This window comes from Cryptomeria japonica, chromosome 9 (assembly GCF_030272615.1).
Source record: "Cryptomeria japonica chromosome 9, Sugi_1.0, whole genome shotgun sequence".
NCBI classification, from domain to species: Eukaryota; Viridiplantae; Streptophyta; class Pinopsida; order Cupressales; family Cupressaceae; genus Cryptomeria; species Cryptomeria japonica.
The window spans coordinates 6,121,677-6,193,765 of record NC_081413.1 but is presented as its reverse complement, the minus strand read 5'-3'; the positions used below and the strand labels follow the sequence as shown (position 1 = coordinate 6,193,765).

General features: G+C 33.5%; 1 protein-coding gene across 1 annotated transcript; it reads left to right on the top strand.

Annotated features, from left to right (window-relative positions):
• The first annotated feature begins 21,931 nt into the window (after nucleotides 1-21,931).
• On the top strand, nucleotides 21,932-26,698 carry LOC131067759 (sugar transport protein 7). Its single transcript, XM_058002891.2, has 5 exons — nucleotides 21,932-22,030; nucleotides 22,192-22,358; nucleotides 23,322-23,644; nucleotides 23,769-24,395; nucleotides 26,075-26,698. The coding sequence occupies exons 2-5, from the start codon at nucleotides 22,214-22,216 to the stop codon at nucleotides 26,564-26,566; spliced, it is 1,587 nt and encodes a 528-aa protein (XP_057858874.2). The 5' UTR covers nucleotides 21,932-22,030; nucleotides 22,192-22,213; the 3' UTR covers nucleotides 26,567-26,698.
• Nucleotides 26,699-72,089: the final 45,391 nt, after the last annotated feature.

Sequence of the window (72,089 nt, the reverse complement as noted above, 5' to 3'; positions counted from 1 at the left end):
TATCGAACATCTTTGGGAATGACACCTTTCAAAGCTTTGTATGGTAGAGCATGTCGAACACCTTTGAGTTGGGATAGTCTTGAAGATAGAGTAATTGTTGGACCGGATATGTTGAAAGAGATGGAAAGGAAAACTAAGAAAATTAGGCAGAGATTGAAGGAAACCTCAAATGGGCAAAAGAGTTATGCAGACAAAAACAGGACACCATGGGAGTTTGAGGTGGGAGAGAAAGTCTTCCTAAGGGTTAGGCCAGACAAGAGTTCCATAAGATTTGGGAAAAAAACTAAGCTTGCACCTCGTTATGTTGGACCCTTTGAAATATTGGGAAGGATTAATCCAGTTGCATACCAGTTGGCCTTACCTCCCCAGTTGAGCCGAATCCATGATGTCTTTCATGTATCTCTTCTTAAAAAGTATGTACCTGATGAGAAACACATTTTGAATTGGGATGCCTTACAGGTCCAGGAAATGGGAGGAATAATGATAGAGCCATTCAAAATCTTGGAGAGGTGCCAGTGCCAGTTGCGCAACAGAGAGGTTGATCAGTGCAAAGTACAATGGGACCAGTATGATGAAAAGAATGCCACGTGGGAAGATACTAAGGAAATGCAGCAGCTGTTTCCTTTTTTGTTTTAATCATGAACTATAGACTCTTTTGGATGCGTTCAATAAGTGCATCGAGACGATGCACAAATTAAGGGGGGGAGGATGTCACAACCCTCCTTTATCACTTTTGGATTTAAAATACAACTCTATTATATTTTTGGATAAGCTATTTAAATGATTGAATAAATGTTATAAAAAGAATGAAAAATAATAACACACACACACATGGAAAATATACATTATTTTTATTTATTTATTTTCCACATCCAATTATGGCACATGTTGTAGAAAGAATAAGAAGCTTCTAGAGGATTCTCCACCACCTTGCATGTAACTCCTCCACTAAGTCTAATCAATTTGCATGAAGTTCAAAATTGGGAAAGAATCTCCTTTTTAATTAAATTTTCTAGATAATGGAAGAGAGGGAATTTTCTTATAAAATTATATGCAAGTTTCAAGGAAGGGGGTTGATTTTGTTTTGAAGGAAAATTTCCCAAGTTTTAGAAATAGATCTTTTCTTTGGTAGTCTCATTTTTCGTTGCAGGAATTCTAAGTTGTTGTTGAAGGATTTCTCTCAAGTGGCAAGGAAGGATCAAAAGGATAACCTATGGATCTAACATCAAGCTCGATAAACTAGGTTCTCTCCTTGTTATTTCACATTCGCTTATGAAGAATTTGTATTATCAATAGTTATAGATCATCCTTCATATAAAGAAATTATTTTAGTTCATTGTTAATCTTTTATTTGGGGATAAATAATAATGATGATGCTTTCCTATAGTGCACGTAAAGGATAGTTATTTATTTATTTTATTTCCCTCAAGAAAATATGCACAAGGTCTTACTCTTTGTTTTTCTTCCCTTTTCCAAGAGATTTTAGCAAAAAGAAAATCATATTCTTTTATTTGTTTAAAATCTCTCTCTTTCTGAGATTAAAATTCTTCCTGTGTGATTTGAATCTTTATTTCTTCCCTTTAATCCATCTCTCTTGTTCTTCGAATGGAATTCTGAATCTCATTCTTAAATCTCTCTGTGATTATTTTAAATCTTTGTGATTATTTCCTCTGTGATTATTTAAATCCCTCTGTGATTATTTTTAAAATCTCTCTGTGATTAATTTTAAATCTCTATGATTTTTAGTTAAATAAATTTCTCTGTGAATTTTAGTTGAATAAGATCCCTCTGTGATTATTAGATTAAATAAATCTCCTTGTGAGTTGAATAAGATCTCTCTGTGAATTTTAGTTAAATAAATCTCTCTGCGATTATCAAATTAAATAAATCTTCCTATGAGTTGAATAAGATCTCTCTGTGAATATCAGTTGAATAAACAATCTCCCTTCGCATACTAGAAATAAACTCCCTATTCCCTTGTGAATACTGGAAAATATTAACCTCTTGTCTATTGTAAAATCGATCTAAAACGATTGATTGATTATCTATTTTATTCATGTTCTTATTTTCATAAATAAATTCTCTTTTTTTGTTTATATATATATATATATATATATATATATATATATATATATATATATATATATATATATATATATCGTAAATTCTTTCTAAATGATAACATATATTAAACGTTGTAAAGAGATTTTATTTTAGCAAAAAAAAAAATGGTTTCAAAAAATGTTGGGCGGCGTGCATGGGGGAGGCGGTTATGGTAACCGTTGGGGAAGTGGTACCCTCCACTTCCCCTGCAGTCACTGTCACGGCAGTGGCCACAGGGTAGTGGAGGGGACCACGGGGTCCCCTCATCACTGTGGGCTTGCTTCCGTAGACCCGCAGTGGTGATGGGACCCGTGGGTCCCACTCCCCACTGTCCCTTAAACAAAATAAACGCCTATCTTTTCCTTTTTAAATTTATTTATTTATTTATTTTATTTTATTTAAGTTTTTGGTAAATATAAACATAAATGTTTAAATTCCAATTTAGGAATTGTCAAATTCCTTTCTTAGAATAAATTTTAAGTTGTTTTTGATTAATGAAAAAGCAGGTTTATAAATTTTAAGTTGTTAAATTTTAACTTAGGGAAAATTTATAAATATGGAGGATTAATGTGTAGTAAATTCATAATTATTTTATCTTAAGTAAATTTTATATTGTAAATTATTTAAATTGAGTTGTTCAATCCATTTAAGATCCATTGGGGCACTTAGTTAGCATTTTGGCAATTGATTTCATATCAATATGATTTGAAGCTAAATTCTATTTTTGACTAGTGACTTATAGGCGATATTCTTGCATGTAACTTGCACTACCTTCGCCTCATGCAAACTCCTTGCATTGATTACATTTATTGACGTTTTCATGCAAGTTGCACTATTCTTATAACATGCAAATACTTATAGATTAATTACATTTATTGACGTTTTTCATGCAAATACACATGTATATGCAAGTTTCATGATGGTCATTGTTATGCAAAGTTATATTTCAAGTTTTGAATAATAAATAATGTTAGTTATGGTTTTTATTCCATGTAATTCATCAAGTAGTTATTTCAAGTAATTGAGTTTTGCAATGTCTAAATTCGTAATTATTTTTCAAGCACGATGTTTATCATAAGTTAGAAAATTAAATAAAGGAAGTTGGAAAACCAAAACCTAGTAGTATTCGATATATACAGTGCCTCTGGGTCACGCTTACGGGTAATGTCGTCGTGTTGAACTACTGCACTTAATGCCTAATAAAGCTACATCAACGACGTCTGTGGCATCATCCCTATAAATCATCGGGGAGTAATAAGGGACACTTGGAAGTTAAAATCCAAGGGGCAGGTAATCCCTCTTGGATCGATAATCTAATAAGATAATTTTTAAATGATTTTTCATCCGTTGAGATAAACCATAGTAAACCCCCTTTACGGTTGGTTAAGTAAAATGCTTTTATGAAATTGATTTTTAATCTTGAAGAGATATTGGTGATTGACAATTTGGTCAAGGGTGATGCTCATGATAGGTGCTAGGATGTAGTTGTTAGGCCACAAACAATAGGCCATCTTGAGCCTTTGTTTAAGTGCTACCATCGTGGGTAGCAACCGCAGAGAAACTGTCTGGGACATTGACCCTAGAAAGGGTTGCGTACCCACTAATCAGTTTACATCAAACCATAGAATAGAAAATAGAACTACATACTTTACGCCTTGATCCCGTGCCGAAGCGGGTATGTAGGTAGTCTTGGGATGGAGTTGTCCCTCATACTCAGGCATTCGTGGGTGGGGTCTAGGCTTGGTAAAAGAAAGAATGAGTAAGAATCCTATTTTGAAATATAAGATAATTAAATTGTAAAAAGTAATTCAATGCATACTCGGAAGGAATCTTGTATGGATTCGCTTGACTTCCCGAGGCTTTATGCCAAATTCCGAGGCGGAATTCAACCTTGTATCATGTTATTAATTACTCCTAAGGATGGCGACCTCGGTGCACTTCTGTTAGAAGAGTGTAGTACTTAGTGAGTGGCTCAGGACCCGTATGGTCCCGATGAGTCTAAGTCTCTAGCCAGAGCACCTCCTATCCCGATTGGATAGATGCCTACCCCGTATGGGTAGATGCCTATCCCTTATTGGATAGATGAAATCTTATGTCCCGTATGGACCGATGCCTACCCTGTATGGGTAGATGCCTATCCCGTATTGGATAGATGAAATCTTATGTCCCATATGGACAGATGCCTAACCCGTATGGTTAGATGCTCATCCCGGATGGATGAATGCCTAATCCAAATGGATGGATGTCCAGAGTATGCAATTGAATCAAACACAATGATTAAATTAAACAAAAAAAAAGAATGGTCAATTTTGTTGGGTTAATTAAGGTGGGTTATTACACGAAACATCAACTTAAACAAATACTCCCAAATCAATATAAAACACAATCTAAATTTAGATATGAAATCTTTAACAATCTAAATAATTAGCTACATATTGGCTTAGTCTTAAAGACACAATGTGAATAGTCTCAATAGCATTTAAATCCATGATAAATGTTACATTTTATTACTTTAAAAATATATACTAACAACCTTAGAGAGCTCATGAAATAAATACCACATACTATTATTAGTTTTGACAACTTTTTTTATTGCATTGGAAATTGAATACAAAAAAAATGTTGTCATAAGATTTTTGTCTATATATGAAAGTGAATGGCTTTGAATAAGTCCATTAGGAATCAAGCTCGAGTACAAGACCTCCATCACATCATAAGACATGACATTGAGATTGTATTCTAGTGGCTTTCATAAATTAAAAATTCTTTGATACTTAACTCTCAACAAACGAAATATCAACGTAAACAAATACTGCGAAATCAATATAAAATACAATCTACATTTAGATATGAAATCCTTAACAATCTAAATAATTAGCTACATATTGGCTTAGTCTTAAAGACACAATGTGAATAGTCTCAATAGCATTTAAGTCCATGATAAATGTTACATTTTATTACTTTAAAAATATATACTAACAACCTTAGAGAGCTCATGAAATAAATACCACATACTATTATTAGTTTTGACAACTTTTTTTATTGCATTGGAAATTGAATACAAAAAAAATGTTGTCATAAGATTTTTGTCTATATATAAAAGTGAATGGCTTTAAATAAGTCCATTAGGAATCAAGCTCGAGTACAAGACCTCTAGCACATCATAAGAGATGACATTGAGATTGTATCCTAGTGGCTTTCATAAAATGAATATTCTTCGATACACAACTCTTAGAAAATGAAATATCAACTTAAACAAATACTCCCAAATCAATATAAAAAAATAATCTAAATTTAACTTATGAAATCCTTAACAATCTAAATAATTAGCTGCATATTGACTTAGTCTTAAAGTCACAATGTGAATAATCTCAATAGCATTTAAGTCCATGATAAATGTTACATTTTATTACTTAAAAAATATATACTAACAACCTTAGAGAGCTCATGAAATAAATACCACATACTATTATTAGTTTTGACAACTTTTTTTATTGCATTGGAAATTGAATACAAAAAAAATGTTGTCATAAGATTTTGAATAAGTCCATTAGGAATCAAGCTTGAGTACAAGACCTCCAACGCATCATAAGAGATGACATTGAGATTGTATTCTAGTGGCTTTCATATAATGAATATTCTTTGATAATTAACTCTTAGCAAATGAAATATCAACTTAAACAAATACTCCCAAAACAATAAAAAATAATCTAAATTTAGTATGAAATCCTTAACAATCTAAATAATTTGCTACATATTGACTTAGTCTTAAAGTCACAATGTGAATAGTCTCAATAGCATTTAAGTCCATGATAAATGTTACATTTTATAACTTTAAAAATATATACTAACAATCTTAGAGAGCTCATGAAATAAATACCACATACTATTATTAGTTTTGACAACTTTTTTTATTGCATTGGAAATTGAATACAAAAAAAATGTTGTCATAAGATTTTTGTCTATATATGAAAGTGAATGGCTTTGAATAAGTCCATTAGGAATCAAGCTCGAGTACATGACCTCCAACACATCATAAGAGATGACATTGAGATTGTCTTCTAGTGGCTTTCATAAAATGAATATTCTTCGATACTTAACTCTTAGCAAACGAAATATCAACTTAAACAAATACTCCCAAATCAATATAAGAAAATAATCTAAATTTAACTTATGAAATCCTTAACAATCTAAATAATTAGCTACATATTGACTTAGTCTTAAAGTCACAATGTGAATAGTCTCAATAGCATTTAAGTCCATGATAAATGTTACATTTTATTACTTTAAAAATATATACTAATAATCTTAGAGAGCTCATGAAATAAATACCACATACTATTATTAGTTTTGACAACTTTTCTTTATTGCATTGGAAATTGAATACAAAAAAAATGTTGTCATAAGATTTTTGTCTATATATGAAAGTGAATGGCTTTGAATAAGTTCATTAGAAATCAAGTTCGAGTACAAGACATCCAACACATCATAAGAGATGACATTGAGATTGTATCCTAGTGGCTTCCATAAAATGAATATCCTTTGATACTTAAGTCTTAGCAAACGAAATATCAACTTAAACAAATACTCCACAGGGCACGAGCCTATAGGCTAAAACCTCTTTGGCTAAGAGTCAAAGATGAGGGGTGTCCATTTTGCCAAATTCACTCGAGGCACGATCTCGGCCTCGTTCGTTATGGTGTTGGAGCTTTGCATGAACAAGACTTGATCCCGAGTGGACTCATTTGGAACCATTCAATTTCACCAATGGACCAAAAGCCCATCGACAATTTTCTAAATTTAATATGAAATCCTTTATCCAAATAAAATCCACCACATAACAAATCCACCACATAACAAACCATTTGACCGAATTGGAAATAGATTGACATGTCTTCCTTGTTGTTCTAATGGGTCAGCCCCCTCATCTTTTGACTGCTTTTAATATCAAAAACATCAACAATTTCATGATTATTTTAGTTTTAATGTATATTTTGTTTTGGTATAATCTTCTCGGTGTATTCCAATTTTTCTTAATACACCGTCTATTTTAATTTTTTCCTTTTGGAACTCTCCAATCTTATTAAATTCATTATACAAATATAATTAATTTCTTAAAACAAACTAGTTTATTTATATCGGACAAAGTCAATGACGCACATGTGATGTATTAATTTGTCATAAAAAAATAAAATTAAATAGCAATAAAGAATATTGCAGTCTATAATCAGACAATTATGAATAGTAATATAGACCAAAAGAACAGCCAAAATTACAGTCAATACCACTTAGAATACTTTTCTGGTTATCTAAAAAGTATTTTAGACCATATAAAACTTTTTCTTTTAATAAAGAACATAAAAAGACTTTAGAACAGCCAAAATTAAAGAGCATTCAAAGAGCTGTAGGAAAATTTGTCATAGCCTTGAGAAGTCTTACACGTGTGGACATAGTTGTATGAATGGAATACTTTAAAATGAATAAAACTAGCAATTGCACCTTGGTATGCAATGGGTACGCCGAGGAGATGTAGAAGGCAATAGAAAAACTGTAGTATATTTTTTCATGTATTTATGTAGTACATGAGGTCAATAGGTAAGTATTTAACAAATAATTTTGTTTGTGTAATAAAAGTCTCAATTGAGAATTCATGGGTTCAAATCAGTTATGCCTTTACTTAAATGGATCCAAACATGATTGAAGCAAAACCTTTGAATCGGGAAGATAATTAGACTCCCTTACGAGTATGATCCTATAAACATGGAGAGGAAGATAGAGATGGATTTAGAGGAGAAAAAAGTGGAGATGATAGGGAAAAATAAAGATATAAAGAGGAGAGAGGGATAGATAGAGTTGGAAGATACAAAATTATAGTGATGTGGAGGAGATCATGGACTCTTTCCTTGAGAAATGGGATGGTTTGAACGAAGTAATTTTCAAAGACACAAATGTGGGATGATCCTTTATCCATGCATGGTTACAGGGATGTCTTGCCACATTCAAAGAGCCATAAGATGCATTGTAGTGGATCTTTCTTGACTGACATTGGTGATTCGAAAGTGACAAGTTAGAATGGCAAGGATTGTACTCTTCTTGAATGAGAGATTATTTTTTGAGTTGGACATGTGATAGAAGTGACAACTTGGGGGTTTGCAAGGATCATATCATTTGAAATGGCTTACAATTTGGCACCCATTATCCATTCATAGAGGAGACCAGAGAAGAACAAGGCCGAGCCATATTTCAGTTGAGAAACAATGAGACATGGGATGTGGTAATATGCATTGTAGGTGTAGCAATGTGGCAACAATGACACAAACACAATAAGGTGATTTTCTGAGTTGTGTTTAAGCCCATGGTTCAAGTCCTTAGCAACTTTTGGGTGATACAAATTGCAAAACACATTATCTCGCATGAGCGCTAGTGTGCTATTGATGGAGCGATCAATCTATTTCTAGAAGCCCCTGAGTCATGCATGATGTTGAATACTATAAACTTGAGGGAAGAAAATAGTATGAAATGAATGTAGAGGCATGACATTTATTCAGGATTGGAGTAGAGAAGAAGAACACCTTCGAGGAATTGAAGACTTTCATGGGCAACGACAAAGAGCGTCTTAATCTAGGCAAAGTAGATAAGATGATACAGATTGGTACAAGAATAGGCTTTCTCCTCCACAAGTATTTATAACTGAACATCTTTTGTAATCTATTTTTTATCAATACAGGGAGCTACCTCTTATGGCAGTGCTTATATGAAAAAAAGAAAGGTAATTTATATTATTTCAAATATTGTATATAGCAATAAATATAATTACATATTAAAATTAAATTCAAAATTGATTATATACTATGATAAAAATATTTGAAAAAATATCATATAAAAGTAATTTAAGAAAATTATCAAAATTCTATAAAATTAATCTTATAATAATTAATTTGTATACATATAAATTTTAAAATAATTTAATATGCCTTAATATTTAGAAAAAATATAGGCCACAATGTGGGTGGGCTTAAAGAGATAATTATCTTAATGTGAACAGTTAAAAGACACTAGATATAATTATATTTTACTTCAAGAGCCCTTCCAAATTTCAATGTTAATATTAGAAAAATGATTGTTTGTGTTTCGTTAGGCTTTAGTTTACCTTATTCAATACTAAGTAATATTCATTGTAAGTGTAGCAAAATGGCAAAAATGACACAAACACAATGTGATGATTTTTGAGTTGTGTTTGAGCCCATGGTTCAAGTCCTTAGCAACTTTTGGGTGATACAAATTGCAAAACACGTTATCTCGTAGGAGTGCTAGGGTGCTATTGGTGGAGTGATCAATCTATTTCTAGAAGTCCCCGAGTCATGCATGATGTTGAATACTATATACTTGAGGGAAGAGAAGAGTATGAAACAAATGTAGAGGCATGACATTTGTTCAGGACTCGAGTAAAGAAGAAGAACAACTTGGAGGAATTTAAGAATTTCATGGGCAACAACAAAGATCTTCTTAATCTAGCCAAAGTAGATAGGATGATAGAGAGTGGTGCAAGAATAGGCTTTCTGCTACACAATTATTTGTAACTGAACATCTTTTGTAATCTATTTCTGATCAATACAGGGAGCTACCTCTTATGGTAGTGCTTATATAAAAAAAAGAAAGATAATTTATATTATTTCAAATATTGTATATAGCAATAAATATAATTATATTATATAATTAAATTAAAAATTGATTATATACTATGATACAAATATTTGAAAAAATATCATATAAAAAGAATTTAAGAAAATTATCAAATTTTATAAAATTAATTTGTATACATATAAATTTAAAAATAATTTAATATGCCTTAATATTTAGAAAAAATATAGGCCCTAGTGTGGGTAGATTTAAAGAGATAATTATCTTAATGTGAATAGTTAAAAGGCACCATATATAATTATATTTTACTTCAAGAGCCCTTCCAAATTTCAAGGTTAATATTAGAAAATTTATTGAATGTGTTTCATTAGGCTTTAGTTTACCTTATTCAATACTATTTGTATTTATGTGGAATACTCATGCCCTCCAATGGATTAGACAAAAAAAAATAGGTATATGCACAAAATTGAACAATATTCGATGCACCTTTTGACCATATTTATTAATTAATTGAAAATAAAAATAAAAATAATAATATTGAGAATAATTATAGTTTACTTCTTAAATAAATTAGATAATATTAAATTATTAAAAAATTGAACATAAATATAATCAAATTTTTAAAAATAATTTTTAAAAATAAAATTGTCCTTCTAATAAAAATATTAAAAATAAAATAAACCATATTAAAATTTAACGACTATGGTAGTTCATCGGGGATGGCACTGAAACAAAGTAAATAGGCTACATCTAGATCAATTGGTTAAGAGATTGGACATTTTAGTTTTATGTTGAACATTACAAGCGTATGAGATATAATTAATATTTTCTTAATTACTTTTAAAACTTAAAAACTTATTATCATTTATTTATATATAATAATATAAAAATTTATATATACATATATAATATAGTAATTATATCTTGTAGGAAAGATAGAGGTAGAAGAGAGAGAGTGAGGTGCAAGGAGGGATACAATGATAGAGATAAGAGAGATTGAGAAGAAGATGGAGATGGAGATAGAGATGAACTTAAATAAATATAAAAATTGAATCATTATTCAAAAAATTATATAATATATTAAATCCCTAAACACAATACGTACCATAGTGATAATTTAACCCATATTTTCAAATTTCAATTATCTCAAACTTCTAAATAACAATTAAATACTAATTTATACTTATACTATTTATATAATTAAATTTACTATTCATATATAATAATTATTAAATCTTTATATAATTAAATTTAATGTTTATTATAATTATAATTTTTCATTTTATCTTTAATTTAAATTATATTTCATAATATTTTTTTAATTTAATTTTTATATAACTTTATTTACCAATTTCATTATATAATTGATATGAAATGGTGCTTAGTCTAGTCATCATATTCCTAAACTAATAACCTATAGCAGATCCAAGTTTCCTTTGTATTCCAGTTTGCAAGGGACATCACGTCTGGTGTATTTGTTTTCAAGTCCAGGTAATGCCCGTGTATTTGCCAAACCCAATTTGTAAATAAGATATTTTGGGCCTGTGTTGTATCCTCCATAGGGAATGGTGTTTGTCATGCGCAAGGATGTGATTGGTGAGCACTAATTTGATTGTGCCCATCTATGAATAAAATCTCACGACCACAAAATGAAAAACGGAAAAATAAAAAAAACTCCCATTTCTAGACATAAATGCATGCGATGCCATCTGTACCAATAAGTAATGTTAAGCTCTCGAAAAAGCTACTACTATCATATAAGCGAATGTTAAGCTCTCCAAAAAGATGCTACCGTTTCTATATTACACATGGAACGACAAAAATGACGGTGAACGGAGAAATTAAAAGCAAAAATCCGCAAAGTAAAAAGTAACAACAAAAATCTAACAGCTACGATGTTTTTGGTCCTCTTGTTGTGTACAAATTGCAGGATATTTGTGGATGTGCTCTGACAGGTTAATCTCTTTCCTTTGACAGGTGGAAACGACGATGTGAAATGCCAGGTAAAAATAAAGTCCGCTGTGAATGGTACTGCCAGGGTGAGGGAAAGCTGCACGCCTACCCGTTATGGAGGAAAAAATGGTTCATTCGTCTCAAAAACCGTAAAGCCAATGAGGAAAAATCGACGGACTGAATAGCTGCAATCGTCTTGCATCGGCTGTCGTGAATTTTGAACCACTGATGGACAAAAAGGAGCTCGTCCATTTCATAATAGGAGACGCCTTCGGCGTAATTAAGGTGAAAATTGATTGATGTAGAGAAAAGTAAATATATTTAAAAGTAAATATGGTTTTTATATGAAAAATGTAGGAGTCAAATAGTTTTTCATAAAGTTATTTGTATGTTAACTTTTTGATTAATGGTAAAGGTGACTTTTTGAAAGGGTCGAAACTCTTTTACAAAAGAGACAGGTATAATGATGAAGTTTCGTGAAACAATAAGAAATAATCAACACAAAACTTGTAGCTCTAAAGTTGTCTAATATCAACAAACAAAGAGTATAGATGAAGTGGGCAAAGCACCGACATATCAATATAGAACAACCGAATTAGGATAGTTTAAAACCAAATGCTCTAAAGAGCTTTGGACATCCTCAACCATCTTAATTTAGTGTAGAAATATTTCCTAGTTGAACACCTTTTTGGCATGGTCGAAAGTTAACAACATATTTTAAGTTTTATTTATAAAATGAAATATATATGAAGTTTCATTTGTTTTGGAGAGCTCCTACATATTTTGGGTTTAGTATTATATACCATTCTCCAACCTTATTTAATTTAAATAGGAATATAGCTCATTTGAATTTCAATAAAAGTATTTTTTTTTTTTTTTCTTATAAGTTGCAACCAAAGCGGTATTTTTTAGCTTTTCCTTGGAACCCAAGACCTCCCATGTAGGAGGCTTGCAGCTAACCGCTGTGTTGTGGGTCATCCCCTCAATAAAAAATGTATTATTAAATAGTAAAAAGATTTCTAAATCTTTTTGGAAGATTCAAATGTTATTTAAAGAGAGTAGTCTTCCATTGTAACTATTTTTTCTTCTTTTCAATTTGATTCAGTTGTGCTTAAGGAGAGGCGAAATTTGAATTCCCAAATAAGATTTGAATCTTGACATGAAGTCGAACCATCCCTCTTTGCCCCGAACACTAGAGTTGTCTTTGCATCCATAACAAGATCAACATTAAAGGAGCTTCTTGTGACATTTAAGGAAGTTGATCAAATTATTTTAATTTAATATCAACATTTATCAATTCTTTAATTAGTGGTGTATACATCTTATATCAAAATGCTTTTCTTTTGCAGAGTTTGGTATGTTGTTATAGGATGAAATTTGTTGATCTTCATATGTTCCATTACCATTCCAAGTTAGATTCAAATGTTGCATCAAGAATCCTTCAAATAGTTAGTTTGTGATGTTTTATGCCTAGAATGCCTCCACAACTCTAATGCAAAGGAGGTAATCATTTTCAAGTTTGATATTCATTAATATGAAGGATGTATTTCTTGTTTTGATGATCATATAGGTTGCATAAGTCAAATTTAATAACTATGGGAAAGGTTACATGAGCTTATGGATTTGTTTCTTGGGTGACAATACATAGTTATGGATAGGAGGTGAAAAGAAAATATTAATTGTAAAAGATGAAAGGCATGCTACAAGACCTTAGATAATATGGAGTATGAGTTTGCACAGTGATCTTCTTCATAAGTTTACAAAGCATAGGTATTACCTTCCTTGAAATTTTCAAGATGCTTGGAAGGGAAATGCAACTTGTCACAAGAATAACATTACAATCTATGAAATATTAGATATTTTGGGCTTCAAGATTTTAGAGCATCTTTGTTAAAATTGATTGAGGACAAGCAATTTTGGGAGGGAAGACTTGCCATGTCCCTTTTTGTTCAAATTTGGAATTGGTATAGAATAACCCATTTAATGTTTATATGGGTTAATTACGCAAGCAAAAAGGATAATTTATTTAATATTTATCATTGTCCATTCAGTTCCATTAATAAAGGGACAAATAAATATTAAATAACATGTTTATTATGCCAAATGGGACATTGGAAAGTGTGCCCCTTCAATTCTAAAAGTGAAAATAAATTACAAGCAAAAATAAGGTATTGGAAATGTGTCTTTTGAGAGAGAAATTCCAATAAGTAAATGAAAGGTTTTCTTGGGCAGATCAACAGTTGGCAACTCAATAGCTATTCATCCCAATGGCATTGGATTTTGGATAGTTATAAATATGGTTGTTGGGGTCATTTAGAGAAATCTTGATTGTTATCTCTCCTTTCATGTATGCATATATGCATATCTGAAAGTATCTTCTTCAGTGGACGGAAACTCGTTGGAGGACGCAGCTTGTGGACAAAAATCCATAAGATTTCAATGATTAGAGGAAGAAACCCCTTTGATTGCAAAGGGCATTCTCATTTAGAGGTTGCATTTGGGTTGAAGGAAATTAATAAGATTATCTGTTGCTTCTTCTTCAAGATTTCGTAGCTTTTCAAGTGTTGTTTCAATGTTTTTAATGCATAGTTGTGTGGATTTCTCATTGTGTTAAGTCTTGTAGATGTGTTACAATAGTATGTTGATGTTATGATGGTTGTAATCGTATTTATACGCCAACATTTTCATTTATAATTCAAACATTATCAGTTTTTAGGGTTTTGAGTAATTTGAGTGCACCGGATTTATCATATTTTGTGAGATTGGTGTAGAATTTAGGTGTTGAAAGCCAAATCATTTGTTATTTTTTATTATATCTCAGACCTGATTATTTGCTATTGTTTATATCAAATCTCAGGCCTTATTATTTATTTTTTAGTATTAGAAAATTCAGTTATTGGGTGTTCCGTGAAGCTTCATTTGGTTTGGTATTCTTTTATTGAAGTTTGGAGCAAATCGAGTAGTCTAATTTTGACATAATTTTGTGGATTTGTGGGAGATTTTGGGAGTACGAAGTTATATATTGTTTGTTGTTGTAAAATTAGTTTTCAAACATGTACATCTATAGTTTATATCCAAAAAATCAATTTAATGACATTCTTTGAAAAGTTCATTAATTGATCGTCCTCTTTGTGCAAGACTAGTGAACTAGTTTTGGTGATTTTGGTGAAATTCGACATAATATTTTGTGAATCTATTTTCAAAACTAAAATTGTTCTAAGTATTTGGTTGAGGACATTACAAGGCTCAAGAAATGTTGAGACGCCTGTAAATCTAAGGCTAAGAACGACATTGTATCTCTAATTCAGTATGTTAATCAATGGATAGTGTAATGTCACAAGCAAACTCTTCAAAAATAAATATTATTTAAAAAAATTTCATGTGTATACACTTTAATTGTGAACATTTTAATTAAGAACATCCTAAAAGTAAATTTAATCAATCTATATGTAAAGAAGAAAGAAGTTATCGCATTCTATAATTTTACATTAAATACTTAAACTCCTTAAACATATACCACACCAATCATACAACCATTGTTATTTGCTTTATTAAACAGTAATGTCAATAACAAATATATGATTCAAAAGCAATTTTGATTTAATACCAAATTCATCATGTTACCTTAATGTTTATAATATAAATCATAATAGACAAACTAATCTAAATACATAATGATATTATTCTTAAAATATCAACCAATTAAACATCTCATGCTTCTATAAATCATTTGTATTGGATCTCCTTAAACAATAAAAACTATTGAATGCATTCATACAATTTATTTTTTATTATTATAGACCATAGAAAACTTTCTACTGCCGTGGGTTGACCACCTTCATGCCCAACATAAAAAGTCTAACAACACGAATGGAATATGGTGGAGAGAAGCTCCACCACAATACTAACCTACCACTTATTATTATTATTATAACATTATAATATATGGTCACACTATGCTCATTTGGCTATTTGTTTGTGACGTTGGGTTGGTGTAATCAAACAAAAAATGGACAAGGCAAAAGGTATGCTCCAAACACATTCTATCAAATGACAAAGTGTGGAAATATGGTGGATTTAAAGTTATCCACGCAAACTTGTATGAATGGTATGCTTTTAAATATGAAAATTGATTGTTTTTTTGTAGGGGGAAAGCAAACATATTTGAAAAAGATCAGTCTTTCTAGAACATGTTAGAAAGTTTATTAATGTTATATGATAAAGATATTTGTGTGTAGGATTTTATATATATATGAGTCTTTATAGTTTGACATAAAATATCATTCTTATATATATATATTTATGAGTCTTTATAGTTTGACGTAAAATATCATTCTTCAAGTTTATTCAATTTAAATGAAAATATAGTTCATTATAATTTCAATAAAATTATATTATTATATTAAAAATAAAATTAATTAAATAGTGTAAAAATAACTCGAGTTCAATATTCTAAAAATGAGCATCAAGGTTCTTGAGAGAAGCATAACTATTCAATACATGCTCTCCTTTAAATAATACAAAAATAATTTGTAATCCATCATCAAGAAGATGTTGTTTAATTTTAGCACGAAGAGGTTTAAATTGAATGACATAATTATTGATACGTTCATGGAACCTTGATCACACTCAAATAAATTAGAAATAATATTTTTTGAACCGATATTCACTCAAAAATTATCAAGGAAATTTGTTGCTAGTTGATTAAAAGAATAAACAAATCTCAGAACAATTGAACAACAAAATCTTAAAGAATGCAAGGAAATAAATTAGCTAATATTTTATTATCATAAGAATAGCTTAATCATGTTGTGTTAAAGGCTTGCAAATGAGTATTTAGGTAGGTTGTGACAAAGACTTGCAAATGAGTATTTAGGTAGGTTGTGACATAATTTAGAGTGAGAAAAGCCATGTAATAGATAGGTAATTCGAAATGCAAGAGGGGTGCAATGTGTTGGTGAATAAGTAATAACATCTTTACCACTAGGTATGGAATAAACTTTCTTACCAACTCTATCTAGATTTTTTAATTCAATGCATTGAGGGTAGAAATAGGGATAGTGGTGGTGGTAATAACATTGGTAACAATAAATGGAACTTATAAAATAGATAAAAAGATGAAAGGTAATATTAGATGGTGAAGGGGAATATGAAATACTAGTAATGTGGAATAAAGGGATGGCACACATAGTATAATATATAGATATGGCACTAGTAGGCAAAAAAGAAGGAATAGAACTAGAAGAAAAAGCGACAAGTGGAAGACTAGAAAAAGGAGCGGTAAGAAGGATTTACTCTAGAGGAAGTAACAAGAGAAGTGAGAGTCGCATTATAATTGATAACATGGGAGATAGGCATAATGAGGGAATATATGTAAGGCCTATTTTCTTCTTGATCACATTCATAGTTTCGTAGCTTCTTTTGGATATTGATTTTATGAACTTGCAAATTGATGCCTTGATTGCATGATAGTGCAATGTAAAACCATCTAGAGGTGTATGAGTGGTATTGCATCATCTATTTATTTTATTTTATATATTATTTTGGTTTGTAAAATACCCATGAAGCTTATTTCCTCTAAAAAGTCATATAGAATGGTCTAGAACATCCAAAGTTTTCAAAAGGGCTAAAAATAATAGAACATCTATATTTAGAAAGTTTGCATTTATTCACATATGAACATGAAATTTTAACCAAATCTCTCGAATTGTAAATGAGCAATGTGGGTGAGTTTCAAGCCAAAACAAATCTATATGTGAAGTTATTAAAGATTTAAGTTTCTAAAAAAACTTGAACATAACTTTTAAACTAAGTTTTGAGGTTTGAAATGATGGAATGAGACCCTAAATTTTGGGAATTTAATTTTAGGGGTGTAGAGCACTCTAAGTACTACAATTTTTAAAAAGATAGGGTCAATCAAGTTCTTAAATCAAAAGTTAAGACTACCATAAGTTGTGTTATTTTCAAAAGTTAGAATTTATACTTTTCTAAGCATGCAAGGAGGCACCCAAGTGCATTTATGGTTTATTTTTGGCATTTTATAGATAAGGGGAAGATACTAGAGAGATAGGTTATCAACAAGGAAGAAGGTGAAAAGATAGTATCAAACTTAAACCCCAAAAGAGGTTGAATACTCTAGAAGGAGAGCACTATAATGTATAATGAGTTTCATATTGTTGAAGATTTAATCTTCTAGATTTTTAATTTGCAATAAGTGATAATTTCGGATCAATAATTCATATGTTTGAATATATGTGTTAAATATCTATATTTAAGTGTCTTTTGTGAGGTAGCCCTCATCATTATTCTTGTAGATTGGTATATTTTTATATGTGACACATAAATGACTATAGTAATTTGATCCCTACTTGCAATTATATCACGTTAGACTTGATGGCACATTTTATTTAGTATGAAAATTTAAATGTTAGTGCTATGTGATTATGATTTAGTTCAATATTAGATGAATTTTTGACATGGGCTTAGACATTATAATCATAAGTATTATTTGAATCAAGAATAGTATTATAATGATCTTATATGAATAGTTATTTTTTAAAAAACTAGGATATAGACTAGTATTATGTTACAGATAGATGATTATATTAGATTGAACCACGTTGAGATACAATTTCGATATTGGTTATTATGAAGAATCATATGTTTCTTATATTTATGAATGATCTTGGTTACTAAAAGTGAATAGTTTGATTTTTATCACATTTTTATAGATGACCAGTTTAATTTAGATGATAGGGTGTGATATAAAAATATTGATTCAAAAACTATATACAACCAATAATCATATTCTCTAACTAATGAACTATGCAAATAGTATGATTCTAATGATTTAATTTGTATCACAATGCATCAACTATATATTTTAGATGTATTTGATATGTGCCTCAAGTATGTTGTGTTTATACAAATTAGATGATGAGAGATAATAGATCTCATCTCTAGAACCTCATTCGCCCTAAAAGTAATCAATAGTGCACAAAAACTCTTTCTACAATAACATTTAAGGAAAAGTACATATCTAAAAATAAAATATCATATAATAATAAAAGAAAAATACATAAATTATATTAAAGAAAAACCAATTAAATATATTCAAATAGATTAAAAGTATCTCCTTCGGTGTTACCCACACTCATGGCATAATAGATTAAAAGTATCTCCTTCGGTGTTACCCACACTCATGGCATTCACCCCCTTAGGATGCTTCCACCTTGTAAGGTGTACCACATGGAATTGTGTGTCATCTGAACTCACTTCATTTTTCTCCTCCAATCCTCTCACATCAAAGCATCCAAACAAGTATATACCATGTAGTGTCACATGTGGCAATATGGCATGTGTGGACATATCACATTGAATTGGGTAATGTTTATATGTTTATTTTTATAAAATGAAGTTGCACTAAATAAGCATGATAATAAGCATGATAATGGGTTTGCCTAAAAGATGATTATGAATTTGACATTTAAATCTAATATACTAAATAAATATGATAACTAAATTAAGTAAAAAACTAATCTCTTGATCTTATGTACTAAATAAGCATGATATAAAATTTGATGCTTATTGAATATACTAAATAAATATAATAGTAAAACTAAGTCAAAAGGAAATTAAAACGATCAACTAACAATTACATTAACATATTTATTATTTATTAATACAATTGAATGCATCATTAAAACTTACTATTCCTTTGACTTATAAAATATTTATAATTATAAATTAATAAACATATAAAATCATTTTTGTCATTTATTATAAAAGTTATTTTACTTCTAGAAAAATCTGCCAATTTCTTGGCTCAAGTCTTAATCAATCTAAAGGGACTTTTCCTCACTTTCATACATATTCAATTTGAAATATACTTCATACCATAATAATTTCTTTAATATTTATTTATCTAGAAAGATGGGGAAAACAAATAATATCTTATGAAAAGGTTTCATTTGTATTGGGAAAAGACAAAGCATGCTTTGTACATTGTTGACATTGAGATAGGATATTATTTGGCCTTTCACATGTAATATAACAAATAGGCAAATAAATAATTAAGATTATGAAGGGAATAACTTAAGATTATGCTTTAATCTTATTTAATAAAAAAACTTAAGACTATAAGTTGTCAAGTGTTCTTGAGAGTTAGTTACTTTTATTTTTAAAATTTTATAATAAATATTAGTTGGGGCCAAAAAAAATTTTAATTAGTGTATCTATTTTAATATATAATAAAAATATTTTTATTACAAATTAAAATGATTCATGCATATCAAATTTCTAATATTTTTAAAATATTATAAAAGGTATGATTCATTCATACACAAATCTTATGAATATATAATTCAAGTATGAAAATTTAAGATACCTAATTTTAAAATATCATTATAACTTGTATACATAAAATAAATAGAACTTTTATGATTTATATTTTAGTAAATCATAAATAATAAGAAATACAAAATATAGAATTAACATTATGGTTTATGATATTTAATTCTATAAATTTTTAAAAATAATAAAAAATTAATTATTTTATTAACAATGTGGTTCATGATGTTTAATGTAGTATAAAATAAAGTACTTTTTAAAAGAAGTGTAAAAGAGTTGACTCCTACATAGTTTAGCAATTTTATTTCCTAACGATATAGATTTAGAATACATGACCATTAGTGTTGACATCAACATAAATTGTAGCATTTTAATATTCACTTTCAGATATATATTTTTTAAATCATAAGAATATCTCATTTACTTGTTTGACCTTCCATATGAACGAAACAATCCTCCCCTTCTATATGTTGTTGTCTATTTTAGATAAGCTTATCATGCATAATATAACCAAAACTCTCACAACCACCTTGGACAAACTAGCTTTGTTGATCTTTAGTTCATTCCCTAGGGTTAATAGTAAGTTTAGTTCATTCCCTAGGGTTAATAGTAAGTTTAATGGCATGTGTTTATTTAGAATGAAATTATATATTATTTTATTTAATATCATACATTAATAATTATTATCATATTGATTAGAAAAAAATATTATCTAATAGTATAATGAAATAATTTATAATTGTATATTTCTAACATAAAAAATGTGTTGTACAAAAGATTGCTAAGTGAGGGGTATTTAGTAACAAATATGTAAGATATCATAATCGATGTGGTATGGCTAAGATGTGTAGAAGAGTTGTTTGCCCCTGTTAGTTAATCCAAATTGTGAGTTGTTTGCCCCTGCTAGTTCTTAGTGTGTGTCTTTAAGAGTTGCATATGTAATTTAGAGCACCAACATGTTTTTTTTTTTACACCAAATGAGATGGAGGAAATGCTCTTAACATCCTTTATGTGAGTGCAATTGGTAGTTTGACTATAGTTTGCACTAGACTAGACATTGCCGATAGTGGGGGTCCTAACAAGATATATGTTTTCATGTTGGAAAAGGGACATGGGATTTCAATGTAACCAGTCTTTAATTATTTTTAAACAATACGATTGATTAATTTAGAGCTATTTTATTCACATAAGAATTATTTCATTTTAAATATTAAGATATAACTAAAATTTTATTTATGTTTATGTTTAATATATAATAAAATATAAAAAATATAAATATATTTTTTTATCTATCAAATCAGGAGAAGAAAAACAACATTAGGGGAAGCATATTAGAGTCGTTATAGCTACTTAACTGCTTAACTGCTTATATCTATTGTTCTAGTTTCTGGATAGTAACCATGCACTAACCCCGAAATGAGCTACATAACCGGCTATTAATACATAACTAGTTGTCTTCCCCTATAAAAAAATTTATTAAAAAAAATTAAAAATCCACATAATCTTTACCATAAGTATCCGATTAAATAAAAAAATCACAAAAAGCAATAGAACTTGTTATACCAGAAGATAAGAAATCTTCACCATAATTATCAGATTTTAAAAAGAAGACACAAAAAGCAAGAGAACTTTGTTACAGAGAAGATAAGTACTCGTATGCATTGTTAAATGCATTTAATCTTTGATTTTATCTTTTGTTTTTGAAGTAACAGCAACAGTTATCAGAGTTGGCATGTTTGAAACTTCAACTAAGCGGTAAAAATGGATGTGTGACCGATAACTTATCCATAGTTAAATTCAAAGCTCACGTGGCATGTATGAGTCACCCGGAGGAGGAGGATATTTAGGCACATTTCTCGTTTACACAAACACAACAAACCTTCAAAAAATTCCAAATACAGTCCACCCCACTTCAGAAGCATTACAGTACTTTTTTTGACAGGGGGTAAAAATCTGTGAAATTGTCTTCCATACATTCAAAAAGGTCGGTTTTTTTACCCACTTCTAGGCCCTTGTTGGAGATTCAGTCAATGGTTACTCCATTATATTAAAATGTTAGGCCATTGTTATTTAATTCCTTCAGATGAGGTGATGTCTATATAAAGACTTTGGTAGGGAAAGACTCAATGGTTATAGCACTAACAGCTGCAGCAATTCTAGTGTAACAATGGCTGGAGGGTCTTTGCATGTTGTGGGTGTTTCCCAAGAAAGAGCAGGGAGATACCAAGGTCGAGCAACTATCTATGTGGTGGTGGCATCCATTATCGCTGCTGTTGGGGGCTCCATATTTGGCTATGACATTGGTATATCCGGTGAGTATAAGATCTGTTTACAAGATAAGATTTTTTTGTACAAGGACATTAATTTTTGAGCCATTATATGTTTGTTTTCAGACTTCAATTGTCTTGAATCTTCAAGTCTTGGTGAAACATTCAAACTATCTGAGAATTGGGTCTAATCTTATCTGCGAGGCTAGCTTTTTCACCAATTGAATTCAGTATTTGATGACATCTTTCTCATAAAGCCATGAAATTGAAACTGGGCAAAAGAATTGGTATCAATGGTCACTGTTTGGGGTTGAAATTAAGGGCGAAAACGAGCTTATAGCATTAAATTTCAGTTTTAAAGATTGTTTGCCAGAAATTTTTGGTATTTTGATGATATCTATGTCTTATATGATAGGGAAATTTAGGAATTGCAGGGGCGTTTCTTATTAAAATTCAGCAACAGAAGATCCACCCTGCAGAAATAAGTGACAGTGGATCAAATTTACGTTCCTGTACAAGTCTTTTGTGTACCCTCTCATTGTTAGAAACGTGAAGAAAAATACTGTGTTTTTGGTGCCATTAACTATTTTTAGTCTTACCGAACTTCTTGAACGACATGTGTTATGAGTAGTGATTTATTATCTGTTCTTAAACTGGAGTCATCTACTTGGCTTTTAAGTCCAACAGAAAGTTCTCCTTTAATGATCCAGTCTCATGAGTAGTCATTTATTCTTCTTCATTGACCCGTGTCTCATGAGTAGTCAGTCATGAAAAACCTGTCATGAGCTTGAGCGATTAGGCTGGATGAGATCTCATAAACATTGGGTGATTCTTGGTTTTCATATTAATGAAGCCCTTGAGATTGAAATTAGAGAAAGTAATTATGCCTATAGCAGCTATCTTCGCAGCATCAAATCTTGAATGCAAAAAATTACATAAAATTGGTTTTTCTAAGCTCGTTAAATATAAACTGAGATTTCTTCTCCTGAATCTTTTGGGTGCTGTCAGGTGGAGTGACATCCATGGATCCTTTTCTGAAGAAGTTCTTCCCTACTGTGTACCACAGAAAGCACTCTGAGGCAAAAGATAGCGATTACTGCAAATATAACAATCAAGCTGTCGCTATGTTCACATCATCACTCTATATAGCAGGGCTGTTTGCTTCACTGGCTGCCTCTTATGTGACCAGGTTGCATGGACGAAAGATTAGTATTATCTGTGGGGGGATCAGTTTTATGTCAGGTGCAGTTCTCAATGCAAGTGCCGTAAATTTGGTCATGCTCTTTATCGGACGCATATTGCTTGGTGTGGGAATCGGGTTTGGAAATCAGGTATACGAGGATTTGATTGTTTTGATCTAATTTATAATTGATTCTGTTGGCTTGAAGGGTTGTTTAATTTGAAGTTTGTTGAATTGGTGTTTACATAGGCATTTATATTTGAATTTTTGTGAAGGCCGTCCCACTTTATCTCTCAGAGCTGGCTCCTGCAAAGCTCAGAGGTGGGCTGAACATGCTGTTCCAATTAGCAACAACATCAGGGATTTTTACAGCAAACATGGTGAACTATGGGACACAGAAAATAGAACCCTGGGGATGGCGTCTTTCTCTGGGCATAGCTGCTGCTCCTGCATTTTTGATGACTGTTGGAGGACTGTATATTCCAGAGACCCCCAACAGTTTGATAGAACAGGGGCGTCTGGATAAAGGTCGGGCTGTTTTGGAAAGAATTAGGGGTACCAAGGATGTGGACGCTGAATTTGACGATATGATGGAAGCAAGTGAATTGGCTAAATCCATCAAGCATCCTTTTAGGAACATTTTAATACGGAGAAATCGTCCACAGCTTGTGATGGCAATCTGCATGCCAACTTTTCAGATAATGACTGGAATAAACTCGATATTGTTTTATGCTCCTGTTCTTTTCCAGAGTTTGGGCTTTGGTGCAAATGCCTCCTTGTATTCTTCTGTTATGACTGGAGCTGTGCTCGTGGGTTCGACCATTGTATCCATTGTCCTTGTAGATAGATTGGGGCGTAGAGTCCTGCTAATTAGTGGTGGAATTCAGATGGTAATATGTCAGGTATGGGCATGGTCTTCTTATAAATTTTGCTTTCTTTGTTGCTTCCTTACAAAATTCAGTAAAATGTGATACCACACAAGTTTTTTTTGGATTTGAAGACTGTTATGCACAAGGCTCAAATTCTATCCATGCTTATTAAGGAACCTCAATTTGAGCTCTGCCATTGAAAAATCCTCCAACTGTGAGATATGCCCAGTTTTTCAGGCAGGCAATCTCAATAAACCACGGATTAGAGCTGACTGTAAGGGGGTCTCCTCAATCCTGCCAATTAGTATCTATGTATCTGGCAAAAGGGTTTTCTCTTCCATATTGCTCAAAAGAAGGTCCAAGGTTCAACCGTTTACCTTAGAATGCAGAAAAAATAGAGAGAAAAACAGACTCTTGTCCAACTCCTTCAGCATTATTGGGATGAAAAAAGGACCTTTCGGATTCCATCATGCTCAAATTTCTTCCAATAGAAGGTAAACTAGTCAGAATTAACACCTAAAAGGAACTACTGAAAGCACAAGTTAAAAGCTTACTTCAAAACATGAATACAGGGTCAGAAGAGATGCAACAACATTCTAAAAGCAGTTTCCAAAGAAGCTTTTAACAACCCAGAGCTTATAGGTCAAGCTTCACACAATACGCATGTAATCCATTTTTATGTTTCTCAAAGCTAAACTTGTCCTGTTTTTTTGTATGGAAGTTTCTGGCAAGATGATTGAAAATTTTGCACACAATCAAATCCAGAAACTTGCATACAAGATTGACATGGATTATAGAATTCTAATAGCATTAATTGTCCCCTTTTGTATTTAACTGTAGAGTGAAACCTATGATGAAATGGCAAGTAGCTCAATAGGTAAAGGTAAAAGACAGCCTTTATAAATCACAGTCATGCAAAACTCAACTTGGTGTATGAGACCTACCCCTTGTAAGTGCACAAAATTGCAGTGTTCCACAGGAACGCATCCCCCCCAAAAAAACCCACGTCCCCTGTAGGGGGACATTTCCAAGACTTGTGCACTTGGGGGGAAACATTCCCCCACAGCACCACCTCTGCCGTGATTGCCGTTGGGTTGCTTGCTATATTGCGCATGACATTACATACTGATTGCAATCTTTAACTTTGTGAAAACTAGTTGGCCTTTAATGGGGCACTCACAGAGATATTATATTGTAGATTTTACCTTGAAGATTTCAATTCACCTCTTATTTTTATATGAGCACCACCCCCACCACCACTCCGCTACCATTCCCCCACTGTCCCCTCAACGTCCCCAAATGTTTACCCTTGGTCCCCCAGTCCACGAAACAGATCCCCACGTCCCCTGGCAGAAAACTCCGTGGAACATTGCAAAATTGTATTCTGTTCATACTATATATTGTTCAAAAGCAACCCAACAGCAAGAGGTTCTCATTTTTGGAACATGGAATCCTACACTGTCCAGATCTTTTAACATTAAACAGTTTTGTGTAGAAGATTTCTGGCTTAAACTGCGTTCAATTAAACAGTTTATATTTTTACAGGTAATAAACATCCTTTGAAAACAAGGTATTCATTATCATTAGTATTGACTAATTCGAAAACATATTTACATATTATCAGATTATAGAGAGGGATCAGTTGCATTCATTATTATGGGGCTGTGAACAATTAGATTTTTAAGTGACATTATCATCTCCTCTGTGCACAGGTTACTGTCAGCATAATCTTGGGCTTGAAGTTTGGAGGAGATAAGGAGCTTTCCAAGGGCTTCTCAGTGTTTTTGGTAATAATGATCTGTTTATTTGTGGCTGCATTTGGGTGGTCATGGGGTCCTCTTGGATGGACTGTGCCAAGTGAAATTTTTCCTTTAGAGACTCGGTCTGCTGGACAGGCGATAACTGTTACTGTAAACCTATTTTTTACATTTGTAATTGCACAGTCCTTCCTCTCCCTTCTTTGTACATTCAAATTTGGGATTTTCCTATTCTTCGCAGGTTGGATCTTTATTATGACTGTCTTTGTATACTTCCTCTTGCCAGAAACCAAGGGTGTTCCCATTGAAGAGATGATTCTTCTATGGAGAAAACACTGGTTCTGGAAGAAAATAGTGCCACCCCTTAACAGTGTTGAAGGAAATGGGAAACTTCAAGATACAGAGTCTGCATTTGCAGAAGCTACAAAAAATGGGCTCCAACACTAACTTATTTATGGGAGATTTCTTAACTTCTTTACCATAAGTGTAACCATGTAAGTGCACATCTGCATTGCCCTTAAGATCTTGTAACTCAGTTTGGAGATTTTAATATGATTGCCCTTAAGATCTTGTAATTCAGTTTGGAGATTTTAATATGATTGCAGTATCTTAGCTTTCATTTTGTAATTTGGTTTTGAGTTAATCGATCAAAAGTTATCATCTCTAGTCAAATTCTTGAAGCCATGGATGAGGTTCATTCTATTAATTGTCCAGATCCCCCAATAATTTTGTGAACTTGTTTCAATTATAAACTCAAGTCAAAAACTTGAAGCTGGACTTGTGTGCCCTTTGATTGAGACTGGTACTTCCTCGAAGAAAGGTAGAACTGTTCATTCTGGTCCTGCTTTTCTTCAGAGCCATTTGGTTAGATTTGGTTTCAAACTGCCTTGGCTGTTGGTTTGGTTTCTTTTGGTTCGATGGCTCTGTTGCAATGGGGGCCTTCTTTGGTCCGTCCTTTGTCTTTCTTCATTCCATTTTCTTGTTGATCTTATTGCCTTTGTCTTTCTTCATTCCATTTTCTTGTTGATCTTATTGTAAAAGGTTTTGGTGTCCTTTTAAAACCCATTCTCCATTCGTAATTCCAGTCAAAAGCATTTACCTTAAAATAGCATCCAATTTGAAATACTACAAAAATGACAGAAATTATCAAAGGAAGATACCAGTATAATTACATGTTAACTAATGATTCAAAATAAACAAAGATAAACACAGCCTAAAAGCATTTCAAATTGTATTGAAGGTCATTTCAATACCTTAATAGTTTCTGCCCAATCAGATATCCATCTTGACCATGGCAGAAATTATACAGGGAACAGAACAGTTCACTTGCGTAATAACTAATGATTTTAAAATGTGCACAAATGAACACAGTCTAAAAGCATTTCAAATTGTATTGAAGGTCATCTCAATACCTTACAACATGATAGTGGGAAATAATGCCCTGTGGCATTTGCAAGCAAGATTAAAGAAATAGAGCAACAACAGACAGGAACAATGATATGCAGTTCATCAACTCAGTGTAGGAAATGTGTAAGGATCATCAACTCAGTGTAATAAATGTGTAAGGTCCAAAACGGTGTTTATGAGAAAAAAATTGCAAATTGAATGAGAAACTAACTTCTATCTAATTGTCATCTTTAAAAATCAATAACTACAAAACAAGTGTTTATTATTCTTTCATGCTTCCTCATAATGAATATTGGGAAGAACTTGAAGCAAATCTCAAAGTTTTTGAAACCGGTTACAAGTAAGGCACATATCAACTATTTGATTGTATGTAGGGTAATATTTAAGCTTCTTGTTAAGCCAACTTTTTGATATATTGATGTTGAATTTCATATGCTTGATAGGCTTTAAGTGTGAGGTTATTAAGTCCAGAAATTGTCAGCCTGTCAGCCTCAAGGAAAATTAAATCAGCAGTCACACAAAAATGACAATTTTATTTTTTGTGTGTATTCATTCTGCCTCATCCCTTATGATGTCGGAGCCTTGCACTCAGCAAGACTTGATCCCTGGTGGGCTCATTTTGAACCATTCAACTTCACCAATAGACCAAGGGCCCATTGACTTTTTAGCATATTTTGAGGATTACCTTGAATATTTTTTAATATCAATTTAGAAATTTAAAATTTTTCTTTTTATGATATAAATATCTTGAATATTTTTTTTTTTACATTATAAATGATTTGTTTTTTAGAATATTTTGAAGATTATCTTAAATATGTTTTAATATCCATATTGAAGGATTATCTTGAATGGTTTTGTGTGCAACTTTTTTTAATTTATTATGTATTTCATTTTAGAGAAATCAATACTGATTTATAATATTCAAATATAAGATAATAATGAATTTTTCTATTTAAAATTGAATTGTATGTTTCCAATTCTCAGTTTCATCTCTTCCTACAAATTGTCCTTGATTTTAAGGAGATGAACATAATAAATTTCTGCATTAGATTTCTATCCCACTTTTTTAGTATAAATTTGTTTTGTTGTTTGAATTTAAAATGTTGGATCTCATTATGGAAATAACTCTGCCTTGCAATTCTATTACATGGTTAGTTAAGAGTTTTATAATGCTGCGAGGGTGTTGTGATTCATAAATCTGTTGAAAATGCATGAGTTAAAACTTTAGTAGAAAGGGAAGATACATTTTCATTTGTGATTTTGGTATTGAATGCTTCAATTATAGAAATGTACCATTGAATAAAAAACAAAGTAGACATTTGGCTTCCATGCCAACACATTAAATTTACAATTTAATTTTTGATTTCACATTTGAAAATGTGAACATATCGACATTTATTGCATGGAAAAAGCATGCAATTGCTAGTTAGTACTTCGATTAGATAATACAACATTGTGGGACCATTATCTATTTGTTGTATATCTGCTAACAATCTCCTTGACCATATTGACTAGCAAGTTATGAAAGTGGAAAACATGTACTCAACCTCTACTGTAAAAATTGAACTAAGGGGAATCAACATTATGTCCAACAACCTCCTTGACCATATTGACTGGCAAGTTCTATGGATATTAACTAGAAAAATATTTAGTTTGATGGCTATGTTGTTTGTTGTCTTTTTTAAGGGGGACTTCCAAGAAAATATTGCTGAACTAAAGTTGAATGGGTAAGGTTTTTTATGATCCATAGAAATTGCCCAATTTGAATCCGTATATCCAACTTAACTACTATCCTCAAAATGTCGAAAATGAAGACCTTAATTTAATGTCCCTATTTAATGCTTAAGAATCCTCTCAACAACACTCTAATTTATCTCATTAGGTTTTGACATGATCCTAAATACCAAGCTCACTCCATTGTGGAAGAAATCTAAGATGTGAAAAATATTTCCCACAAATAATCTATAAGAAGAGATAATGTAGAAATATGTAGATCTAGTAAGTCTAGATAAGATAATAATACATGCATTCACATTTAAGTGACATGCAATGCATAAAAATATAGTTGTCACATTATTACCCTAAGAAAACCCTTTCAAGAAAAAAGAAGCTTACAAAGTAAAACTATTTATATTATTAACAACTATAATGTTCATAATACAACTCCAAGCTCTAGTCTTCAATAGGATAACATAAATGGTAGCATAGTGGTACGCATAATGCGTATCAATACCTTCAAATCAAGCACTCCACATGTAGGCATGAGAAAAACCACAAATCATCAATGGTTTCTAAAACCATGTGGTCGAAACCATAGCTAATTCAGGTGTCCTTATCCATGCACAAATCCTAATGCCCAAATCAAGCTCAGTTAATTCATATCAAATAGAAACTACCAATACCAAACCTTGGTGCTCAAGTAGACTTATCCAACCTTTTCCAAAGCTACTCCATGATTTTCTCCAAGTCCACCATTAAGTCCCTATTATCACAATCTTCTATCTTTGCAACTTTTACATTTCTTACAAGTTGTCTTAGTTGCAATCAGCAACCTCTATGACATTGAGAGAGACTTATAGTTGCCAAAATATAAAGTACAAGTGACACCAAGTATTAGTTCAAGTGGGATGCCCCAAATATGTCATTGTAAATAAATTGAAAATTAGAATATTACAAGGTGTATGATACCTATCCAAACATTCTTCCACTTGCCATATGCCTTGCAAAAGAAAAAGGGAAAGTACATCAAATTATGAATTCTCTACTAAGGGTTAAGATGCTCATAGACTTATTGCACCACTTGAACTTTTTTGTGCTCATGAGGTTTGTCAGTGCATTTACAACATTCTTCAAGATGTCAACTTTTTAAAGCATTACCCTCCTATCCTCCATCATGTTAGAAATAAATTGATATTATTCATAAATGTACTTCATTTGTGTTGGTGTAATTTATGTCTCACATAATTACATTTTACTTAAGTTGACTTAGGATAATGCATTTCATAGTAGTTTGCATATGAGACACTTAGGGAATTGCATATCTAGGGAATATGGCTGTAGGAGAAATCCCACCTTTGGTGGTATTATCTTGTTATCATATTTTCATATCCACTTATAGTGGAATGATTGTTCGACACAATATGCCACTGAGAGGGGGGTGGATCAGTGGTATCCAAACTTTGCCCTTCTAATCCCAAGTGAGAATACCGGTTAGCAAAACAAACACTAAGCAATCTTATCGGTACACTAAAACAAAGCAACACAATACAATCACACAAAAGGGGCACACCACATAACACCAGTATGTATGAGGAAAACCCAAGATGGGAAGAACCTCAGTGAGCAATGTTACTGGAGTCTACTGCTCCAATCTAGCCTCACAATGAATCTGATTTACAATGTTTAGGGCACCAACCCAAGGAGCACCAACCCCCAACTGATTTATGGGCTATAACCCCTGCTAGTTTATGGGCACCAGCCTAAAGGAGCTACAATCTCTGCACCAAGCTACAACTCAATGATCTTAATGATGACATCAATTACAAAAGTAGTTATCCTATTACAAGTGAATCTTGAAACCATTTCATACACTTCACTCTGCCAATGAGATACCCTCTCTGTTACACCGGTTCACTTTTATCTATTGCTCACATTTGTTGTTGCCTTATCGGTGAACTCTATCGGTTACCTTGCTCTGCTTCTACCTTGTCGGATCTCTCCTTCACTTCTCTACACTTCATCACTCTTTGTTGTCTTCTTGCCGATACTAGCACCTACTAGTTATCTTCTCTGATGCACTCTTGCTGCTAATCAGTTGCTTTAACCTTACCGGTTAAACCCTCTATTAAACCCTTTCACCGGTTTAACCTTCACTCAGTCAGTCGCTATATTCTTCTGCTATTTTTACTTAGACTGATCTAACTTTTCTCATGCAACACTCAATCACTTCACAACAACTATATCCTCTTCCTGTTGGCATTTGCATGAAGATTGCATTAATGAAATGTTATGTTGTCATTGATGTCAATTAACCGGTAATGATATTGTTGTAATGGTGTTTTGTAACCGGTAGGAAGAGCTAGTGAAAGGAAACTATAACCAGTAGGTAAATTTGTGGAGTGAACCGGTATCGCTAAGTATTGGAGAGTTGAACTGGTAAACCCTACCTGTTGATTTGATAAACCCTAACCGATTATGTTTGGTGAATTGGTCATATTGGTTTAGGATGTGATGATGAGCGTTAATGATTATGACACGTATGCATATTGTATGAAGAAAGTTTCAAAGTGTTTTTGGCGTGTTGAGGTAACGGTTTTTATCTAAGGAATGAGCAAGTATATTGCATGTAATGCAAAGTGCATGATGAGTTACTAAGTTCGATGAAGCGGTGATCAAGGAGTGGTCGAGGCTTTCTTGAATGATGTGTAGAGATTGTTATGTAATCCAACGATCATACTTGAACCGACTTGTTTGTAATCTCTATGAGAGAATTAGGTTTTTGTTGTGTTACCAACCTAGTGATTTGTTTATAAGGTCGATGAGTTGTTTTGTTTCAGAGTTGGCAAAGTTTCAGTTGAGTGTGTGGTTGCCGAACCAGATGATGTATCTGTAGTTTAAGTAAAGGCAAATAGGAGCATGAAAAGGATCTAAACAAGCAAGTGTAGTGCTATTCAAATAGATCAACAAACTCCTGTTGTTTTCTAACAATTACAACAGATTGAAATGCAATCTAATCCTGGTAGAGTTTATTGGGATGCAATCAAAAGAGTCTTCGGATATTTCAAGTGTACCTCTGAGTATTCTTTGTGTTATCATGGTAATTTGGTTGGAGATGTGCTTTCCCTTGATATTCATGGTTATGTGGATTCAGACTAGCTAGGTGATATTGATAGCAGAAGATCTACCAGTTCTTAAGTGTTTACTTTATTTGACGGTGCAATTAGTTGGATGAGTAAGAGACAGGTTGTGGTTGCTTAGTCCACTACCAAAGAAGAGTATGTGGTAGCTACTCATTCTTGTAAGGAAGCCATTTGGCTTAAAAGACTATGTTCAGATATTGGGATATAACAAGGTACAGTGATAGTTTATTGTGACAGCCAAAGTGCGATTTGCCTTGCTAAGAACCTGACATTTCATGCCCGAACCAAGCACATTGATGTTTAGTATCATTTTGTCAGAGATATGGTTGAAGATGGCACGGTGAAGCTGGTTAAGGTAGAGACTTTGATGAATGTTACAAATTCTTTAACTAAGGCTATGAGCACAAAGAAATTCAAATGGTATTCAAAGTTTATGGGCCTCATGACCCCTAGCAATTAAATTATTGTATTGATACTCCATTTTCTCTTGCAAGGTGTTCCACAAGTGAGATAATGTTGGGAAAATGGTGTCTCAACCTTGCGTTTACATGAAGTTACTATTTATAGTAAGTTTTTGTTTATGCACGAAATGGTGTGAAATTCTCCCCGAAGCTTTTGGTTGGCTAGATGAGAATGCTGGAAAATTTTCCTCGCAAGATCATAGCTAGTTTTGAAGATATTAAAGTTTATGTTTTTGGAGGGTGTGATGAAAGGTTAAAATTAATTTTGAGGACTTTAGAGGCTCCTAAACACCCTAAAAAGCAGGCATAAATGGCATAGCAATTTACAAGGCGATAGAAAACTTCACGAGCTTTCTGACACTTCAAACAGTTCGTCAATTGGACACACGGTTCACAAGTTATGGCCTCTGGAAGTTTGGACTCCTAAAATAGGAAATATAAATTACACCAGACACATAAGTGAGCTGTAAAAGGGAGGAACACATGTTGATGTGTCTTTTGACACATCATAGGACATCTAGAATGGATATAAGGTTGGCTCTACTTTATTGGGTGGTTTTAGCCCATGTTTTTGTAATACCGTTAGACGATTTCTTGTATTGTATCTCCTATATATGAGGTGTGTGAGATAGAGGTTGTGTGTAAGAGTCTTATGGCTATTGAGTTACCTCTGAGTCTTTGATTAGTGGTACTCCTACAAAGAGCTTTCTCTACAAGTATATTGTAATATATTATTGATTGTTGAATAATATATTGAGTTGCTTTTGAAGTGTGGGGTTTTTCTCCCGAAATGGTTTTCCCCATGTAAATCACTATGTTGCTATGTTGTGGTATGCATGATATTTTTTTTATTTATGTTAAGTTTTTGTAACTGTTGTAACAATCTGTAAAAGTTTTTTCATTACCCTCCTCTCAAGATAAGTGTAGGAAGTTGTTCTGCTACTTAACTTCCTTACATCTAGCATGAATCAAGGTCTAAAAGTTAGAGCAGAGAATGATGATCAAAGATTTGGCACTAGTGTGAACAAAATCCTGCATAACCAAGGCATAGAAGGCAGAAATGTTGAAGTGGGGCCCAAGTGAGTATGAAATTTTATGGACATATAATTTATGAATACACTACATTTAGACCCCACTTTAGTTGGAATATGAACTTACAGTCATACTCTTAGTAAAGTACAAATTAGCATCAAAAGACTTTCATCAAGCTATTAAAGAGACAAGAAACACCAAGATCCCAAAGAATTAGGAACTTATTGGTCTAATCTCAAGATAAAAGGAGCAACACATGAATAGAACAAAGAAAAGACAAGAATTCTTGGTCTAGTAAGGATATTCTTACTATGAGTCATGTTGGCACAAAGAAAGATAATCTCGACTACAAAATGGGTGCTACAACGTGCACCAATCATGGAGATTACAAAAGAAAGCCTTTTAATTTCAAATTAATCTAAGAAAATATTGATTGCAAAATGGGTGTTGTAGCATGCACCAACCATGTCATTGTGTTTGATCAAAGTATACAAAACAAACCTTGGTGGTGTGTGCAGGAAGTGTAACATAGAGTAGAGTGTATGACCCCATGTTAAAAAAATTGTGTGTGCCTTATCATGAGCAATTTATTTAAGGTAGCATAGATGCATCCAAAAGATAAGCACTCCACAATAGTAAAATGCCCCCAATCATAGTCAAGTTAAAGGGGATGGTTCACAAGAAGCAAAGAGAGAGCACATATGGGATCCAATATCTAGGGTCAATATGCACATCAAATAAATTATGTCTATCAAGTATGATTGTAATTAATTGACCTCATAACCTAAAGTTAGTGGAACTATGAGTACAATGGAATAAGAGCATATGAGATTAACAACAATTCTTTTTGGGTCAACATGGAAGAGACCAAAAAGAGAGATCTCAATACTTTGCATCGTCTCGAATTAGACAACACAAAAGCACATTTACAAGAATACCACATTTATAACATAAAATTAATACAACATATAGAAGAATTGAGATACAAATAGAGGAATGTCACAAGAAGTTCGGTCCCTTCATGAACGTGCACTAATGGAGTAACAAGAGTCATCCAAAGAGAACTCAACATAACCAAAAAATACATCAAGCATCACATCGTGAGAGAACATATTACATGCAAGAAAACACACAAAAGAGTCCATTGAACAAGTGAATCTAGTCTAACAAATCATCCCCATCCCAATATTTTTTAACATCATTTAGGGATGGTGGACAAGATGCCAAAGGGGCCACAAAAATCACAATAGATGGATCTATCACAAGTTCCAAACAAGGACCATGATCTAATGATGAATCACTTTGTTTGTCACTAGGAGCTAGGATTAATTAAATATTTTGAAAATCTTGAAGATAGCTCACAATTAATCTCAATAAACTCATACATATCATCAGGATCATTATTATCATCAAAATCATCATCCAAATTAATCACAATAGGATCTCTAATATGCAAAGGACATGAAGAAGAACAATCATTTTACATGAATAATTTTAATTTTTGGTGTGGTTGATTAAGACAAAGCTCCTCCCTAAGGTTAGGTGAATGTTGGGCCAATGGGGTCAATTCAACACTCGATGGCTAAGGGGAGAAAACTATTTGGGAAGTAAGTTCACGAGCCCTGGCACAACATCTTCATCGATATTCTCTTGCACTATGATTTCACTTGTTGAATATTGAAGCTTGGGAATGTTGGGAATTTATCAACATAGGCTTCTTTTCTTTTTTTGTAGAAGGAGGAATTGAAGAAACCTCACTAGGTTGAGAGATACAAGATGATGGGCACTTTTCTCTTTAACCTTTATAAGATGTAGGAGGTGGGACTACAACATATACAAGAGGAATAGGAAGGGTAGGAAGAAGTCTTGGTCTAGAATGCAAATGATGAATATCCATATCCATAGGTGAAGAATAATTAGGCTTACTCAAGGATGATATCATTTCATGTTTGAATTTTTGATAAGATAAGAAAAAAATATCTTGATGGGATTTCAAAGGTTCAATTTTTTTAGGATAAAAGAAATCAAGGGTGAAGTTTCCACATCTTGATAAGGCTTGATAAAAGCAATGATTGATCATTATAACACATCCATTCAAAGAAAACTTCAAACACTTACGGATGGTAAAAGGTATAGCCTTAATGGAATTAAGTCAAGGGTGTCCCAACTTCACATTAAATTGGTCTGAGATAGGGATGATGGAAAAGGTAACATTTAAGTACTTGGTACCAACTTCAATTGGAACTTGGGTGATGAAACCTATAGTGGGACATGTGAAACCATCATGCACCTTAATCATCAAATGTATCATATATATCTTGATGTAATTATTGTATATAGATATGTTCTTCCATTATAATATTTACCATACATATTGGATCAATGAGCAGTCCTCGTGAGAAATTTCATTAATCTAAATGCAATAATGTATAAATGTCCATCAAGTGCATTAATAATATCTCTTGAATCAAAAGTTATGTGAAGATAACAATTAGGATTAGGCTTCTCAATAAGGTTCACAACATGGTTGTTGGCTTCATCACAATTATCTTTGGGAGTCATATAGCCTAGTTTCTTAGGCTCAACAATATTGGTAGAATGGGAAAGTAAAGGATTGGTAAAGATTTGTAAGTTTTGATTAGAAGGTGCCACAGATTTATTTCATTTAGCATTCACACCCTCCACATCTATAGTATTAGAATCAACAAGTCCTTGAATCAAACATGTCAATTTATAACACTTCTTAGTATCATGGTTGGCTTGATGATGGTATCCAAGAAAAGGCTTTAGGATCAAAGGAAGGTGGTAAGGCTTAGAGGTATCTATAGGTTTGAGAAGAGGAATATTCAACACATTAAAATTAATGAATTTTTAAAGCATGATACTATGTAATGATTCAAAAAGAGGAGTGAAATTATGACATGTAAATTTTGATGATAAAGGAGCTACAACTAGTTGCAACTGCCACTTTATATGATTGGAAGAATTATTATTGATCTTGATAAAGTTATTTCTTTTCTTTTGAATTCTTTTGAAAATATTTATGAGAATCTTAATTCTTATCAACTAGAGCCAATGAAGAAGAGAATCCAAATTGACTCACTTTAAGCTAGTAATTATGCTTAATTGTGTATAGTTATGTGAAAGATGAAAAATCAAAAGAAAAAAAAAACTTCTCTAACATAATTTTGCAAATTATTAAATGAAAATTCTTTGAACATCATTGTAGCATCATAAATTGTCACCGAGCCAATTTACACCTCATGCTTGTGCCCCTACTTTAGCGTGTCTCCCCCTCAACTCCTATCTAGGTCTGTTCAGTGCCTTAACTCTAGCTTTTATACCATATACACCTATCAATTGATCCTCTGGAGCAATATCCATCTACTCAAGACTAATTTGAGGTCCTTGATTGAGGACTACAAAACTAGCGCCTTGGTCCCCCTCAATGGAGCCCATTTTTCAAGTGGAGGGTGTGACCTATTAGTCTGGCGGGAAATGAAATTTGTGGCTCTATATGACCATTGGAGGTCTGCCTAATCAATAAATCAACTAAGGATTTCATATATAAAGACATTAATCAATTCATTTCAATCCTAACAAGCATTTGAAGTCTCCGTATTCAAGCAATCAAGCACTCAAGCATTGAAGTGTTCATCATCAAGTATTTCTAGAGATATTCAAGGCTCCATTTCCTTCATTCAATCATTGTGGAGAAAGTTACATCATTCATATGCAAGCATGTGTGTATGATTAGGGTTTTGTCATGTTCATGCCATTTCATACAACATATGTGATTATGTTCAAGAAGAAAAGCATCATTATCAGTCATTGCAGATCTAAGGTATATATTTCCATTGTCTATCAGTATTTGCAATATTTCATTCAATATTAATTTTTAAACCGGGGTTTGACTTCGGCAAACCCCTATTCCCAACCCATTTCCCATCTCTAGTGTGCACAGGAGGATTTACGGAGCTACGATATTCAAAATTGGCTTTATTTACAGTGAAAAATTGATCCCCCATTGAAGTGTGAAAAGTGTGGAGGACCAGGGTGACCATCGCCATGATCTTGACAAATTAGGAGCTCCTTCTGGGAACAAGTCTGAATACTCTAATCCTCAGATCTAGGTTTATGGCTTGATCCGATGATTGTAGCTCACTGTTCATGCATAATTACTTTAATTTCAACGTGTTTTCCCTAATTTCAACATCTTCAATAATTCAATTCAACTCAAGGGAAAGAAAAGGCTCATTCAAGACCCCCTTGGAATTAGATCAAAATCTAGATCTATTTGGTTTATATCTATCTAATTCCTATCTTTCTCTAATGTAATGGTCGCTAAGTAAACATTAGCGGTTCTCATCCTCCTTATGGTGAAAACCCTAATATTTTCACCATTACAATCACCATCAAGCACAAGATAAGAAATTTGTGAATGCAAATGTTTATATTTAGCAATGAAATCAATCACTTTCTCTTCTATTCCTTGTTTATGATGCATCAAATCAAGCAATGTAATTTGAGGACCAATATTTTTTTTAAATGTTGCACAAATACATTAGTCAATTTTTGAAAAGTGTCAATTGAACAAGGAGGCAAGGAGAAAAAACCATTGCAAAAAAAATTCTCTTAAGGTATGGGTGAATAGTTTTCTCATGAGTTTATGATCATGTGAGAAGTCACTACACAAAGTTTGAAATATTTTCACATCAGTTTGGAGGTCACCTTTTATATTTTATGTCCCCAAATTGGGAACCTTCTTGTATTGAAATGGTGCAAGAGTATGAATGATGTCATCATAAAGTGGGATAGCTATATCACATGTAGGAATATTGAGTATGGATTGAGTTATGGAAGCTAATTTTTGCTGCAAAGATGAAAAATTTTAGACTAAATTGTTTATAGTGGCTTCAATGGATGAATTGAACATGTTGGATAGAGGTTTAATATTTACGATAGGTGGGTGGGGAATTAGAATAAGTAGGTAGAAAATTATGATAGCTAGATAAAGGAGATGGTTGAGAAACAAATGGAAGGATAATAGAAGTAGGTATATAAGAATATTCATTGATAAGATTACCACCATGACTAACATATGTAGCATTAACATTTTGTGTAGAGGTAGCCATGATGGAAGATTTATATGTAGTCACATTAGGAAAATATGTAGGAATGGAATGCTCTTGAACTTGATTTGTATGATTTGAATGATTAAACATTTAAACACAATTTTTCATTGTCATAATATTATCATCCACAATATGAGAAATACTACACAACACATCACACCATGTCCATCAATTTGAATCAACCTCCTCAAACCCTCAATGAAGGGGACTGTCTCTCCACCCAACTATTCTTGAATTATAAATTGTTGAATATATTCCAATTGATTGTCAAGCTTCCCCAATTGTTCAACAATCACTTGAGTTGAAGAGTTATCCTCATCATGAAAAGAATGACGGAAATGGTTCTCCATAATTTTAGGCAGGTCTTATGTAGGAATAGAGGATCCACTCAAGTTCCCATGGAATAGGTTTGTCAACTCAGGCTCAATACCCTTAGTATTTAGACTTTGGGAGGCCATAAGTCTATAACTTCTTCTCATCCAGATATTGGATTCGAGGAAAAAGGTCATTAAACTCATACAAAAAGAGGGTAAATATAATGAAATAGATTTGTACCCACAATGTCTCTCATACAATTGATAATGCAAGCAAAAGAAATGATTAAACAATTCAAGTTACCAATAGAAGAATTAATTAACCACTTAATTAAGAAAAATACACTATAGGAATGATAGATTTGAACAATTAATGATTCTAAATCTCAAATGATATGCCATAAAAATTGGCATATAAATCTGAAATTATGCAATGCACAAGTCAGGTTCGCCAAAATGTTTATGGGGAAATTGGGGTTCACTAGTGTAAACATGCAAGCTAAGAATCAAACCCATTCACAACACCTTGAAATTAAGGTACATGAAACTCAATAGGCTTTACCTCAAACGTATTGGAAAGGGATGGCCAAACTATTGGACCTTCACCTTGTTTGAGTTGAATTTGTTACAATTGGATAAGATATAATGATTAATGCAAGAAATAAGGATAATGATGCAAAAATGACAATAAACATCAAAAACGAAAAGTTTTAGAATAGATATGTAGACACTAGGTATAGATCTAGAAATGGGAAGCAGAGAGGAACTTGTGTTTTAAATTTGAGCTTGGAAATGTTGGACTATATGGTTAGGGTCCTCCTACAAGTGTCTAATGCATATATTGAAAACATATTTAGGATTATGATGTTTCTCTAAGTATCCCCTTAAAATTTCATTGAAAAAGTGTCGGACTATGTGGCTAAGCCACTGTGTCTAGGGTTTTATGCTCCTTCAAAATATGGTTCAATTTGTCTCAATATGGATGGGTATGTATTTCTTCTCTTCTAAACTTGTCACCTACACACACGAGAGAGGAAAGAAGTTGTTTTAATAGGGTTTTACCTAGGTCAAACATCAGGTTTGTAATTAACCTTATGATGAATGAAAATAGAAAAGAGAGAGTGTCCTTGTTGGACAAAGGTTGGATCTGGAATTTAAATTCTTAATTTAAATGTTGTATCTTCCTTATGAATCTCCTTTTCCTTCAAGTCTTCATGAAAAGGTTGATGTTGTCATGTAGGAGTTCATTGATGTCTTCATAATAAAATGATCATGGATGTCATCTTGAATGCTTGAAATCTTAATACTTGACCTATTCTTTACTCCTTAATGATGCTTGATTACTTCCTCACTTGAATTTGAATTGTGGAGTGAATTTATTTGATGAGGTATGATTCAAAGGAAGGGATAAGACTTGATTTTATTCCTATCCTCATGAAACATATTGAAAATTATGAACAAGGTTGACATCGGAAATCATTTCTTGCTCAACAATTTCCAACCATTATAGGGTTTAAATTTGGCCCTTTTGGTTTGGACTATGGCACCTAGTGTCATGGTTCTGCCATGGTCCAATCCATCTTGGTTGAATCAAGGTCTAGAAGTTAGTTTGGAGAATGAGGATCACAAATTTGGCACTGGTGTGAGCGAAATTAGGCATAATTAGGGCATAGAAAGTGAAAACATTGAAGTAAGGCCCAACTGAGTATGAAATTGTATGAGGATAAAATTTACAACACTACAATTTCATCAAATAATTATAACATTTACCAAAATTTTCAATAAGAGAGGGTTTTTGTTGATCCATTCAAAGGACTTTGTGAAATGCTTAGTGTTGGTGTAGGCTTAAGTTTTACGTAGGTAGCTAGCGTAGTATATTATTAGTTATTAGTTGCCAGTATTTAATAATGTTTATAGTACATTTAATTTGTTTTGGTTGAGGTAATTAGATGGTGGTTTCTCATACCTCATTACACCTCTGCTAGATATTTAGGGTGTTTATACACGGTGTACCATCTCATTCCATTATGCACTTCCGATGAAATAACATCTCTCTATTGCTTCTCTTTGTTGTTGTGAAGGCTTCTTTTGGTTTGTAGGTTGTCCTCCTGGGTGATCCAACATTAAGGAGTTGGTTTTTTGAAATGGAGATTCACTTGGCGAAATTTGTTATTAATTCGTCATGCAAATTACCTATTTCATTTTAATTAGATTAATAGTTTTTTTGTGTTTTAATTTTGACTTTTTATAATTGTTTGATTGTAATATTTCTTAGAAATATTCTTCTAATTATTAATTTTATTTTTTTTCTATCCCTTCTCTCTCATCTTTCGTCTTTCACATTATTTACATCTAATGCTTAGATAGTTTTAAGTATTAATGTTAATGCCAAATTTCTTATTTATACTTGGTAAGCTCATTGGGGTTTTGAAATATTGATGTAGAGAGAACCCCGAATACTTATATGCTTTTGTCTCTTTGAATATGCTTCTCAATAACTCATTGGTACAAACCCTAAAATAAAATCCTCTCTGAAAAATAAAACAATTTGCAATACAACATAAACCTAGGTGTATAGATCTGACAATGATAGCCCAATTCATAGTGCTAGCCCTAGCAACGACAACAACCAACCTATGGTGGATGTGGATGACAAGGATAATGAGGAAAAAGATTCAAATTCTGAGAGGGAGAAGAACAAGGAACCTAAGAAGGATATGGAAAAGGATAGTTTGAGTGAGGAAAAGGAAAGTGCTGGAGAAGGGTTATTCTTGGATAACCTTAAAAAACTTACTGAGGTCAGATTGGGCTATGACAGATGGACTTATGAACTATTGAAGAACCTGGAGAAAAATGGGAAACAGATGGATGACAAAAGGAAGGAAGATGACAGGGATCAGAAGCAGTGGAAGAAGGGAATTGAGGAGAAAGTTAATAAAATGGCTGCTCAGATTAACTTGCTGGAAGAAGGGAAAGTGGCGATGAAAAACCTGTTGGGTATTATCCTAAATATCTTGTCTGCTGTCACAAAAAACCTTGAGGATATCTCAAAGGTCCTTGATAATTCCAACTCTCCCAAACCGGTGGTGGACCTCGACATGGATGAAGATGCTATCGAGATTGGAAGTGGTGAAGCTACTCTAGGTGGAGCTGGAAAGAGAACCAGAGCGAGTGTTAAGAAAGTTGTTGCTGCGTCTGCTAAGGAGATCCCTAATCTTAGGGAAAATATCAAAGACTTGTATGGGATCAACAATAACTTGGCTAATGCCCTGAAAAATATTAATTAGTTTCTTTTGTCAGGTATGGCCAGATTTTGCTGGTTTTTAGGGGCTTTAGCTGGTTTTCTCTAGTTTTTTCACTGGCTTTTCTTGGGTTTGTTCCTCCTGTTTGCTTTATGCTTTTATCTTGTAAGGTCCTTTTGTAAAGCGTTTCGAGGTCCCTTCAAAACCTATTTTTACCTTACTAAAAAACCTAGGTGTATAGAAACAAAATTTCATATTAAAAAATATCAATAAATTTGGGTCAGGTCTTTTCCTCTTACTCCACAAGCCAAAAATTAGATGATGATCACTCTATCACTCCTAAATTAGAGATTTTTCCCACCAAAAAATATAGAAACTTTTCTACCAAATCAAAACTTGCCTCCTAGCTTAAAAGGAGGGAACAAATCTATCCATAATGGATAGTTACAAACCAAAAAAAGGCACAAGACAGAGAGGGAAGAAAATGCAATCAATTAGTAGGCCCACTACATATTGGTAGTCACATTATCTACCTAGCCTTTGAAAGGCTCTTAATATCTTGGTTTAGAAGAGTCTATTCTTGTAAATTTCATGAGGTCTTCAATGATCCATGTGTGTTGTTGGAATTAAGTAAACCCACTCATTTGACCAAATACATCTTATAATATTTTTCTCTTGTGGGATCAATCTTTGTATCCACTATTTTCTCAATGTATTGTCTTTTTTTTTCGTGGAAATGTTTAAGTCAATTTTCTCAACACATTTTCATCGAGAACTTGTTCATGACCAACATGATAGGGATAAAGATCTACAAAATTGAAGAGAGCACTAATATCCAAATATTTAGGAAAATCTCATAAATAGGCATTCTCTATTAGAAAATAAGGGACAAAGATGAACATAAGCTAAAATAAAAAAAAACAAAAAAAACAAACAATACGTGCTTTAACTTCACATTTTTAGTCAATACACTTTACATATTTATAGGATTCTCAAATTCTACTGTTTAGGAAACACTATTCCTAAATAAACCGAGTTGTTCGTAACAACTCAACATATACCACTATTATAATAACTTACCAAACAAAATTTGTGACTAATAATAACATTAAGTTGTTTCTTAACAACTCAATATTATGACACTTATTCATAACACAAATTTAAATACCCACATAAACTCTAATTTATAACACCTATGTGAACACTAATTCCCAAACCCCCCCTTAATGTGAACGTGGGAAGATCACAATACTTGATGACAACACTTAGTAGCTCACCTAAAAATAAGGTAAGAGTAGGGACATAAACATATACCCATGGAACCAAGGATAGGGACTAACACATCTATCCAAGGTCTTACAACAAATTTGGATAGGGACAAACACATCTACTCACAAAAATTATGATTAGGGACACACACATCCAATCATAATCACCATCTCTTATGATTGGGGACAAACACATCAAATCATTTACATCATCTTGTGAATGGGGACACACACATCCATTCACAAACAACCAACAATAGTGATTGGGGATAAACACATCCAATCACAAATACAAACTTTTGATTTAAAATTTAGAGAACATATTCCTCCTCAATATCTTTGTGTGGAGGGTTTTCAGTAGCCATCCCATAAAGGCACTCTTCATCATCATCTGCGGCTAATGCCTTACTTGTATTTAGGTTACCATCAAGGAGATCCTTGGCACGTTGAGTGCAATTGATAACAATTTGTCCCTTCTTCTTGCAATAGTAGCACAAAATTCTATCCTTTGAAAAACGGTTTCCCTTTGATGTAGAAGAATTGTATTTGAAGGAATGATTGAGCTTGTTTTTCCCAAACATTGCAGTTTCTTCTATGGTTGGGTCCATTTTCTTATCTCCTAAACATCTATTAAAGTATAAATTGTATCTTATAGGCTAGCATCTACTTTGTTCAGTGTGAACACAATATTACCATAACTAGGAGGCATGCTATTTAACAAAACAACTTTAGCATCATCATAGTTTGATTTAGCATCTATCCCTACTAGTTGATTTAATAGCTCAAACAAAAATTACTGATATGTTGATTAATGTTGTCACCTTCCATCATTTTCAACCCAAACAATTAGTCCTTTAAGCCCATCTTAGCACTTGATGCTTTTGATCCAATTAAAGCATTCAAAGTATCCCAAAATTCATTTGAGGTCTTTGATAAGTCAATGTGGTGGAGGTATGCATCAGACAATGCAAGACCAATAAAAGCTATTGCTCTTCGATCCTTCGCAATCCACTTTGTGTTTTCATCAGGATCAACTAGCCTTGGTGTTTCTCCACTTGCTATATCCCACAGATCCTTTTCAATAAGGATCAACTATAACTTGATTTGTCACATGTGGAATTATGAACCTTCAAATTATTCAATCAATACACTATTTCTCTCCATAGAATAAAATATTATTTGACTCTCCCCATAATCTAATAATCTAAAAGATGTCAGATTCCACCAATAATACACCTTCACACTTCTGAAAATTTGACACAACAATTAAAGATTCATTAAAATGGACCTTATTCTAAAATAGTAATTCATGGCTTTGACTTGTTTTAACATTAACTCATTTTAAGACACTATAAGACATTATCCACCCATCACTCTAAAAAATTCACTAAAAAATTATCATTAGATGTTCAATCTACAAAAGTAGATTCTAAAAAAATAAGCTAAATGACTGACTTGACTCAATGATAACTTATGTTGAAGATGGACTATATATTCAAAGGGGCTGCCAAACTAAATATCCATTGTACATGGAAAAAGTAATCTTGTTGTATGCCATAGTTTGTCGATGATATTTGGCCCTTTACAGTAATTGGCTATGTATTGTTCTTAACTTCAAGTCTCGAACACTCTCTAGAAATCACAATGATGAAAAAATCATAGACCATGAAACTACCACACAAGAAAGCCCGATAAGAAGTCAATACTCTTGTGAAAATGAGAAGTGTAGGTTGTTGAACAAGAAAGATAGTGATAGGTTGAACTATATTGCAGTTTTCTATCTAACTTCCTCCACAAATTACTCCAAAAATGACTCAAAATTTTTGTATCCCAATCACTAGTAATGTCTTTGGGCAATCTATGTAAGAGGAAAATTTCTTTAAAGAACAAATCAACCACTTTACTTGCATCTTTAGTCCTTTTGCATGGAATAAAGTGGGCCATCTTTGATAAGTAATCCTTAAAATAAAAGTAGAATTATTTCCACACTAAGTATGAGCTAATCCCAACACAAAATCCATGGAGATTTCAATCCATGGTCCCTCAATAACAAATAAAGGTTTGCATAAACCTGTGTTTTGTTTCCCTCCTTTAGATACTTGAAAAACTCTACATGTAGAAACAAACTTATTCACATCCTTTCTTAATTGAGCCTAAAAATACTTCACTTACCAAGTTGTCAGTCGTGTGTCTTCCAAAGTGTTGTCCCAAGTCATTCAAATGCATTTACCAAATCAATTATTCCCTCTTAGGTCTGATCACAATACAAAGTTGGAGTCCTTTAAATAAAAACCAACTTACCATCAAGCACTCTTCAAATAATTTATTCCTTGTAGTAGTAGGACTATTGAGGGTAACTTCACCAAAATAAGGATTAGTTGCATATTCTCCTTTCATTTCCTCAAACCCAACAATATCATTGGTCATTCAAATGAGTAGGTAACATCTTGTACTTAAAAAATCAACTACTATATTCATTTTACCACTCAAATGTTGAACAAAACATCTACAATTTTGCAAGGAGACCCATTTGGCATGCTTGTGTGACAATTTTCCTTGAAAATTAATATATTTTCATGCTTGATTGTTTTCCAACAAGATTATTGAATTACTTATGCAACAAGTAGTGCCCCCATTGTTTCAAATCTTGAACAATAGCATATAATTATTTTCCATAAGTACCATACCTCTTCTTGGCATCATTTAGTCTCTCACTAAAGTAGGCAATTGGATTTCCCTCTTCACTCAATACACCCCCAAAGGCTACAATAGAAGCATCACACTCAATGGTAAAAAAATTCTCAAATTTTGGAATGGCAAGTATAACAGCCTCAGTCATCTTCCTTTTAAGCTACTCAAAACACTTATAAGTTGCTTGAGTCCAAGAAAAAGACTTTCCTTTAGTACAACCAATCAAGAGAGCACTCATTCCACTAAAATTTCTAATAAACCTCTTAAATAAGTGTACTAACTGAAGAAAAATCTTTATTTTGGTAATTCTTTGAGGGGTAGGCCACTCAAGTATAGCCTTAACTTTTATAGGATTCGTTCTTATCTCTTATGTTGAAATCACATTTCCAAGGAAAACCAACTTGTTTGATAAAGCTAATCCTTTTCAAGATTTATAAATAAACCTCTTCCTTCTAAGAGTATCAAAAACAATTTAAAGGTGTTTCAAATTTTCTTTCATTCTTTTACTAAAAATTAGAATAGCATCAAAATAGATTATAACAAGCTTTCTAATGTGGGATCTAAATACCTAGTTCACAGTGCACATAAAAGTGGCACGATAATTAGACATTCCAAAAGGCATCACCAACCATTCATATAACCTATCCTTCACCTTGAATGTTGTCTTCCATTCATCTCCTTCTCCAATTTAAATTTGATAGTAGCCACTCCTCAAATCAATCTTGGAAAAAATCTTGGCACTTGCCAAACAATCTAATAAGTCATTTATTATAAGAAGGGGGTATTGATATTTCATTGTGATCTTGTTGATAGTTCTATATTTCATACACAACCTCCATTTCCCCCCTTTTTAGGAGAAAGTAAAGCAAGTGTGGCGCAAGGGGTCTTTCTCTCCCTTATGAATCCTTTTTTTAACAATTCACAAATATGCCTTCTCATTTCTTTATTTTCTCTCAAAGATAATTGATATGCAAGTCAATTAGGAAGCTTGGACCCTAGTATACCAATTGTCACCTTTGCTAGAGTTATATCAAAATACTCTTCCAACAAGTTTTATATCTCTAGAGGTTGTATCATGCATGGCTCCCTTTTCTTCTATTGGGCATAATAAGTAACAAGTTGATGTTGAACACACAAATACACTGAGAAGGACGGGTTGAATCATTGTATTCTTAAATACTTCATAAACCACTTTTCAACATTCACAAGAAATAAACCTTATAATGCAAAAGAATGTGCAAATCAATAACACAACACACAACACCGGGATATATGTGGAAATCCCAAGATGGGAAAAACTATGATGGAAGAATGTTGCTTGGAGCTATTGTCCAAATCTAGCCTCACAAATGTATCAACTGTTTACAATTAATTTGAAGGCACCAACCTTTAGGAGACACCATTCCTCCAGGCTTTATGGACACCAATCTAAAGGAGCATCAACCCCTACAACTTATGGACACCAATCCAAAGGAGCACCAACCCCTACAACTTATGGACACCAATCCAAAGGAGCACCAACCCCCTTACAATCACTTGATTTGAAGGCACCAACCTTCAGGAGACGCCAATCTCCTATACTAACATACAAGACTACGATCTTGATGTAATAAAAGAAGAATGAATAAATATGAACCTCTGTAGCTTTGCATTGCCTCTTCAAAAGTTTGTTTCACACCCTTTCAGCTCTACAACTCTCCTTCTCTGTTGCTTAAATTATCAGCTCTCATTGTGTTCTGCTTCTCTACAACTACTCAACCTTTCTTCTCATTACAACCACATATGTATCAATTTTCATTCTATTTGTATAATCTTTATTAACCTCCAAAAATTTGATCCATACCACTTCACAGATCATACAAACAATAATTTACATCATAATCATGCAGTATGATCTATACATTTTCCTATTCTATATTATGATTGTGCATTTAGTCGATTTGCACTCTATTCTTATCATCACAACATAGAGAATCTATCCCATTTTGTAACTCATAAAAATCTATCCAATTGCATTCAATAGATAGTTGTCTAAGTTGACTTGTGCAAGTTCCCAGAATGCTCTATTATCACACCAAAACAAGCTCCTCTAGATCCTTTAAATCTAGACCATTGATCCACTTGATTTGACCAAAAGTATTTGGTCATTGTTGCCACCGTGGAGGTTCCATACACCCCCTCATTTTATAGCTTGCTCAAACTCCCTGAGTCTTCTTTTGTATGCCACATCAAAGAGTCATGATCCACTTTACCTTAACTATCAAAACACATGGAATTGGGTTGCAACATGGCAACCTAACTTTTTCTTACACTCTACGAAGCTACACTTTCTTCATTCCTTCTATCTTTGTAGGCCCTAACACAACATGGGGTGGTCTCTCACCACATCACGAGCTAACATTCCATTGTTACTCCAAGCCATGAGGAGGCAACTCAAATTTTTTTTGTGATTGTTTACGGTTAATCGCAACATTGCAGCCACCTCTGGCACCATTGTGATCATGCACGCGACATTGCAGTCTTTGTCAACAGTCTACCCTAGCTCCTGCAAACATGTGCCTAACACTTCATGTTAACTCCCATGGTTCCATCACAACATCGCAGCCTTCCCTGGCGGTTTGACTTGACTGTTGTGATCTTGTGCCAAACCCATTATGTCACCACAACACATGCTCCAAGCCAGATGGAAAAAGCATGTGAGCCTTTGCTCACTTAACCTATTCTCGATGGTCTATATAAAAACTCAATACTGTTGCCATACTACCAATGTGGGATAAATTTTAAAACCATTACATGCCTTTGCACACAAGCTGTTTGTTTTGTCCAAAGATGCACATCAACTCTATGACTACCAACCATAATATCCTTTTGACATCAATGACAATATTATCAAATCAAGATCAATGATTGATCCCTTGATCTCATAAAATTTATCATAGCCATTTGAGATAAGAGACAAGGCTAACATTTCAAATGCAGCCTCTTCTTTTCATGGTTTTAAGAGGGTTTTCTTTCCTTTATGTTGAGCATCATAAGTATTCTCCCAACCTCGATGGATAATATTTCGCTCATACTGCCAAGGCTTGCCCAACAACAAATGATATGCATTGATTGATATTACATTACAAATCACTTCATCCACATAAGAGATAATTTTGAATGCTACCAAACAAGATTTATCTATTAGCACACTATGATCCTTCTTCAACCAGGAAACCTTGTGGTGGTTAGATTTTGGAACACATACAAGTTGTAGCTTGTCAAAAAAATTGTACTCACCAAATTATCAGTAGATTCAACATCTATGATAGTCTTATATACCTTGTCCTTAAATTTGCATTTTGTTCAAAAGACAAGTTTCCACCTTCAATCAACTTCAAGAGTTTCCTTGTCTTTAGATATTAAGGTTCTTAACATTAAGTTTTTTCTAGACCTAGCTTCAACTTCTTATGACCAAGGTTTTTCTTCTTCTTGGCTACCATTACCCTTTTAATATTTTGAGGGCAATCTATAGCCTTGTGGGCTTAATCACAAATAAAACACTTTAAGGGCTTCTACTCCCCTAAAGGCATTTTTTTGCATGATCCTCTACCTCTAAAGCTTCTCCTTCCTCAAATCTCTGACTTCACATTTTCATATAGGTTTCTTCTTTAATAGGCTTGGAGGAACTCCCTCTTCCTTTGTTTTAATAGTTATTAGCCTTCTTATTATACATTTTCCCTTTTTATTTATCTTATCCTTTGCTCATATTCATAAGCTTCATCCATCATAGATGCTTTCAATATATGTGAGCTCGTCTTGAAGTTGAAACATTAGTCCATTCATATACCAAGAAACAACTTGTCCTTCACTTTCTTATATCTAACTAAACTTGAAGTCTCGTGAGCTATTTAGTATAAATTTTTTATTGATTGATCCTTTTGTTTCAAATTTTTAACTTCTTTGAACATTTTTAATTGATAATCAAAGGACAAAATAAAGCTCTCAAATGTTTTAGCATCTTATGCCAAATCCTAATCTTATTTTCCAATGCCTTCTTCTCAAAATTTGCACATTCTCCCACCACATGACTACATGCAACTTGGTTGTGGCAATTTTCACCCTTTTTGGATCATCCTCATCAATATCCTCCATTTCAAAGTACTTCTTCAATTCTTGCACCTAGTCTAGAAATGCATATGGGTTGAGCTCACCTTTAAATTCAGAAATATCAATCTTTACTTTAGAACTTTGGCTCTTTAAGGCTTCAATAAGCCTCTCGATTAGGTCTAAGGTTTTTGGATCATCCTCATCAATATCCTCCATTTCAAAGTACTTCTTCAATTCTTGCACCTAGTCTAGAAATGCATATGGGTTGAGCTCACCTTTAAATTCAGAAATATCAATCTTTACTTTAGAACTTTGGCTCTTTAAGGCTTCAATAAGCCTTTCGATTAGGTCTAAGGCACTAGCAACATTCTTATGAAGGCCAATATTCCTCCTACCTCTTCCTCCCTAATGCATAGACTCTCCTCTGGACCATTGATGATTGCTCTAAATATTATGAAATGATATATTATATTATATTTATTTATAATATATTTTTATGATTTACTATCATATATACGATTTTATAAAAATATAACATGTCACTGTATATAACACTATAATATTGGGTCTAAATTTGAACAAAAAATCTTTTAGACCATCAAATTCACGACTTTATAAAAATATAATATATCAGAAGTCGAGTAAATTTTGAGGTTGTAATATTCGGTCTAAATTTTAAAAAACCAGCTTTTAGACCATCAAATTCCAAGCTTGCATATCGCTTATGCTCGACTATTGACCCTGCTCCACTATGGACTCCTCTGCGTCTCCGTTTGGTTTCTATCTCTATCATCGTTAAACAGTTGAAGGACTGAATCGCTTATTTTCAATTAGAGGGCTTATAATTTCCTTCATTGTTTTTCCACCAGGGCATAAATTTTCTGGTAATGGCGTCCACTTCTTCATTAGGTCGAAGAGAGCAGGAACGCGATCCATTTTTGGTACTTGAACCTCCCTGCAACAATAAGGTAAAATCCTCCTTGTCTGCAAAACAGTTTGATGTATTTATCAACCATCGAGGTCCAGATGTGAAAGCAACTCTGGCTGGACAGCTCTACGATTCTCTACAGCAAGCTGGAATTCGGGCTTATCTAGATTCTGAAGAGACTGATTTGGGAGATTTTTTCCCTTCTGCAATAAAGAATGCCATTTTCTCTGCTGCAGTTCACATAGCCATCTTATCACCGCGATATGCAGAGTCTGTTTGGTGCTCGGCTGAGCTAGCTTTAATCTTTCAAACCTAAGCTAGAATTATTCCCCTATTTTACCATGTTCCGCCTTCTGACTTCCGCTACATCATAAACGGAGTTGCAAATGCGTTTTCTAAACACGAAGAGAAGGATAGATAACCTAAGCATGAGATTCAACAGTGGAAAGAATGCCTCCAGAACATTTCAGGGATCAGGGGATACGAACTCAACGGACAAAATGAGTAAGACATGTTCATGAGTAAGACTAAACAAAACCCCAATTACTTAAAACCCCATTTCAATTAATTTTTTGGTTTTGGATTTTCTTATTTTCAGTGATCTGAATAAGCTGTGTAATGGCGTCGTGTCCGCCGTGATGAAGGAGAAACATAAGAGGAAAGTTCCTTTACAAGTTGCAAAATATGAGGTGGGACTTGATGAGCTTGTGAAAGATTTCCATAGCCATTGCCAGAGAAATGGGCAGATGAGAGATAAAATAATTGGCATCTTTGGAATGGGAGGTTCTGGCAAGACAACCCTCGTCAAAGATTTGTTCAATCGCAAACATTCAGAATTCAGTGGATCAACTGTTCTGTTTCAAGTGAGGGAAAAAAATGAAAAAGGTGAGCTGACTTCTTTGCAAAGTAAGCTTCTGAGTGATCTGTTTTGTAAAAATCATCATAAATTTTCTAGTATAGAAGAAGGAACCACCTATATCAAGCACTACCTTCAAAGGAGCCGCGAATCAAAGTTCCTTGTGGTTATAGATGATCTTGATCATAAGACACAGTTAGATGCCCTGTTACTCGTAGATGCCCTAAATTCCAACAGTTTGGTGATTGTCACAACCCGTGATGAGCGGCTTCTTATGCAGGCCGCAGAAGAGTCCCTTATAAGATGAAAGGAATGATTCCAGAGCATAGCAGGCAACTCTTCAGCTGGCATGCGTTTCATATACAATCTTGCAAACGTGGATTTAAGAATTTGGTAGATAGCTTTGTCGAAGCGTGTAGAGGTTTACCTTTCTCTTCAAGTAATGGGGGGACATGTTTATGGCAGCGACAAGGGTTACTGGAAGTTGCAGTTAGATGATGTTAAGACAAGGCTGCACAGAGACATAAAACATACGCTTAAAATAAGTTATGATGCTCTGGAAGAGGATCAAAAATGGATCTTTATAGATATAGCATGCTTTTTCGTAGGGAAAAAAGTGAGCACGGCCATAAACATATGGAAGAGCCAAACATGCACTGCAGGCCCTCAAAGACAAATGCCTTGTTGAAGTTGAATCTTCTTTGGTTGATTTATTTGAGCACCAGTATATTTTGAGAATGCATGACCACCTTTGCGAGTCGGGAAGAGAAATGGCAGATGATGATGCAATGAGCCATCCTTGTCGGATGTGGCGTCCTAATGATCTTGTATGTGTTTTTTTCACAGCCTTAAATTCATGCTCCTAGTTGGAAATGGTTTATTTTCTATAAGAAGTTGAAAAAATTGTGCTTAAATCTTAGAATAGCATCATCTAATTTCAACGAAATTTGAATTCAGACTGGAATGCATGAAATCAAGGGATTCCAAAATATCCTCAGGGAGTCCGAAGGAAAAAATTTCAGATGTTTCAATCATATTTGGGACAATGAAAATGTTCGAATGACATATTTTCTGGAGAAGTCAAAGAAGTCAACCGATCTACAATGGCTTGAATTGGAACATATTTTTTATTCTATGTGTATTCCTGAATGGATTCCTCTAAAAAATTTGCACACTTTAATTCTTGGAGGATTATCACCTCAGAAATTGTGGCAAAGGGAAGACCAGGTATATGCTTCTCCTTGATCAAAAATTAAATTTTGGTAGCAGCAGCAAATATTTTGTTCTTTTTAAGATTTTTATCATTGAAAACAAAAGTTTGAAACAGAGCAATTGTATATTCCAGGCTCCACTGAAGTTGAAAGAGCTATTTTGCTGCTTTGGGGAGCAGCTTTTTATTGCAGAAGATGTTTTTTTGAGAGATTTTGGTGGTCAATCTTTGTATTGTGTGATGTAATTTTGTAATTGTGAGTTGAGGGTTTAATCGACCTTGTTGTCAAGGTTGATGATTCTAATGTGTTTGCTGGTGTTTCCTAATTGTGTCCTATTTGTTTTGGTGATCCACATTGATCGTTGTGCGAGTTCTTGATGATTTTGTTGATCCAGTGATGTTCTTCATGTTATGCGGTATTCCTTGTGGTGTAACGTGTTGCGGTTGATCTTGGTGTGATTTTCGATGGTGTTGCATATTTGGATATTTGAATTAGGATCATGTTATGTCATGTATATCATTATACTGGTTTGGTGGTCAATCTTTGTATTGTGTGATGTAATTTTGTAATTGTGAGTTGAGGGTTTAACCGACCTTGTTGTCAAGGTTGATGATTTGTATAAATAAGTGATATAGTCATTTAATTTGGGTATTGAGGTTGTGTCTACATTATCAGAGAGTGATGTATGTGTGAACAAGGGATTCATCTTGCAATGTGGTGTATTGAGCAGAGTTTGGTGTTGCAGAGTATACATATGCGCTTAATCGAAACTGTCATTAGGCATTTGGAGATGCTATTCTTTTAGTTCACTCCTTCTGGATTGTAGTCTGAATCTTGTCATTAGTCAGCAAGACTTCCCTGAGGGTTGCAGTCTTCTAGGTTATTGTATTATGAGTTGTAAGCTCTAGGCAGTGTGCCTAAATGTTGGTGCATTCCCCATTGTAATATTTACACATACTACTGCAGAGTATCATCTTATTGTGGGTAGGTTCCCACCGTGGTTTTTCCCTTAACCGGGTTTTCCACGTCAAAATCTTGGTCTTGTGTGTTGTGCTATCAATTTTCTTATATTTGTTGTTGTTGCAGTTTATCAAAATTGTATTTGTGGTTGAGTTAGTAGATCTGGTAGAAAACTGATTCACCCCCCCCCCACCTCAGTTTTCTCTCATTGGTGTTTCCAACAATTGGTATCAGAGCTAGATCCTTTGGAAGAAGCTTGATCGCTTGAGGAGATCCAGAATGGAAATTGGAAGTGGAAGCGTTATCTTTAAGGAGAGTCTCAGATTTGATGGAATTAACTATGCTATATGGAAAAACTGAATGGAAGTGCACTTAAGATGTCTTGGAGAGGATTACTGGAAGATTACAAAGAATGCATATTCAATTCCTTTGAATGGACCAGTTATTGCTAATGAGATCAAGGAAGCTGAAAATAATATTATAAGAGGTACCATGGTGTTATGAGGTGCCATGGTCTAGAACAAGGTGCTCCATGCCCTGGTCCCTCCATAATCAGGGCCCAAACAAAGGTAAAATGAGGTGGAAATCCTATGGTAGAACCCATAAAAGTTTGTTCATAGCCTCAAAGCTGGAGAATAGGCACAAACGAACCCAGAAAGGTGGTGAGGATAGGACATGATAAAGTAGGAGAACAAACATGAGGTGTAAATTGGATCAGTGATCATTTAAACTACATTTACCCCCACTCTAACGAGAGTATGAGCCTATGCAAATACTCATAGTAAAATAGATGAAAAGATGAGAGAGAGGATAAATTATGAGTGAGATCACAAGGATACAAGACATTACTAATTTAAAGGAGCCAAGCCCTCAATCTTAGGATCGTAACTCACACAATCTCATTCAAGGACACACAAGATAAGCGGTTGGCACTAAAAATAAGACCTCAAGTTAACTAGCCAAAGAGACCTCGATAATCAAAATATCTCAACTATTAATGTCATTCTTGAAATACCATCACAAGAACAAAGTGATCACATAAAAAGAGAAAGATTGTGCATCAAACCATGAACCACAAGCAGCAAAGCTATGAGCTCACGATGAGAAGACAGGGGGAGACATGGATAACACATTCTAGTTGTGTTTTTCTTGGAGAGAGAGAGAGTGGATACCACAATCAAGCTATGTTTTTATAGGTGATCCATGTTTCTATGGAGGAGATTAGGAATAGTATGGTTGTGTTTTGCTAGTTTCACTCATCCTGTTGTGTATGCAACTATCTTGTTTTACATTTTAAGTATCACATATAAGAGTTTGTTTTCTCTAGTTTTGAGCATGCAACAACCTATGTAAGACATGAATGAAAATGTAAATGTGTGTTTGGTTTTGTAATATCGTGTGTAAGACTTTGTTTTCTCTAAATTCAAGAAGGTGTAACCCTGTAAGACAAATATATTCCTGGTTTCGAGGACATCTCGTGTAAGAGTTTTTTTGCTCTAATTCAAGAATGTGCACCCCATATAAGACATATAAGAATGTTGTCTCTCGTTTTGAGCATGAAGCATCTTGTGTAAGAGTTTGTTTTCTTTGGTTTCGAAGAATGAACACCCCATTTAAGACATGCAAAAATATAGTACAACATACTATGAAGAGGGTGATATGTATGCGCACCCCCCCCCTTAAGATGTCAACATCTAGCCCTATGTTGATGTCTTAAGGATGCTAGAAACAAGGATACCCAACCTTCAAATCACCGAGGAGATATCCTTTTAGGAAACAATGTTCATAAATCCAAGTTAAAGAGTAAATACACATACAACCAAGGATAAGATAGTTGAAAAAAAGATATCTTGCAACAAGTGTAAAGAGGATCCTCGGAAGAGAATAGATCTTTGGTCAAAAGACATCTACCTCCTAGAGGAGTTTCTTGAACAATAATAACATATTATACCAAAAGAAGGGAAGTAGAATAAGAATGTCTACCTTCCACCTATCGCTAGATAGGGATTCTTGATGAAGGATGACACACGTTTTCACATAATGTGAGCGGTATGTTTATAATAGATATACATTGCCAAGTGTAAAAGAGGTTGTATTCAAGGATACACCCCTCTTGCATGAGAAAACAACGTCACACAAGGAATGACATCCAATCATAAGCAAATGCCATTCAAAAAAGGAAAAGTGGATCCTTAGAAAGGATAGGAAAAATCAATGTCCCCCAAGTGTAGAGATAATGAGAAGATTTACACAACTTCTAAGGAGATATCTATTCATAAGAGATGTATCGTTTCAAGCAAGAAAGGACATCACATTATAAAAAATGTAACACAAAAGAAGAAGTAATCAAAAAGAAAAGATTAGAATTAAGATAAAGGATTGCATACCTCCCTTAAGGAGAGATCATTCATAAGAGACATGCATCATTTCATGCAAGAAAGGACATCAAGTTATGAAGAATGTCATCCCTAAAGGAAATAGTGAAACCTTAGATAGAGATCTCGAAGAGATAGGATAATATTCTTGCCCCCCAAGTATAGAGGCAAGAATGAAATGTATTGCTGCCCCATGATTGTAATTGAAAAAGCATCACCTCTTATGACAAAGAGCCCCCAATTAAGCTAACTACTAGTGTCATATGGTGAGGAGCAACATAATAGGAACTTAAATATTATTTGAAATTATTATGAAAAATATGTCATTCATTGTCACATGTTACTTTTAGATACAATAATCAATATAATTTTGTATATTATTTTTCGAAGCTTGAAAATCATTAGTAGAATGACTATAAATTTGATGATAGTTGCAAAAAAGAAGAATTTTTCAAGATATTGTCTATGTTTCCTTCTTCTTTTAGGCCAAAGAAGACAAATTAAATTGGCACGAAGGAGGTCAAACAAATCATTATCTTGTTGTAATGCTAGATTGGAATGAGAAGATGTAGATTCACTAGGCAATGGAAGAGGGGATGTTGACAAAGTCCAGGTTTTAAATCTAGCTTTTCATTATAAAAGTGTGATTTCCCATGACTTTCAAGACTTTGTTGCACACATCCTAAAACTTGTCCATTGTATCCATGTGTAGGATCAAAAGAGGGTTTTCCCTTATAGGTGGAATTGGATTAAAGTTTAAAGAGGCCCAATCACCATCCAAACATGTGTTAAGATTGAATTTTTGAGTATCAAATTCAAACATCTTAGATTTTCTATAAAAAACAGGTGTGAAATATAATGACCCCCAAACATCCTCCAAGATTTCTTCTTTATGAACATCTTTAGTAGGAGATTTGTATTTGTCCGAATTGGAGAAAGGATTGTAGCAACTAACAAAGTATATTGTGCTTTAATTTGTATGTTATTATTAGCTTCCAAAGTAAACACTTCATTATTGTATGTGTAAGGTACTACATGATAATTAGATTGATGATTCACTGCACCGTTAGGCTTCTTAACAACATGAATGGTATTGATTAGGTTCCTCATCTTTAGGAGAGAGAGCATTGAAAACATTATGGGAAATGGTATTATCCTCATTTTCTAAAGTATCTTCATGACAAACCTTGGGAAAGGGATAATCATGTATCTTTGATGCTTCATCTATAGGGGAAACATTATTGAAATGAATATAAGGTGAAGTGTTATTAAAGGAATTGTTACGTATATCACCTTCTTTTACCATAATATCATCCTCTTTCACCAAGGTACTCTCATGGGGGAGGAACATATTAAGAGAATAATCCACATGATTCTCCAACAGTTCATCCCAAAGAGGGAGATCATTGAGAGAAGTGTTAAAAATATCTTCTTCCATTAATATGTCCTTATTAGGGAGAGAAATTTGGGAGAGGAGTCATTGAAAATCTCATAAAGGGGATTTTCATATACCCTAAATCCTTGTTGCTTAAGAGTGTCCTTTTGCACCAAACAATTCTCCTGTATTAGCATGTCATAATGAGGAGGATAAAAATCAAAATCATAGGTACTAAATGGTTCATTAAAGGTAGTAAAGTCTTCCTCAAGGATGTCCTTGTGGAAGAGGCACATTTTAGGAAAAATATCAACATCATTCATCAAAACTTAATCCTTAGGAGGGAGAGTTTTGACGAAGTGTTAATAGTCCCTTTTTGCACCAAAATGTCCTCATGGTTAAGAATATCCTTAGGAGAGGAATAGAGTGAAATAAGGGAGACTAATCCATTATCATATCTATGAAATAACCGCATCATGAACTAACTAAATGAAAATAAAATGACAACAATTTTCTTTTTCAAATGATAAAGTATGCAAAATGCATGATAAAAAGAAATAATAATGTACAATTTTTAGAAAAAAAAATTCACTAATGCAACTACATAAACAATGATTGAATGCATCTAAATATGAACATAAAATGTCATAACAATTAGATCTAAAAATGTAATTGAAAAATTATGCAACCCACAAGTCAAATTTGATCAAATAGATTAGGGTTTTATGAAATTGATCTCTAAATTTATGTAATTTTAGAAATAAGATCTATGAGTGCAAAATTGAATTTTAAAATATATACAAAATCAGATCTGAGACAAGAAATCGAAACTAAGCATGAAAGATGTCGGGTTCACCAAAATGTAATGGTGAAAATTAGGGCTTCATCAATTAAGGTAACTGTCTCTGCAAAATGGAAGGATTAGTAAAAACCTGGTTTGATAGCTAAACACACACAAGGAAACACAAGAGACGAGAGTTAGTCATTAGTGTTAGCAAGTCAAAGATTGAATACTATCCTAAGCAAGCATATCAAGAAAGACACTACTAAACAAATAGAAAGCTTAAGGAATCTACAAAAAGTAACTAAACATATCCATATGCTCTCTACCATGCTGGTAGCTTCTCCTTCCTTGTTCCTTTCCTCTCCAAGTTCCAAATTAGTGTAGCTCTCAGCAGCTTTTTGCACTATGGATGCCTTATGGAGGTTCAAGATGAAAAGATGATTAATCTAAAATGTTATGTAAATGTGAACAAAAGCTAAAATAAGAGATTGTGTAATTAGCTAGTGTTGATTTTAAAACAAAAGAGTGAATATGATTGAATATCTAATGCTTTGTAAAAATGGCTATAATGTAAATGCATACAAGTTTTCAGGATCTGGATTATGAAGAAATGAGCTCTATTTATAGGAAAAATGGAGCAATGGATGGTTGAGATTGAGTAATCTCAACAAGGGTCAAGATTGAATGATATTCAATCCATGTGAGGGCTTTCAATCCAATCTCAGGATGACAAGTGTCAACATGAGATGGGTTGAGAGGAGAGGGAAGACGCATTAAATGCTTGACATGACCTGAGGGTTAACTTGGGAGGTAAGGCTAATGTTGAGTTGAATGGATAAATTCATTATTCAAAGAATAATGCTTTTATCCAATGGATAAACTCTTGTGCAAGAGTTAGTGAGGATAACCATGGTCAAAGCAATAAATGCTTGAGGAGACACATGGGTCACATGAGGGTTGAGTTAGGGGTTAAAGTCCCTAACCATGGGTGCAAGTGGATTTAACCCTTAATGGTCATGTAAGAGCCATAAGTGGTCTGGAAGACTTTAGAGGTTAAACTGTTGAACACACAAAGCATCTAATGTTTTTCAAAGACTTTGAAGTCTTTGAGAAGTGACTCCAAGTTGCTTAGGAATGTGACAATATTTAGGAGATGGATTAGGCTAATTAGGAAGGGGTTTAGAAGAATCTAGAATGGGATTAGGATTGCAAGTGGGTTTGGTGGGTGAGGGAAAATAAGATTTTTATGAAAATAAAATTCATTTATTTCAACAAATAGGTGCAAGTTGCATTTTTAGGAGAATGCAAGTAGGGGGGATTTGATGATTTAAACAAATATTTTATTTAATTTATTTAAAAGAAGAAAGGGGATTAAATTAAATAAATAGGATTTATTCATTTAATTGATTGTGAATTTGGTTTAATGAATTGATTAAAATAAATTGAAAAATTTATTTAATTAATAGGAGAATGTTTGAAGATGAATTAATTAAATGTTAATTTAATTAACTGACGGCTAGTGGATTTTTACTCAAATAAATAGAAAATATTCATTTAATTAAAATGGACAGATTTATGTGACTACAGTAACAAAACCACTAATTTTATTTGAGAGACCACCACCTTGAAAGAGGGATGGACCTAATAGATCTAGGCTTAATCCCAATGGGAAAAAGTCTGAAATTCTTATTAGGTTCACCTAGTTCGTTTGCCCCTCTTTCTATATTGAAGTATGTATTTGTGAAAATTTTGAAATTAGGGTTGATAAAGGAATTTCCGATGTAAATTGACAGAATTAGTAAGCTACAGATGTTGTATGGAGTCACCGACCTAGATCTAGGCAAAATAATATGTCACGAATCTATTCCCCGAAGTTCGATTTGATTTGTCGGGACCAGAGCACATCAACTCACCATGGTCCTCCTAATTTTGTGCCATCAAAAGTTGAACCCATTCATCTCTGTGAACTATGTCAATCTTCCTGAGCACAACTTTGTGCCTATTTCCTGCACACAAAAAGAAAGGGGAAATTATTGGGAATGGGATTTTTCCTAAGTCAAACCTAGTTTAGGAATTAACCTTGAATGAAATAATGCAAATAATAAAATAAATGTTGAATAGATATACCTCATATCTGCACTTGTTGATGATGATGATTTTCTCTTTAAAAGTAATCACAAATAGTCGAGGAGAATTGACTGCAGGTTGATGACGTTAACCCTTGTATGTTGCCAAAGAATATTGGTATCTCTTGAGAAACCCATCGACAAGGGATCCAATTGTTCATTGACATCTAAAGAAAGATTATCAAGAAAAGGTGTCCTTGTCACCATACTAAGTGTTGAGTAAGAATTCACATGAAGGGAGCAACCAATTAGAATCGAGATAATATAAGAAATAATTGACCAATACTCTTGAACACTTGAAGGGTCAATTTCATGTTTTATTTCTAAATCAGTTTCCAATATTTCTTGGCCAATTGGATATGATTTAATATCATCATACAAAAAACAAATCTTTTCATGTAGTGGTAGTTCGCATCCCTTGTTTGCAAGCCAATCTGCCATTTTGTTTCTGTATAGGTTGAATTTGAACACTATATCGTAAACCCTAGTTTCAACCACAAAACTCTAGATATACAATATAATTTAACAGAACATCAATGAAGAACCATCAAATATGCAAAATCATAAAATAGACCAAATGATACCTTCACACATTCAAATGGGTTTGACCTTCATTTTTATTCTATCTCCATTGATCTTGTTTTGATATGGTTGCTCTTAGATTTTAATGCTTGCACAAGAGCTCAATGAAGAATGGATGTGGTTGTGATGATGTAGACTTGAATGTGATGATGTAGAGTAAAGTAAATTCGGAAGAATGTAAGTATGCTCCCAAATTCAACACTTGACCTTATCCAATTCTAGCCACTTAAATAGATATTTATTATATATTTAATTCATCCTTTATATTTACCTTCATTTTTAATTAAATATATTTATATTTATTTAATTAATTTTAAATCTTATCCTACATATCCTCCAACTAAATTGGTTAATTTATTTAGGCTAATTAATCTTCATTATCATTTTCCCTATTATTTAATTCCACATCACCCTCAATCCTCGTCCACTCAATCCTAGCCCTTAAACCCATCTACGTGGATTAAGATCTAAACTTGTCAACATGTAACAAGTGTCCCTATCTTTCTCTTTTTCACACGTGTGAGAATGAAAAGTATCCTCATAACCACCCTACATCTTACACAAGTCATAGACATGTCACTTTCCCAAGCCACCGCATCTCTTACATGTCATAAACATGTCTCCTTCATGTTCTTCCCAATGTGTGAGCATACCTACCTCTTACACATACACTCTCCTTGTGACAAGTGTGACAAGGATAAGCTCTCAATCAATCATAGCCATCCATTAATAATTGAATCCTAACCATTGATTCTCCCCATCAAAAACCTATAAATTGAGGCAATTATTGTCATTTTAGATATCTTCTATGATCATATCCTTATGTTGTTATTTTCTTCTCTCAATACTCATTCTAATATCATGTTGTTGTAATAACCAATCACATTCCACCCAATGGCAATATCAAAAAGAGAAAATCAAGTGGATTAGGGTGCCTCTACTTTAACTCAATCCATCAGATGAGAAGGTTAAAACAAGGTAAGCTTATGTATAGATATTTTATTTTATATCTTTATCCTTTTCCTCGTCTTCATTTTGGCATGCTCGGTAGGACTTGAACATTTGTAATTACTAACTTAGACTTTGAGGAGTTCTGTAAATTCATGTCGCAAGTCTCGGTTCAGTGCTTATGCTTTATGTTTTTATGCCTTCACAAATTGGCACCTACACAAACAAATTGTTGCCTGCATTCTAGATTGGTGCCTGCATGGATGTACCAATGCCTATGTTCCAGATTGGTGCCTACATTCTAGATTAGCACTCACACGAATTGGCACCTATGTTCTAAATTAACGCCTACATTCCAAAGTTGTAGATGTGCTTTCTAAAGTGGCACCTGTGTTTTATTCTAACATTTTATTTTATGTATATTTTAATTTTTCTTAGCTAAGAAACTATTTTAGGAATCTAATCTCAACTATGGTTGTAGGGAAATCTAAAAATTCAACTAACATGTCTTTTGTAGGATTTATATTCTGAACTTTCTCATTTTCATTAATTTTTAGTTTTATGTGTTTTAGCACTTATGCACATAAATTGCTGCCTATGTTGATTGGGACCTACGTTCTATGGATTAGCGCATGTGCTAATTTTTGTAGTTTTCTTTGTTTTTCTAATCAATAACAAACTTGAGCAGTTGTTTGATGCCTATCAAGGAATTTATTTAGAAACTATTAACATGTTTGGTGCAGGTTCACTTGCCAAATATTTTATTTTTCTATTAGTTTAGTTGCATTAAAATTAGTTATTGGTTAATTTATCTTATTTTCCATGTTTGGAAGATGTATAATTGGTATATGCCCTTCCATTTCACTCCACGCAAACTTGGGTGATCAAAAGCCTTGCAATATTCACTTCTGTTTTAGACTAGATCTTGAGGTGTTGTGTGCATATCTCCTTCCCTCACGTGTTATTGTGAACTTGGGTGCATGAGAAACACCAACATTATCCTTTTTTATCTTTACTAGGAGGCTTGCTTGGGAATTTGGTCACCCCAAGGGATGAAATCAAATATTGTGTTCCAATGAAGTATAAAGAGTGGAGGATCAATTGAAAGATGTCCCTCGTAGAAGTAGAATCTTGTCAATCTTAGCTAAGCCCCAAGAAATTTATAACTGGGGGAAGTGGAGAAGGTAAGTGGGTTACCCTATCCACCTGGCTATTTGACAGTATTCTCTTGCACTTATGTATTTGGGCCTTGTTGGTTCCCATATCAATAGATCCCCAAACCCTAAAGATTTAGCCACTTTCTTATCAACGGGTTCAAGGTTGGATTTGGCCTATGAATGAGATTCACTCACAAAAATGAAATCTCCTACACTTTTGGCTCTGCAAAACCAAGGTGGGTGTACCTAAGTAATGTCTAAATAATGTACGACCATCAACACTCATGGCATTACAAATTACAATAGATATCCCAATGAGAATGTGCCAAGGAAAGTGTATGAATTTCAGATTTGGCTACAACCTTGGCTTCTTGACATTTGACTCAACAATTGGAATTGATTTCAACACTAAACCTACTCATACAAACAGAAAATAAATGAAGCTTTATGATACTACTTGATTTTAAAAACTGGATGCAAGCCCCACAACCAGTGCCTTCATCAAGGTAGCAGAATCAACATTTAGCATGTAACATCAAACCCAAATAGATTAACATATAACCAGTGAATTCATAATATCAATACATTACATTAATATCCTCATTTTTTGTTTTATTACAACCATTCTTGAAAATCCTACATGCATATGGCACTATGTCTTTGTACTATTGAAGCAATTTAATCCCCTCCTTGAAGAGAAGCAAAAATAAGACAAACACAAGAACTTTCTAGGATAAAACAAAAAATCCTTGATCATTCATTTCATGAAATAGTGGTTTTAACATAAAGGAGACAACTGCAATAAAACACTTAAACCTTCTTGCATTCTAGTTACAGAACTATTTGGAACAACAAAATGACTACAAGCTGAAAAATAGAACTCTACATACTCTAATTTCAGACTGTACATGGAAGCCTTACTTCCAACGAGCTTTTCAAAATTACATCAGAATCCCCGAATCCCCTCTTATTGGCCCTAATTTCCCTTCCATACATCAAGGGAGGAAAAACAAGCTTCAGGCCCAATAAGACACTCATCAAGAGGAATCATTAAAGAGGGTGGTTGTGATGATGACATCTAGAGACTGGAGCCCCGAGCCTGATTTTTTCTAAGAGATACAATTAATAAGTAGGATACAAATCAAGATCTTTAAACAAAAGTTTATATTGGCAATTTAACCAAGAGATTCACTATCTGACATCTCCAACATTCGAGATTGTGCAATTATCTCCTCTAAGAACTTTATCTTTCCCAAACTAGAGGATTCTACCATTTATAGGGTTAGGGTTTGCTTAAGCCTAGAGCACTGTAAATGTAAAATTGAAAATAGATGGTGTTGATATGGCCAAATAAATCTACATCATCAGGCAATTGAATTCATTTACTGCAGGTACGTAGGCTGGTGTGACAGCAGGAGATAGTCATTACTATTCATATTTGAAGGTTGGGGCCCCGACAGAAAAATTTAGGTCAGTCAATGATGAATGAAAACTTGGCATGTATAAACTTTATTTACTTTTTATTCAGTGTTTCCTCCTTCAAAAGTGCCTTCTTCATTCAATCGTGTGGTCGCACCAAAATCACTTATTCGCCTTCACATCTTCAAAAGTGTCTCCTTTTACCCAACTTAGAAGATGGGAGCATAGAACCCACATGCTTATTACATGGCTCAGCCATCCATGTGTCCACGCTCATATTGGTCAAGTGTTTGTCATCATTCCTTGTGGGCCCTACATGCCACCTGTGAGAATTGGTACTATGTCAATGTCACTGCACAAGTTGTCGATCATGGGGTAGTTGGTATTGGAGAATAGGGCTATTGCACTCTTTAGGAACAATAGAAACGTGTATGCAAAAAGATCCTAAAAGTGTGATCGGCTGATATGAGACTTGTGAGGGGCCCATTGACACAAAACTATTGGGGATCAAAGATTTCATGGAACAAAGCTCGATGACAATGAGACTTATGAGTTACACTTCCATCAGGGCCTTAGGCAGTGATAGACCAATAAAGTAAAGGGTTGGGTCCCTTTTGACGTAAGTGAGACTCAATGCCTAGAATAGGGTTGATCAGTTGATTGAGAATTTATGTAACTAAAGCATATGAAGTGCAACCCAAAATGAAAAGGGACTTTGAGACCAAAGGGGATATTCCAACTCAGCAAAAATGACAGGTAACAAAGACTAGGGTTTAGGGCTTATGGGCTTTTAAACCAAAAAATTTATAGAAAAAATAAACCTTAAACCCATGGCGGATAAAAAATTTCAAAAAAAATCCCAATAATGGATTTTCATGAAAATCAAGAGGTGCAAAAATATAGGCTCTGAAAGCGAGAAACTTAGACTGATTCTACGAGGTATTTTCTGAGTGTCATACGTAAAATTTTCAACTTGGGCATTCAAAATTTGCAAAGTTTTTGAGGTCCCAACAGGCCTCAGGTACCTTGTGTGTTTAGAGGACTCCCCTAGAGATATTGTGAAAAACCTAGTTTAAGACCTTTCAACCATTATATCTCCACAAGATGAGATAGAGCTAACTTTGGGAAAGGATATTCCTCTAAGGTAAGGGGTGTAAGGTGGTACATGACCTTATATTCCCTAGATATCCATCTATGTTGTAGTATGACACTAAGGGGATGGATGTTGCCATTCTACTAGAGTGGGGACAAATGTAAACCTAGTGAGTCCATGAAGCATAACACTCTTACTTGAATAATTCTAGTCTTGTATAAGTTCTTGGTGTGTCTTCTTGTTCAAAAACTAGTGCTTCCTATCAATTCAAATCTTCTTCAATCTATTTTGTTTGGTTTGTATGTTTTCCTGTCTGCCCCTTAGTTAAGTAAACAAACCATCAACCAACCTTCTAATCTTTCCTCCAAATACCTTATTAATCCTTCTAATCCAATTTCGCATCCATCCAAACCTCTTCAAATCTCTTCCAACCAATCTTCAATCCCAAAGTAAAACTTTAACTGATCAATCCAAATCCAGTTTCATTATTCATATTCATCCTCAAACCAATTCTTCTAATTCCCAAATTATTTCTAATCCATAACCTTAATCTCCATCCTCTAAAATCAAAATCCAACTATGTTAACCAACATTTCATCTATCATCCTATTATTCCACTCTCAATCCAAAATCCAATTTCATCTCTCATCTTCAATCTCAATTCTCACTCTTCTAGTCCATCATATTAATCTTCATCATTCCTCCAAATCAAAATCCACCTCCCTCAACCAACCTCTCCTCCATTATCATATTATTTATAATCTCCACCCCCATATAAAATTCTAGCACAAAAGCTCATCTTTTAAAATATGATCTATTTCCAATCCCTATCCTAATCCAATAGCTCATCTAATTAAGAGACCGAGGAAGATGGTTGAAAGTACAAATGTTAAAGTAGAAGAATATTTGAGTCAAATCACACGAGAACCTAAATATTATGGATTAGAAAAACCTCCCTACATAGAAGAAGAAGATGATGAGACATAAGAGAAAGAACAAACATCAAAGAAGGCTCCTACGACTCCAACCAAGTATGTCCAAAAGAATCACTTAGAAGATCAGATTGTTGGTGACAAGAATGAAGATGTGAAGACTAAGAGAAGACTCACAAAAGCAAGTGAGTGAGTGAATCAAGATATGAACTAAGACCTTTGTTGATTCTATCAAAGATGAAGGATGGTTGAGAGCAATGGAATAATAGCTAAATCAAATTGAGAAGAATCAAACATGGGAATTAGTCCCTAGACTTATATATAAGAATGCCATAGGAACAAAGTGGGTGTTCTAGAGTAAACTGAATCAAGAAGGAGAAGTGACAAGAAACAAAGAAATGTTGGTGTATTTTAGGTAGAATTAGGATTTCACCAATTAGGAAAGTAAGACAACTATAATCATCAAATCAACCTTACATTTAAAAGGTGGGGGTAAATTCAATAGATCTAGCCACAATTCAATTAGGAAAATGGCTGAGACACTAATTAAATTAAATTTTTTGTTTGGTTACCCCTTTTGGAGTTGGAATTTGATTTGTACAATAGAGGATTGGAGTGGAATAGTAACAACATGATCTAAAAACTTCACATAGATCCACAGATAGAAATCTGAGCAACAAAATGGAAATAGAACCTGGAGCTCAAAATTTGGGTCGAATTGTCAAGACCAAGGTGGTAGGTCTCCGTGATCCTATAACTTCTAGACACACAAGTGGGATATTTTTTAGATCAACATGATGCATAGGATCCACGGTTGGAAGATTGGGTAAAATTTGCAGGACCAAGGTGATAGGCTGGCTTGGTCCTTCACTTTTCACTCCTATTAAAGTTGAACCTATTCGTCGTTGTCTATTCTATCAAAATATTCAACTGCAGCACCTAAATAAATTTTCTACACGCGAAAAGAGAGGAAAGGGGGTTGTTTATAGGGGTTTTCCTTAGTTCAAACCCTAGATTAGGAATTAACTTTGAATTGAATTGAAGTAGGAAATATAAATACTGAAGTAAATGTTGGAAGATATACCTCAAATCTACTATTGTTGATAGGAATATTGATGATGCAATTCTCTTTAGATATGATCATGAATGTTGAATGCAATAACATTACAGACACATAAACATGAATGACCTAATCAAACACACATGCTTGCATGAATTACGATGTGAATTTTATCCATGATGCTTGAAATATGATATGGGATGAAATGCTTGATAATTCTTGATGGATGCACGAATTATGGGGTATGATAGTGATCAATTGCTTATGGGTCTAAAATGAGTTGATAAGATGTCCTTATATAGGGTTTTCCAGGTAAAGTATTGATTAGGTCAACTTCCAATGGTCAAATGGAGCCATGGGGAGGGGAAATGCCTACCTATATTTGAAATGGGTCTTGTTTAGGGAAGATCAGGGTGGTATGGTGCTCTAGTCTTGACAAGGACACCACAACACCCTTGTCCTCCAAAATCAAGATAAGAAACCAACAAATGAAAAGGGATATCCCTGGGATGGGTTCCACCCAATAGTGCCAATAGGTGATATCATATTTGGAGTAAAAGGGGCCAAAACGGTCCTATGGGCTATGAAGATAGGACACGCTAAAGTAGGAGCACAAATATGAGGTGTGAATTATACAAGGTTAAAATTTATGATGCTACATTTAGCCCCCCCTAGAATGGGAGTATGAGCCTATGCAAATACTCACAATAAAGTAGAAAGATGAGAGAGAGAGAGAGAGAGAGAGAGAGAGAGAGAGAGAGAGAGAGAGAGAGAGAGAGAGAGAGAGAGAGAGAGAAGCAACTAGAAGAAAGATAAAAAAGAGAAAACATCACTAATTTTGAGGAACCAAGCTCCCCAATCTTAGGATCTTAACTCACACAATCACATGCAAGGACACACAAAATAAGATAAAGATAGAAAATCCAAACAAAGACAACTAAAATGCAAAAGCCACACAAAACAAAGGGGTTATTACTAAAAACAAAAATCTCCAAGTCTACTAGTTGAAGAGACCTCGATAGTCAAAATGTCTTAGCCACTAATCTCATTCTCATATTGCTATTACAAGGACACGAGTAGTCACATGAAAAGATCAAGAGAATGCATTGAGTTATGAAACATGATCTAACAAGTAGAAAAGCTATGAGCTCATGGGAAGGATAAAGGAGAGAACATTGATGCCACAAGCTAGAAAGTTGTATTATCCTAGGGGATGCATGAGAAGAAAAGCAAGAGAGATCATGGAATCCATAGGCTATAAAGTTGTGTATGCTAGGTGATCCATGGGAACATGAATATTCGTGGAACAATTTGTGTTATGTTGTGTGATTCATGTAGAGAAAGAGATTTAGAATAGTCTAGCAAGTTGTGTTATGCTAGTTTCACTCATCTCAACAGTTTCACACGAGGAGGGTTGAATCGTCTATCAAGTTGTGTTATGTTGATCATCCTACCTTAAATAAGTTGAAAAGGGAATATCTGAAAGGTCTAGTAATTTTTTAATGCTAATCAATTCACCCTGTTGCATATGTCATCTTATGGTTTCAGGAGTAAAACATCTTGTCTAGGACTTTAGGTCTACTTTTGAGCATGCAACAACCTATATAAGACATGCAATTGGAAAATAATATGTCTAGTTTTGGGAATGAAAACATCTCATCTAAGAATTAGGTTTGGTTTCTAGCATGTACACCCCATACAAGACATATAAAAGGACTACATCTGATTTTAGGAATGAAGCATCTTGTCTAAGATTTATGTTTGGTCATGTAAGAGATACAAAAGGATAACCAAGGAAGGCATTATGCTAGAAAATCCACAATTTGAATCCAAAATACGGTAGTTAGGGTGTGATGTATACCCCCCCACCCTTAAGATGTCATCATAGTGGTATGTTGATGTCTCAAGGAAGATAGAAACAAGGATACCCACCTTCATCACCAAGGAGATATCCTTTAGGCAACAATGTAAATAAATCTAATCTAAAGAGGCATGACTCTTATAAGAAATGAAAATATAGTTGTAAAAGAGATATCTTGCAACAAGTGTAAAGGGAATCTTTTGGAGGAGAAGGAGGAAGAGATCTTTTCTTAAAGACATCTTCCTTCTAGAGCATATTTTAAACAAAAATAACTTAATTGACCAAAAGAAATTAAGGAGAACAAAAATTTGTACCTTCCCCCTATTTCTAGGTAAAGGGATTCTCCATGAAGGATAACACATTTTTAGCCCAAAGTGATGGGTTTGTTTATAATAGACATACATCGTCAAGTGAAGAAGAGGTTGTACTTAAGTATTCACACCTCTTGCATAACAGAGAATCCTTGAGAAAACAAACAACTTCACACAAGGATTAACATCGTATCATAAGCAAACACTGCTCATCCTAGGAAAAGTGGATCATTAGAAAGGATAGGAGATACAAGACAGAATCAATGCCCCCAAGCATAGGGACAAAGAGAAGGATTACACTCCCTCTAAATAGAGAATATACAAAAAAATATGTACCACTTCAAGAAAATAATAGGTCCTAATAAAGGAACACACATGTACTCACATGAAGGAAAATTCAATGTGAGAAAAGATATCAAATTATAAAAAATACAACTCAAAAGAAGAGGCAATCTTCAAAAAGGAGAGAGAGTTGAATATATTATCCTTGCACCGCAAGAAAAATTACAACATTAGTTGTAAGAGCTATGCAAGCTCGACCATATTTGTCCTAGACAAATTCTTTAAAATCTTTACAATTTCTAGGATTGAGAATAAAAACAATGAAAAAGACAATACTCATCACCTTCTTTGTTCTTATTATTATATTTTATGAAACAAAATTTAACATGATTATAGTAATTAAATCTCCAAAAGGTTCTTGTAGTCAATTTTTCTTCATTGTCAATATGGATAGGTCTTGTCTCTTGAGATGTAGGACAAGGTGTGTTAGTGGAAGAAGAAGGGTTGTTTTCTTGAGGAAAAAGAATCAATAAAGGAGGAGGATTACTTGATGTAGGAGCATGTTTGGATGGATATCATAGTTTCTATGTCTTGTAAAATAGTCTTTAAACATTAAAACCTTATGAGCATCCGCCATCGATGTTTGAGAATTAGGATATCTCAGGTCTTCTTTAGTAAATTGTGTGGAAGGGTCTATAGGGATCTTAGTTCCTTGATCATGTTTTCTAATTCCTTGTCCTATATAGCCTTGTTTTGAAATCATATCAAATCCAAATTCATAAGATGTTCTCAATTGTCAAGGAGAAGAGCTTTAATTATAAATTTCTTCAAAATTTGTAGTGTAAGGACACATAGAAGGATCAAAGGGATAATTAGATGAAGATGGAATATCCCTTGTAGGTAGATTATCCTTTTTATCATCATTATCCATGTCCTCTTTGGTAGGTTGGAGAGGAGGGTCCTTATCTGTTAGAAATTAGGATCTTAGGATACTAATCATTATAAACAAGATATAAAATAAATTCATTAAGAATCATATACGATAAATTAACACGTTACACAAGATATACATGGGGAAAACCCTTTTGGGCAAAAAACTCCATAAGGCATCATTTCATTAAAACACACAAATTTAGTCTATCATAAAATAGACTAGAACTTGGAGACACTCCTCCAATACTTCCACATGACTAATAATACCTCTTCTATATA

Excerpts from the sequence above, each read along its gene's own strand:
- LOC131067759 (XM_058002891.2), top strand. The coding sequence starts at position 22,214 with ATGGCTGGAGGGTCTTTGCATGTTGTGGGTGTTTCCCAAGAAAGAGCA. Across the intron at positions 22,359-23,321 it reads CTATGACATTGGTATATCCG|GTGGAGTGACATCCATGGAT; the intron begins GTGAGTATAAGA and ends GGGTGCTGTCAG. Across the intron at positions 24,396-26,074 it reads TTCAGATGGTAATATGTCAG|GTTACTGTCAGCATAATCTT; the intron begins GTATGGGCATGG and ends CTCTGTGCACAG.